This window comes from Jaculus jaculus, chromosome 2, assembly GCF_020740685.1.
Source record: "Jaculus jaculus isolate mJacJac1 chromosome 2, mJacJac1.mat.Y.cur, whole genome shotgun sequence".
Taxonomy (NCBI): domain Eukaryota; kingdom Metazoa; phylum Chordata; class Mammalia; order Rodentia; family Dipodidae; genus Jaculus; species Jaculus jaculus.
Window position 1 is genome coordinate 153,246,809 of NC_059103.1, and position 72,089 is coordinate 153,318,897.

General features: G+C 35.3%; 1 pseudogene; it reads right to left on the minus strand.

The window, feature by feature from the left end:
- Window positions 1-1,459: 1,459 nt before the first annotated feature.
- Window positions 1,460-34,063, minus strand: LOC101601617 (annotated as a pseudogene).
- Between the last annotated feature and the right edge of the window lie 38,026 nt (window positions 34,064-72,089).

A 72,089-nucleotide genomic window follows, 5' to 3' on the forward strand; every position in this document is an offset into this window, starting at 1 on the left:
TTTTCATTGCTTCATTTGCAGTGCTCAATAGTGTTGTGTGGGTAGTGGAAAATATTGACCTACATATTCCTATGTAGTGTACAGATGTCAATACAAGTGCTATTTAATTACACTGTGATAACTTCCTGATGAAGCCATCATAAATTCAAAATACCTCAAGTTAAAATGCATTAAATATACCTGAAAGACAGGAATAATAGCTCAGTTCCACAGCAGAACATGGACTTCTTAACCTGTTCACTTGCAGTTTAAGGCAGCTTCCATTGTCTCTCTGTAAAGGACTCTAATACATGTATCTATTTTAGGGAAAAGATCTAATTTAAAGTGTGATTTCTACAAAGCCATATGATCAACTGAACCATCATAAGTTGTGGATTTGTATACAGATATTAATTCATTTGTGTTTCCCAGAAATCTTAAACAATTAGAACATTTTCATGTTTCTAATATTTGAGATTTTCTTATATTTTACTTTATGAGCTTTCCTAAATTATATAGGATGTCTAGATAATTCACATGTACTGAAATTATTGACAGGGCTGTATTTATATTTGTTGATTTGTTATACGTAGTATTTATGTGTACCTAAAAATATCCTTACATCCACACTTCCATTTTATTTTATTTTCACTTCAAAGTTCCTTTGAATTATGTGAATACAGCCTAGGATGAAACTATTATTATTTTATCATACACTACATATTTTCCATATTTATTAATTTATTGAGGGATCATTGGAGGCATCTTAATTAATTATAGGCTGTTTTGATGACTATTATCTTAATTCTAGTAAAATATAATGTCCTATTCTAAACTTCACCATGTTTTCACTGAACAGTTTCTTATTTATTGTAGCATATAAATATAAATTCATGTTATTACTATAATGTTGTGTGATATCAAGTTGGTAATGCAATAATTGTAAAAATAATGAGTATTTTATTTTAATATTCATAGCATTTCTCATGATCTATATATTTCCTTTTGGATTTGAGCCATTTTTCATTTCCAGTACCTTTTCTAGCATTTCTTACAAGGAGATACATTACCTCTGAATTCTTTCAGCCTGCACTTTAAAAGAAAATGTCTTAATTTCACAGTTACAAAGAATTTAGTCATTTTGTGAATAAGTTATATTTATGTTTTTCACAAATGAAAACTAGTGGCAACTGGCTTATGTACAAGACATTAGACAGTATCAGAGTGATAAGCTCTCTGTCTTATAGAGACAATTGCCTCAGAAGAGTAGTTCTCTCTGCTTTAAAGAAAGTCTTACTAAATAATTCTAGCAATATTTTACTTCAACAAAGTCAGTGTTGAAAATGAGAACCCATAATAATGAATCATACAGAACCCATGGGGTGGTCTGTGAAGGTGAAGAAAGAGAATCTGGAAACCCACTTCCTGGAGCTTTCTACTGAAAACATGGAGGTTCAAAGCTGTTTCTATTGTTGAATAGCTATGGACATATTTGTGTTTATCAAAAAGTTTCAGTAGTTATACTCAGTCTTGTAAATCTGGTTCCATAATAATTCATAATGCAACTAGTTCCATCTGAAGGCCCAACAATCTGTACTGAAAGCAGAACCAAATCAATTAGGCTCTTAAATCCACAAAATACTACAGTGAAAACTTTAACAAGCCTAACGCAAGGTATCCAAGGTAAAATCGATCTTCTCCCAACCATCCCAGAAAGGGAGCTATGCAATTGCCACTTTGTATGAATAGCCATTTACATTTCAGTAGGATAGTGGCTTGTGAAAACCAACTTCATTTCCAGTAAAATGTGTTACATTACCACTGAAATTATTACAAGTTATGCTGGGTGCTGGAAAACATGGACCATGAGCTTTGTACTTTGTACAATTAACTGGTTCTTGCACAGCATCATTTCTTTTAGGATCTTTAAAAGTGTATTGTCCCATCTTGAGGTCATCACACCCCGGGGGCCCTAGGGCTGACTGTAAACCCCCATGAGCCCTTGGTGACCCTGAATAGCCAGCCACAGGACATGGAGCAGATGGTCAGCCCTGCCCTCCAGAGAATCAGGCCCCAAGGTCCAGGAGGTCACCATGTTGGGACCCCAAATTTAGTTTTTGTGGAGAAAATAATGTAATATATTGATTTATCTGACACTCTCTATATGTTTAGCACTTTCTTTTTTGCTCCATCAGCATTTTATGCATATTGCTGCACTGTTTCTGACCTGTGTTTTATTTAAAGAAGTATACCATTAATTGTACTGATGTTCTTATATACAGAGTGTGTCCATCTTTTATCTAACTCCTATCAGCACATTCTGTTCATCTTTAGTCTTCAACAATGGACCACCTAATAGGAATATTTAATTCTTGATGTGTATATCTCTTTTAATCAATAGTTGCACATCTCTAGACATTATTTCTACAAGAATTTTCCCCTTCTTTCCTTTCTTCTGCTCCAATTCCTTGTGCACACCTGCTGATTCCTCTGACAACTGTGCACAAGCTATCTGTATATCTAATTCCCATATTAGGTCATTCTATTTCTTTAAGTTCAGGTTCACTGATATTTTTATGTCAATCCAAGGTGAGTCCTTGTAAAAATTCCATTTGTTTATTTTTCATTTCATCTTTGTCACTGTTCCATACCTAAGAAATCTTTAACAATGTTTATGATCATTTTTATAGCACTGTTTTGAAATATTTGTCTATTGTCCATGAAACCTAGCATGTAAAATCATTCAGAAATGTATTACACAGAAATTTTTCTCCTAGGTCTGGGGAGATTGCTAAGCAGTTAAAGTCACTTTCTTACAAAGCCTGACAGCCCAGCTTCAATTACTCAGTACCAAGGTAAAGCCAGTTGCATTAAGTGGCACCTGTGTCTTGAGTTCATTTGCAGTGCAAAGGGACTCTGGTGTGTCCTTTCTCATTTTCGATCTCTCTCACCCTCTCCCTCCTCCTTCTCTGTGCTTGCAATTAAATTAAAAAAAAATAAATAAAACTACAAAACCTTCTCCTAGATTTTAGATTATATACTAACATTTCTTTGAAACCTGCATATATTACATATCTTATGTGGTTATAAAACCAATTTGTTTACCTCTCACGGAGATAAGGTTTTGTTTTGTATTTGTTCATTTATTTCTTTGTTTAGTAAAGTGACAAGGTCAAACTATGAGATGTGTCTATCTTTTATGTATTACTACTGATAGGTCTGAATAGATATTTTAAACAAATATTCTTTGTATTATTTTTGAGCATTTCCTTTTAGAAGTCACACCTGTACATTTTAAAAATAATGGTCAAACCTGGACTAGTGGTATAAGCCTACAGTCTGTTGTACTCAGGAAGACTAACATGTTAAAGGTTTGGGTTGCAGAATGAGTTCAAGGTCAGCCTGACAACTGAATCTTAAACACTGAAAATAAATACAATACAAAACAAGAACCAAATTAGGGTTATATCACTATGAAAGACCATGTTTCTGTCACTGGGGAGACATTATGGCCAATGCTCATTACCACAAACCCAGAAAAAGAATTAATGGGTTCTGGATAGATGTCTCAGTGGTAAGGATACTTGGTACACAAGAATGAGAGTCTGAGACAGCCTGAGATGGCCTTGGTTGTATCCCAACACCCATGTTAACAGACAAATATGGCCAAACGTTCCTGTTATCACAGTCCTGTGGAGGGAAGGGAGCTAGAGGGACAGCCAAACTGACCAAATACAGTAGCTCCAAAGTCAGTGATAGTCATTGTCTCCAGGAGACAATGCAGATGCGGAAGTACCATAGAGGAGGACATCTGATGTTCTCCTGTGGCCTCTGAACACATGCGCATGGGGTGTAAAATCTGCAAAAACACACGAATACACTATTTGTGCATACACCACACATAGCACAACATCACACATGCTACACCCATAGGTTAAAAAACAATAAAAGCATAGACGAGATTGGGCGTATAGGGTGGCATAGCCACAGACACTCATGAACCGCCTCTCCATTGTCAAGGCACCACCCATCGTAGCCTGCAAGAGGGCCTACACCTACTAAAAGTACAAAATAAGGGTTATTCCATTTATCTGGTGCTAACTTTACTCTCCTTTGGAGAATCTGCTTTTCTTTTTCAGATAGATGCAGATCTTAAACAGAGAACCACCCCATCATACCTCAAAAGGGCCCCAGCTGAAACTAAGAGTAATTGGTGTAACAAGCAAGGGTGTTGTTTTCTCAGTGAACCTGGTACCAGCACAAGGGTGAAGGAGACCAACACAGAGAGCAATCAACTCCTACTAAACCAGATATCCAGAGACACAGAGGCTCCCAACACCTGATCACTGAAGCTGACCCAAAATGAACTCAACATGGCTTGGGGAAATTTTGCGGAAGAGGGGGCAAAGAATGTCAGAGCCACACGCTGAGTCATGATATGCAGAAACATTTCCTCCTGCCCATAACTGTGGACTAACTCCACAATGCATGACCCATATACCTCAACAACGAAGGTCCAGAGGAGGGGGCAGGACATGGAGGAGGCTAACAATGATATAAACCTGATTATATTCACTGAGTACAAAACTAATTAATAAAAAGTAAATTAACTAAATAAAGAAATTAAAAAGGATGAATAAACCAGAAAAAAATAATAGATTTTCTCTCAACTTTCTGAGGCTAGTAAAGCTGCCATCTAATGTGATGGGTTATGAGAGGGGAAACACAAGTGTATAGGATATTCAACAGTCTTTCAAGTTCATTTCCACAGAGTTCTTGTACACCACCAAAGATGTTTTTAAAACAGGATTAGTAGGGAATTAGAGTGAAATATTTTTTTAAGCATCAATATGTATTTAAATATCATTTACTTTTTACTAAGTTCCAGAGAATTAAAGTGTTTTTTTTTAATCAAGTAACTTTTCTTTTTTTCTTGTGACATACGTTTGTGTGTTCAACACATGTGTGTTCACATGTCTGTAGGCATGTGTGTGTGTGTGTGTGTGTGTGCGCACGTGCTTGTGGGTGCAAGAGGTTGAAGTCATTTATCCTTCTTGGATGGTCTTTGCATTATTTTTGAAATAGTATCTCTTAATTAACAAGTCAACAATTTTGCTAAAACCACTGAGCCCTACAGATCCTTCTGACAGCCGGCGGGACAATTCACAGACACTTCTTCCTCTGTGTTCCTCCCGAGCATTCTCCATAGACTCTTATCTTTCTCTTATTTTTAATATTTTGATTTTTAAAAATTAAGTTTTTCAATTTTTTTTCTTATTTTACTAAGGATACAAAGTTAATGTTCAGTTTAGTTTCCACCTGCCCCTTCCTTCCCCAGATTCCTTGTCCTGCTTTCATTTCACATGGATCTCATTCTTCTATTCTCTAATCCCCTGGTTTTGTTAAGTTTTTCTCTTCTTGTCTTAGGTACTTTGCTAGTCTCCTTGCTGGATCATGGCTGTTGGTGGAGCTGTAGGTTTTCTTTCTTTTTTGTTTTCTTGCAAGCATCCTAAGATACACTGTATCTTACAGATAGTATTTTCAGGATAATATGGCACCTGGAGTGATGCTAACATTCTCTAGAGCTTGATTTTTTTTTTTTTTTTTTTTGCAGTAATCCAAGTGCCTTAGCACTCTGTGTTGAGTCATATTCAAGATGGTCTGAGTTGCTTTTATATATTTATTTTATTTTATTTGAGAAAGAAAGAGAGAGAAGAAACAGAGAAATAGACAGATACTGAGAGAGAATGGACATGCCAGGGGCTCCAATCACTACAAACTAACTCCAGATGTATGCCCTGCCCTGTGCATCTGGCCTACATGGATCCTGGGGAATCAACCTGTGTCCCTTGGCTATTCAGGCTAGTGCTTAGCTGCTAAGCCACCTCTCCAGCCCTGCTTTCAGGTCTTAATGGAAGCTCAAGTGCACTCCCAGATGGTAGTGCTTGCCACTACTTCTGACACCAAGCCACTGTGACATAGACACCCACCTCATCCCCAGAAACCTGTGATACATTCAATCATGTTGCAGACCTTGTAGTCTCTAAATCTTAACCATTTCAAAAATGTAAGCAATAAAAAAATCAAACAACCCACTCAGAAAATGGGTCAAAGAACTGAACAGGGAGTTCTCAGAGGAATAAATACAAATGGTAAACATACACTTAAGAAAATGTTCATCCCTAATCATCAGGGAATTGCAAATTAAAGCAACTATGAGATTCCACCTTATCCCAATAAGGACAGTAAACATTAAAAAAAAAAAATCTAATGAAAACATGCTGGCAAGGATGTGGAGAAATAGAAACCCTCATTCACTATTGGTGAGAATGTAAAATGGTACAACCACTATGGAAAGCAATATGGAAACTCCTCAAGAAGTTGACTATAGAGTTACAAACAGATCCATTTATTTCCTTATAGGGCATTTACCCTAAAAGTCCCATGCTTCAGTTCAGAGAGGTTGGCTCAATCATATTTATAGCTGCTTATTCATAATAGCTAGAGATAGAATCAACTCACATGTCCACCATCAGACGAAAGGATAATGAAGATGCGGTATATCTACAGGATGGGTTTCTACACAGTAAGGAAAAATGAAACAATGACATTTGAAGAAAAATGGTCAAACTTGGAACAGATCATTCTAGGTGAACTCACCCAATCCCAGAAAAGATAGTTGTCGCATGTTCTCACTCATTTATGGCTCCTAACCTGAATCTGCCCAAGATGCTGACATACCTAATAAGAATCTCTAGGACTGGATAATTCGGAGGGTGGGATGGAAGAGAAGGGTAAGGGTGGAAGGACAGACACAAAACTGGACCCAAATGGCAATGGTATCATAAAATTCTATGTCCTAAAAGAAATTATATGATGTCCCCCAACACTACACTGAAGTCATGGCTTTTAAAAGTTTCAGTTACCTAGTTCACAAAATTATATACCAATATTTATCCTACTGTTATAGTTGTTTCTCATTCAATATTAACCAAATTGTTTTAAGCATTATATTACTAATTTTAATTGATTCCTTTTGTACTTGCAATCTGGTAGTGCTTGCTACTTGACTTAGTGGGAGAATTTTTTTTTTACATACAATAATAATCAGTTGTTCATGTACAATGATTATAATTTGTATTTTGATTTAACAAATTCTATAGATCATTCTACTAGAATGTATGTGCCTGTTTCCTGATTCCCCTTCTCCTCTAGTATCTATACTATATTTGTTTAGCCTATAGTTGTAGAAGACGTACTTGCACTTACATTTTACAATACTATGTCTGAGATTTTTTTTTGTGCCTGCAAAATTGTTCTCATATTACAGCAGTTCTATATGTCTCCATGTGCTTCACTACCACAAGCACACTTCTGAAAGACAGCCTTTATTATGTTGAAACAATAAAACATGTGACTAAATATTATACATACAGATAGATTTATTTCATGTGCAAAACCAATAGTGAGATTTTTCTCACATATAAAATAGTGTGGAGAAGAAACTGCCTGTGAGCTTCTTCAAAAGATATGCAAAATTCTTAACATCTATAACCAAGAACATTTTACATGTATGCATTCATTAATAACAATTTAGGTTTTATTCTACTTTACTAATGAATTCTGAGTCACTTTAACACCTCTAAACATTTTTTTTTTTCCAAACTATCCTTTGATGATTATTTAGAATCAAAGTACCTCAATGTATCCCAATTTCTTTAACCATTAGAGTATGGGGAGAAACAGTGTGTGGCTCACAGTGTTGGCATTACTTCTGATTACCCAGGGCTTAATCTCGCCTCTGATAATTAGTAGGAATGTGAGCTCATGGTAAAAGTCACCAAGTTTTCTGTTCTTTTCATAATAATACCTACTTCAGAGGATTTAGATAGTGAAAACAATAAAAATGTTAATTCATTTAGACCTCAGAAAAGAGTTTCTGGAAGTTGACTCAAATTCCTTTCTTGCTGTTCCCTTATCAGTAAGTATATGGCTACCTGCAGTTTAGTTACCACATTAGAAAAGACTTCTGTTAAGTCAATCAAATCCTCACAGTATCTAGTAGAAACTTCTTCAAATGTGTAGCACTCAAATGACATTCTTGCCTTTTTACAGTACTCTTTTGTTCTTTGTTTGGTTTTGAAGATAAAAGTTGAAGTGTTAAATGTGTGTTAATGTCACAAGCTCTTCTGCAAATTCTCAGCATAGCTTCCATTTAAATAGCTGATGAATAGCAACAATGACAATGTCTATGATTCTCATAGCTATATTTTAGAAATCAATGAAACTTTTATTTTTATAGTTTATTTATTACAAATAGAGAATGGGTGCATTGAGGCCTCTAGCCACTACAAAATAGCTTCAGACACATGTGACCACTTTTAACATCCCCTTAGGTGGGTACTGGGGAATCAAACATAGGTCATAAGGTTTCACAGACAAGCATCTTAACTACGTAGCTATCTCTCTGACTCCATACTTTAAAATTTTAAATGTGTTAACACTTTTTTCTTTCATTGACAAACCTGTGCCCATTTGTTTAATTTTTAATTGGGTTTCCTTTATCTCTATCTCTTTCATTAATAAAGATGTGCTTATTTTGGTTTGTGTTACACATTATGACCTTAAGTGAAAGTTTTCAGTATGAGTTTCATCTTTAAAAATTGTTCACCTCAAATGGAATTTCATTAAGGTAGATTAAAGTTGTGGGGTTCATTTATCCAGTAATAACTTGAGCCCAAATTCAGGTGAAATATTAACTGCACAATCCTCAGTTCCAACAAAAATTACATTACATTTTTTTACAAATAAAATGAGGTTAACAACATATAACAAACATAAAAATAGAGAACAGAATTTCATTAAAAAGAAAAATATTAACAACCAAGTGTTTTAATCACATATAAAATATACATCATATTTGGTGCTGGAGAGATGGCTTAGCAGTTATGCGCTTGTCTGTGAAGCTTAAGGACCCTGGTTTGAGGCTCGATTCCCCAGGACCCACATTAGCCAGATGCACAAGGGGGCACAAGTGTCTGGAGTTTATTTGCAGTGGCTGGAAGCCCCAGTGAGCCCATTCTCTGTCTCTCTCTATCTGCCTCTTTCTCTCTCTGTCTGTCACTTTCAAAAAAATTGAAAATAAAAAAATTATATATATATATATATATATATATATATATATATATATATATATATATATGATGTATATACCTTATGTCTCTTCTTCTCATGTTATTTTTATTCATTTAAGACATGAATAACTTTTGGATGTATGAGTATGTTGTGTGTGAATGAGTACATGTGTGCTTATGTGAGTGAGTGTGTGTGTGTGTGTGTGTGTGTGTTGAATATGAAAGTCAGAGATTAACTTCTTTAATCACTCTGCACCTTCTCACTGAGCATTGTATTATGGTGTACCTAACCAGCTTGATCTGCAATCCCCTGTCTCAATTCTGGAGTGCTGGGATTATAGGCTGTTCCTTTGTCCACCTCATATTTGCAGGGGTGCTGAAAATCTAAATTTGGATATGTATGCTTGCACAGCAAGTACTTTGCCACTGAACCATCACTTCAGCCCATTTATTTCTCTTTATTGGCTGTGTATGACATGAAAGACACCTTTACAGGTCCTGAAGTTACACAACCAAGTGAACAAAATAAAGGCCACTGTATTCATGAAGTTATTATTCTAACAGTGACCCAGGGTCCATATTTTCCCACAAGGTCTTGCTTTCTTTTAATTTGCTCTCACTTTCTGGCTTGAATCATCTTTTCTGATCTGCCAGTTCTTTTATAGTCATAATGCCTGTTTCCTTTGAGCCAATTTCTCTTTGACAAGAAAGGTTGAACGTTTAGATCTTATCCATTGCTTTTCTGATCTAAAAGTATTCATATTTCCCTTTGGAGATGATTGAGATATAGGAACTGAAAATTTCTGTGCTTATGAGATGCAATGGGACCTGTGAAACTCTTAAATGCTACAGAAGTTGGTTGGTTTTTTTTCAGTAAAATTGATCTGCAAATACACAGAAAGCGTATCTTCTGGACTAAAGAGATGTCTCAGTGGTTATGGTACTTGCCTGAAATGCCAAATGATCTGGCTTTGATTCACATGCTAAGCCAGATGCACAAGGTGGTTCATGTACCTGGAGTTCCTTTGCAGTGGCTAGCTGAAGTGGAGTGTCCATACTCTCTCTCTCTCTCTCTCTCTGTCTCTTTCTCTTTCTGTTTCTCTCCCCCACTCTCTTCCCTTGCAAATAATTAAATATAATATTTTAAGTCTTTTATTAAAGCATATATTCTAAATCCAAAACTTCCATGTCAATAAATAACTGGATATCTATAAAATTATGTCTGATTGGCATTTAGTAGGGGAAACTGTTCTCATCTGTGCCTAGTCTTCTGCAGTCTGAATATCAAATACTATAGAGCTGGTACATTTCCACAATACTTTTGGGCATAGTTATTTTGTGGCACACAAAAGAACTACATGAATTGATGTATTCATTAAATGATAACAGCAAGAAATTCATAAAATGTAAATATTCCAAGATATATTCTGCCATTTTATAACAAACTTGTCACTTCAGAAACAATATTAGATAAATTGAGCGAATGATTAATATAAGCTTTAGCATTATTCATAGGCATTCAACATAATCTGACCAATTTCAGTCTAATTAATTTTCTAAACCATATTGCTAAATGTCATCATAACTATACTGGAGGGTGTTGGTAATACTGCCTCTTCAACCACTGTGGTCTTGACAACTTGACAGTTTAAGCATGTTGACATTGCACTGTGAAACTATCACTTAATTACCAGAACCCTTTTAGGTTCAGTGATTTTTCTAGGCAAAAAAATAAGGGTCCTTATATTCTGCATATGTGTATTCCCTCTACCCAAAATTAATATTTTAAAGCCTAATATCTAAAGTGATAGTGTCAGGAGGTGATTAGATGACAATGATAGAGTTGTCATAAATAGAATTACTGCCCCTCACACGACAGTCCTGCCTCTCTCACATGGTAGGCACAGCTAAATGATATTCATGGTAGTTTGAAATTATGTCATCAAACAGACTCAGAGGTTTATTAAAGTTCATAACTTTGATTTCCAGTGGCTTGGCTGGAAGAGATGTCCTTATGGGCAGAACCTGAGGTCTATCCCTAATGTGTTCTTTGGGGAAGATCTGGAATTCCAGCGTAAGGTGGAATTCCAGAGTGCTTGAGCTCTTCCTAGAGTTCCTCCAGTCTACTTGCTTGTGGTGCTAGTCCTAGTTTTTCTCTCCGTGAGGATTTGGTGTGGGGTGGGGCAGCATCTCCTGCCATTATATAAATTCTACTTTGTCTGTAACTCTTAAATAAATTCCGTTCCTCCCATAAATTGTATCTGTTCTGGAGGTATATCCCAGCAGCATAGAACTGACTATAGACACCCTTAACACAGCAGCTCCACCTCTCCCACATGATAGGCACAGCTACAAGGTATGGTACATGCCTCTGACCTTGAACATGATATTCCTAGCCCACCAAAGTATCAAAAATAAACTGGTTATTTATAAGCTATATTCAGTGTATAGTGTTTTCTTATAGGAACCCAAATGAAATTAGATAGCAATTAAAGTTGTTTGTTCCTGATTATAGCCTGACCACTGGATTTTTGCAATAGTTCAGCCTTGGACAATAAGTAATAAGTTATACTAATTTGATGTCTCGTGTACATATGAAAATAGCAGAACAAAAATAAAAGAAAAATTCATGAGATTATAAGTATACTCTATACTCATTCACTTAAAAAAATGTTTCAAAGACATTTTCAAGTAATCTGTTTGACAGATGTTATTGGAATAGCATCAACAGTTACAGACAGTCTTGCTCTTACACTTACAGATAAGAGAACGATAGAATGTTCCTTTTCAAAATCAACTTTGATTAACTAATGGATTATAAATAGTTTCTAATAGTTATGATTTTTCACATCATACTTGTCATTGAAGCTAGATATATTACTCTCAACAAATTTATATTTTAAGTTAAGAACTATTTCCAACTAACAATGGCTACTTGCTAAAATCTCTTGAATTGCACTTTGCAGTGATTTCAATATTAAAATGGAGCAGAAAGAAACTTCTATAAAATCAGTAAAGCAGGATTCTAGGTCTACTTCTGAAATTGAAAACCATGTCTCATCTTGGATCATACCTGCATCTTTGTTTTGCAGGTTTTTATTTCCCACTGTATAAACTAACACATTTTCCTTATTAAGTTCAAAATTATATTCAGTACTAAACATGTGAACATACACCACACCTCCCCTACTGGTCTTTATTTGGCAGGTAACACATGGCCTGAGGCTTTAGCATTTTTTATGCTCTCTTTTTTAATTTAAATTACTTATGAAATGGAAAGAAAGACAGAGGGAGCATGGGTATGCCAGGGCCTCCAGCCACTGTGACTGATGGCAATCTTTCTACCTCTTCCTCCCAAGAGCTGGGATTAAAGTTGTACTCCATCATGCCCAACTTGCTTAGATAGTGACTTCAAATGTGTATTCCTGGGGATAGAAAATCTTCATTATTCAAAAGCTAATCAGAATTCCCAGGACTCACCAATATTCTGTTAAATCAAATACTCTGTGAATAAGTTAAGCAGTATCCAATTTAGTAAAACTCCCAAGTGATACTGATGAATATTAAAACACAATAACTACCAGTCTATACTACTAAAAGTGTTTGCCTGGTGGATTTTCCTTAATGTGCAGTTAAGAGGATATGTGAAGAATCTGAAGCACATACTCTCAAGCTCAAGAAGGAAAGAAATAATTAAGATCAGAGCAGAAATTAATGAATTGGAAGCTAAGAAAACAATTAAGAGAATTGACGAAACAAAGAGCTGGCTTTTTGAAAAAAAATAAACAAGGTTGAAAAACCCCTAGCTAATTTGACCAAGCCAAAAAAAAAAAAAAAAAGGCGCTTCAAAAGAACAAAATTAGAAATGAAAAAGGAGTGAGCATAACAGACATACGTGAAATTGGGAGAATCACCAGGTCTTATTTCAAAAACCTCTACTACTCAAAACTGGATAATATGGAGGAGATGGTTGAATTCCTAGATGCATAAAACCTACCAAAGCTAAATTCAGAGCAGATTAATCTCCTAAACAAAACTGTTACACCCATCGAGATTAAAAAGGTAATCAAAAACCTCCCCAAAAGAAGAGTCTAAGACCAGATGACTTCTCAGATGAATTCTATCAAACCTTTGGTTAAGCACTTATCTGTGAAGCCTAAGGACCCCAGTTCAAGAGTTGATTCCCCAGGACCCAGGTTAGCCAGATGCACAAAGGGGCATACACATCTGGAGTTCATTTGCAGTGGCTAAAGGCCCTGACACACCATACAATCATAGAAAAGGGAAAGCTCTCCAACTCCTTCTATGAAGTTGGTATCACCATAATACCAAAAGTAGGCAGAGATTCCACAAGTAAAGAAAACTATAGGCCTATTTCCCTGATGAACTTAGATGCAAAGATCCTGAACAAAATCCTCCCAAATGGAATGCAATAACACATCAAAAGCATTGCCCACCTGGATCAAATAGGCTTCATACCAGGAACGCAGAGCTGGTTCACCATATGGAAATGTGTCAATGTAATATGCCACATAAATAACCTTAAACACGAAATCATCATTTTGATAGATGTAAAAAAGGCCTTTGGCAAAATACAACATCACTTCATGATCAAGACAATGGAAAGAATAGGCATGGGGAGTTTATATCTCAACATAATAAAGGCTATACATAAAGCTTCTAGAACCCAAATAATACTTAATGGGGAGAGAATGAAGCAATTCCTATTGAGATCAGGAACAAGGCAGGGGTGTGCACTCTCACCTCTGCTCTTCAACATAGTACTGGGAGCCCTAGCTCAAGCAGTAAGAGAGGAGAAAGAAATAAAAGGATACAAATTGGAAAGGAAGAAGTTAAGTTAGCCCTATTTGCAGATGACATGTTTCTATACAAAAGAGACTGAGAACCTCCATCTCAAAACTCTTAAAGGTGATTAATTCCTTCAGCAAAATACCAGGATACAAAATCAATGCACAAAAATCAATAGCTTTTCTATATGTAAAAGATAAAGATACAGAGAAAGAAATAAGTGATATTGTCCTATTTTCAGTAATAACAACAAAGTACCTTGGAATAACATTAACAAAGGATGTAAAAGATCTATACAATGAAAACATAAAACCACTGATGAAAGAAGTTGAAGATGACTTGAGAAAATGGAAAGACCTCAATGACCCTGAATGGACAGAATTAACATTGCCAAAATGGCAGTCTTACCAAAGGCAATACGTAGATTTAATTCCAGTTGTTTCCAGAAAAGCATAATGGCCTCCTTCATAGTTCCTTGTCACCCACCCAGAGGGTAAAGTAAGCAAGTAAGCATCTGGACTATACTATGGCCATTCATCTGAGGCCAAGTACTTGTAAAATATCTGATTATATGTGAAAGACAGGTTAATAAACTTTGACTTAGCAGAGGTCCAGATTAGTTTTCCTTACAAGCTGTAGGAGTGAGTACTGGGTGGCAAGGGAATATCACCTAAAGTGTCAGTGATTCCTCATATACAATATTTTCACTAAATAAAAATCCCCAAACTTTTGAATGAACAAAAGAACTAAATAAAAAGAACAAATAGAGTCACAGAAATTCTAGTTATTTGGATGTGAGGGGAAGAAAAGATTATTGAAGAAATAATTTCTCAGAGAAAGCTTAAAAGTCTAAAAAATAAAATTTCATAACTCAAAGAGAATGCAAGATGAAGTAATAACTTAATAGACAGCTTTTACAACAGATTTGACATATCAAAATAAAAGGTTATATAAAATACCAAAACTCCAGTGGTAGATCTTACCACATATATATCAAAATTAGTAAGATGGGCATGGTGGTATATACCTTTAATCCCAGCACTCGGGAGGCAGAGGTAGGAGGATTGCTGAAAGTTCAAGGCCACCCTGAGACTACATAGTGAATTCCAGGTCAGCTTGGACCGTGAGACCCTTCCTCAAAAAATAAAAAAAAAATGTAAAAAGACCACATATATATATCTTATATATATAGATATATAAGATAACAGAAAACATAACATGGAGAATATCAGAGCAACACATGAATGGTTTTCACATCCACTTGTAAACTTAATCATATGCTTAGATATAAAGGAAATCAAAGCATATTTAAAAAGATAGTTACTGAAAAAATTCTGATAGTGAAATTACTCTATAAGTCAATGAGGAGATGATTGGCATACCTGCACATTTCTTACTACAGACCATATAGAATGCACATTAATTTATCTTGACTTTCTAGCAGTGTTTAACAGTTGGGAACTCTCCATCTGTAGGGTTGCCTGTTTTCTATCTTCACCACTGGTAATGTTGTCATGTTTCAGAGTCTTTTCCCTTTAAAGCTCTATTCCAATTCTGTAAATATTATTTTTTCCCTCAATTTTTATTAACATTTTCCATGATTATAAAAAATATCCCATGGTAATACTCTCCCCCCCAACTTTCCCATTTGAAATTCCATTCTCCATCATATCCCCTCCCCATTTCATTCTACTTACATATATGCAATACCAACTTATTAAGTACCCTCCTCCCTTTCTTTCTCTTCCCTTTATATCTCCTTTTTAAAATACTGGCCTCTGCTACTGAGTTGTTTTTTTTTTTTTTTGTCTTATTTTGATTTTATCCTCTGTCCTCTTTTCCTTTCTGCTTGCCACCTCCTCTTGCATGGCAATGCTGAGTAATATAGTTAGAATGGTCACCTACTCACCAATAATCCAGATTTTGATTATTCCAATGATTATCTAGATTCATAAAACCGACTGCATTTCCATAACTAAGGACTTCTCAAATACTGATGGTCAATATAAATAATATTTATTTACCCAGTCCTATTCCATCTCAAAAATTGGACCCATTGATTAATTCACTAATTGAGGCTACATCTCAGGGCTTCCTTTCTGTACTCTGCATGTCCTGAGTTCAACACACTGCTATTACTTGCTCTCCCTATAGTGAACTGCAACCCAAACTCTTTTTCATACCCTTAGTGTTAAAATCAATGTCCCACAAAACTCATTACTTTCACCCAGGACTTTGTACTTATCCAGTAACTTGTTTACCTTCTCCTTTTTTACTTGTTGTACCCAGTATGTGCACAAAAATTTCAAACACTCTTCCTGTTCCTTCTCCTTTTCAACATGCTATTCCTGATAGTGTGTCAGGAGTTTTTAATTGGATCTTTCCTTTATTGGTAACATTTTGTCCTAGAGATAACTTTGGGCCTTATTATTACATAAACTTATTAACAGATTTTAAAATAAGCATTCGAATCATGGGAAAAATGCTGTGCTAGCATTGTGTTTCCTGCACACACTAAAGTGCCTCCAGGCACCCAGTGTTAGGAGTGCAGAGGTCATCATTTAAATATCCTTGGACTTGGTTTTCACTCCTCCTTCTCTGCCAAGCAATGTTCCAAGCACACAATTCATCTTCAATGAGTAGTTGTTATTTTGTTGAATGGTTACTTCATGTGAGATCCAAAGACCCTTTTCAGGGGTAATAGTAAGCTATGTCTTTACAATATTGGTATGAATGTATTATCCATGCCTGAAAAGAAGACTAGGTGGGCATTGTAGCACATGCCTTTAATTCCAGCACTTGTAAGGCATAGGTAGGAAGTTCTCTTGAGTTATAACCTAAGGCTACATAGTGAATTCCAGGTCAGCCTGGGCTAGACTGAGACCCTACCTCAGAAAAAAAAAAAAAAAATCCTGGGCCGGATAGATGGCACAATGGTTAAGGTGCTTACCTGCAAAACCTAAGGACCAGCGTTTGATTTACCAGTACCCACATAAAGCCAGATGCACAAGTTGGCGCAGGGGCTGGAGTTTGTTTACAATGTCTAGAGACCTTGGCACACCCATTTTCTCTCTCTAACTACCTCTTTCTTTTTCTTTCTCTCTCTCTTCTCAAATAAATAAATTGCTAAACATATTTTTTTCCTATTTATTGTATTTACTTTTTGGCACACAATTGAATACTTTAAATAACTTTCAGTATATTTAGTGATATAACTTTAAAGTAAACTATCTAAGATACATGAACAAATATTTTCATTAAAATGTTTCATGTTATAAAACTAGTTTAAAATTTTTCACACATTAATAATATTTAGAGTCAGGCAGGGTGGCAGACACATACCTATAATCCAGGCACTCAAGATGCTATAGTAAATTTATCATCTTGAGATCAGTCTGGACTAAAATATGATTTCAAAAACATCCTCCATATTATGATCTTTTTTCCCAAAAAGATGAACTATGAAGATTTCACTAAAAGAAATTAATGTTCTGGATAAACAATGCATTCTCAACTGGCTATAATTTCTCCACAGTTGTTTATATTTTACAGTGAATGATCCGAGTATGAGAGTGATAATACTTTTCTAATATCAAAGAACAGGCAACATCAAAGATAGGCAAGCCATCTTCAGCCTATGTAACTCTTTCCAATAAGCTCTTTAGTAAGTATGTAATGCTTATTGACTGATGACTTCTGGGCATCAGTTTTGATACATTCCACATACTTATAGAGTCATTGATATCTCTGATACAAATTGAACTATGACATAGTTTCCCCTAAATTGTATTCATATGATTTATCAACTGAAAAGTTTCTCAAGTTGTTTGAGCATCACACTTCAAAACAACAAAAAAAAAAAAAAAAAAAAAAAAAGCAAACAAAAAGACTCATGTAAACCAGGCTTGTTGGACGTTTCCTCCTAAACATAGGATTACAGGTGTCCAACCTACACTGAATAATGATTTCCAAATTCTTTTCAACTTATGGACTTATACTTCATTTTTATTAGGTTTCACACCATTCTGTGTTATAATATGATACAAGAAGTTCCAGTAAAAAGTTACATTTGCATTTTCTTGTAAGACATGGTTTGACAACCATACTGTCAAGAAACCATTTCTGGAGTACAAGTCATCCTTTCTCAGGAGCATCTTGATTAGGTGCCTGGCTAAATTATTTCCTATATTCAACTGTATGAGTTCTAATATACAGTTATATTTCTACATTATTTACATTTTTACCTTTCCACATTCTATAAGGTTTCCTATATTCAATAGATTTATTCCAAGCTCTGATATATATACATACATAATACTTATATATGTGTACACACACACACACACACACACACACACACGCATGTATATATAGAAGATTTTGCTTGTGCCATAATGTTTTCTTATGTTCTTACATCCAAAGGGCTCCATTGCCAATAGTAGTGCTGGATAAACTTACGTACATATGTTATATGGTAGAAGGCTTTCCTATATTGTTTACATTCATATATTCTCAATGGTATAAATTGTATGATGTTGAAAGATGCTATTTACTCAAAACATTTCATGCATCGTTGGCATTAACAAAGGATCTCACCAGTGTGAATTTTCTGATATCACCTGAGGTTTGACTTGTCAGAGAATGATTTCTTACATTCCTTACATTCAAAGGGTTTCTCACCTGTATGATTTCACTGATGTGAAGTGAGATATGAAGTGTAGTGGAAAGCTTTCTCACATAGTTTACATTCATAGGGGGCCTCACCTGTATGAGTTCTCTGATGTTGGATGAATCCTGACTTGTGGTAGAACATTCTTGTACATTGTTTACATTCTTAGGTTATCTCACCTATATGAGTTTTCTGATGATGCCTGAAAGTTGATTTAAAGGCAAAAGTTTTTTTTCATTCTGCACATTCATAGGATTTCTCACCTGTGTGTGTTCTATGATGTATGGTGAGGTATGACTTGCAGGGGAAAGCTTTCTTGCATTCTGTGTATTTGTCAGGTTCCTCACCTGTATGAGTTCTATGATGTAGAGTAACTTGGACCTTTTGGCAAAAAGCTCTCCCACAGAGCTTACATTCTTAGGGTTTCTCTCTCATGGAATCCTCTGATGATCCGTGAGCTCTGACTTGCAGTAGAAAGCTTTGCTGCATTCTGTACATACATATGGTCCTGCACCCGTGTGATCTCTCTGATGTACAGTGAGGTATGACTTTTAGTCAAAGGCTTTTTACATTCCTTATGTTCATAGGGTTTCTCATCAGTGTGCATTTGTTGATGCCTACTGAAGCTTGTCTTTAGGTGAAAGGACTTCCCACATACTACACACTCATAAGAGTTTTCCCATATATGGATTTGCTGGCGGATGTTCACTTATTTCGGAGAGAATAACTTCTTACATTCTGTGTGGACATATGGCTTGTCTTCTGGCACACTGTTTCTCATGTTCTGGGAAGTATGCTTCACCAGTGAAATATTTCATTATATCCCTTTTTCTTTCTTGTGTACATTTCCTCATGCTCACTGAGATTAGACTTGTTACAGTTAATCTCCCAGAGATCTTATTCCAAAGATTCCTCCTTTACGTGAGCCACTGTTTTGGCAATCAATGCTACATCATCCATAGTCACCGAACTTACCAGAGGGTTCTTGCATACTAAACTTACATGTCAATACTGCCTTGTGTTGATGGCTTTCCATAGTCTAAAACACTGTGATTTCTGAATCTTCATATATGGACTAAGACACTGAGGATTCCTGAAGGGTTCATGAGCTCTGTTAGTACCTTCAGCTTCTTCTCCAGCCTGCTCCTCATCATGACCACTATGGAAGCATATTCTTCCACAGAATGAGCACTTTAGGATTCATTCCCAAAGAGTTTTCAATCTTTATATTCAAATTTGAAACCTGGTTTGGGCTTGCTCACATTATTTGCACTCACTTTAGCTGTTTTTTATCCATCAAGCATCTCTACCTAAAATATATGAATAAAAAAGGTTTTCCTAAGGAATATTAAGAAAAATTATCAAAAGCTTCCTTTTTAAAGTCTATGTATTTATGCTGCTTTCCTAAAGTAATTAATTCCCATTAAATAAATGTTTGATAATAATAAAAACATTGATTAATTAATTAATTTGAGAGAGAGGAAAAGAGTACAGGCACAGCAGGCTCTTTTGCCATTGCAAACAAATTCCAGGTGCCTATGCCACTTTGTGCTTCTGGATTTCTGGCAGTACTAGGGAATTGATCTTATGCCTGTAGATTAGTGAGTCCCAGGTCAGCCTGGGCTAGATTGTGACCCTTATTTAAACAAACAAACAAGCAAACAAAAAGAAGCATAAACAGAAGCTTTGAATTATAAGCATAAATACTTTTCTTCCCTCTCCCCCTCAAAAAATAATCAAGTTACAAACAAAAAAAAAAAAAAAATCTGTCAGTATGTTTATTTTCTATGTGTTTAATTTACATGAGTGCTTTCTTTTTATAAAGGAAATCCTTTTCTATTACTTTACATATACCTTATTCTTGCATAGAATAAATTATTTGTTCATGAAAAATAGTTTTTGACTGCAACTGAGAAGATTCCTGAAAACTATCAAGTTTTCTTGAAACTTTTATCATACTTGTTACACCCAAATTTTATATTTATATAATGTATTTGTGTGATTTCTGCAAATTTGCTATTTTAGTATAATGTTTACACTTTATGCTTATATATTTTTTCCTGAAGTGTTTTATTGCTATATGTACCTGGTACTTAATGTATATAGTTACCCCATTGTGAGGCAAACTACTTTCATGCCTTTACTCTGCCTGGTAACTAATTTTCACCCCTTTCTCTACAGTGCAGTGATCTTTCACAGAAAATAGAATTTGTACTTCTAAGTTCTAAATTTTCACCTGCTTCCATTTCTATGAGGACTGTTCTTGTTCATAAACAATGTGAACTTGATAGGATGTATCATATTAACAATTCATGAAACCATTGTGTCCCCTGGCTCATTTTAGAATGATTTCCAGTTTATTACTATGATGCAAGCTAATGTCAAAAAACACCAAGGAAAGAAATCATTGCCTGAGAAAGGGGCATGCTTCAAACAATAATCACCATGACAAAAATGATGCTCAAGAATAAAATAAGCTGCTGTGCTGACATCTTCAAAAGCAAGGCAGTAGTGGTCTTAGAGGAATATAGGACACAGTGAAGGGCATCAGAATAAAATCTATGTGAAACAGCCTTGAAGATTCAGTCCCTATGAAAAATGAATATCGTTCTATGCTAGCTTTTTTTCATGATTTGCAAGACTTTCTTCTTCCTCCTTTTTGTTATCCTCATCTCAGCTATAATTTACTAATTTATCATTTGTTTATTGTATTTTGGATCTAACAATAAAATCTGTACGCATTTAAAGAGATAATCTATTATGTAAAATTGGGAGTTGAGCCATGAAACAGAGTAAAGGGAATGCTAACCAAAATAAGTACAGGAATTAACAAGAAATAAAAATAACTACATAAATAGAGATTTAAACTATTTAAACAAAGTCAAGTATTAACACTGAAATAGCTCTAACAGGAGCACAGAGAAGTCTATTCCATTTTGGTCATCCAAGTTGCTTTCTAAATAACCACTTGTAGATGAAATTGCTGGTGAAAATCCTTCAGTGATTTGTAGATTAATTCTGAAGTGCACAAAATTGTAGTTGACATTGAGATCCAGACAGCCCTGTGATAGAATTCAGGCTCAATTGCTTCTCTTTGGGATTGGGGCATCAATTAAGTCATTCTTTTAAAGTTGTGTTTCCCAAATTATAAAGAGAAGTTATTATCACAATACTACTAATAATAAATTAGGTATAGATTTATGGATCATCAGTTAAAGGTGCTTGCTTGGAAAGAATCATGGCCCAGTTTGATTCCCCAGTACCCACCCACACAAAGTGATGCTTACGTCTGGAGTTTATTTGCAGTGGCAGGAGTCCTTGGCCTGCTTGCTTGTTCTCTTTCTTTCTTTCTTTCTTTCTTTCTTTCTTTCTTTCTTTCTTTCTTTCTTTCTTTCTTTCTTTCCTTCCTTCCTTCCTTCCTTCTTTCTTTCTTTCTCTCTCTCTCTCTCTCTCTCTCTTTCTTTCTTTCTTTCTTTCTTTCTTCTTTCTTTCTTCTTTCTTTCTTCTTTCCTTCCTTTCCTTCTTTCCTTCCTTCTTTCCTTCCTTCCTTCCTTCCTTCCTTCCTTCCTTCCTTCCTTCCTTCCTTCCTTCCTTCTTTCTTTCTTTCTTTCTTTCTTTCTTTCTTTCTTTCTTTCTTTCTTTCTTTCTTTCTTTCTTTCTTTCCTTCCTTCCTTCCTTCTTTCTTTCTTCCTTTCTCTCTCCCTCTGGAAGTAAATTAATAAAACTATTTTAAAAGTCATAACTTAGAAGTAGGTTTCACTTTATCTTATAACTTCTACAGTGTTATTTAAAGTTTTTATTATAGAGGCTGGAGAGATCGTTTAAAGGTTGCAGAACTTGCCTGCAAAGTCTAATGATGCAGGTTCAATTCCCCAGTACCCACATAAGCCAGATGCACAAGGTGGCACATGCATCTGGAGTTCATCTGCAGTGACAAGAGGCCCTGGTATGCCCATCTCTCTCTGACTTTCTCTTTCAAAGAAAAAAAAAAGTATTTAAAAAGTTTTTGTTCTATAGTTTAAAAATTGATACAAAATTATAGATTATGTACCACTTTGTATGGGTGGGTATTGGGGAATCAAACTGGGCCATGATTCTCTCTAAGAAAGCACCTTTAACTGGTGATTCATATCTCTATCCCTAATTTATTATTATTGGTATTTTGGTAATAACTACTCTTTACAATTTGGGAAACACAACATTAAAAGAATTATAATTATGAGATATATGTATCTTTTAATTCCAGTATATATTGAGTTGTAGTCAAATAAGAGAAAGTGATGCATGCACAACTTTAAACTCCTCACATTGAACAGTTCTCTCTCTCATTTTCTCCTACTGGACAGCACAATGTGACACCAGCACCTGGGTGCTATCTGTAATGTTTTGCTTCTTACTTAACTGTTATTAGCATGAGGGCAGGCTAGCTCTCTAGAACAGCAAAACCTAAGCAAACAAATAAACAAAAGTCTTGCTCTGCCATTCCTGTCACCCCGACCAACACATAACAACGAGAAGATATTTTCTACTAGGCCAATGAGAAGATACAAGACCATTCTCTAAGATGTCCCACCAGATGACTGCAGAATGCAGACTTCATCTCCTTTAAACTGTGGAGTGAATCCCTTCAGGAAAGCTGAGAAGAGCTATCTGAATGAACACAACTCATATTTCCAACGAAGAGAAACATGAAGTACTGAAATGGCTGTTCTTTTAGAACACAGGGAAGCATTACTCAGTGACAGTGAATTTGCAAAGCAGCCCAAATAGTTACAGTAATGAGTAGCATACAGTACACATATGTGTAATCTGATAACATCAAAGTGGGGTGTGGTGGGTAGGAGTGAGAGCTGGGGATAGAGCTCAGCATGAAAAGTGCCTGATGTGAAAGTATGAAGACCTGACTATGATCATCATGATACATAAAAGTACCTTAAAGCCAGGTGTGGTGGCACAACCCTTTAATGCCAGCAATTGGGAGGCAGAGGTAGGAGGATCACTATGAATTGGAGACCACTATGAGACTGCACAGTGAACTCCTGAGCTAGACGGAGAACCCACCTCAAAAAACCAAAAAGAAAAAAAAAAAAAAAAAAAAAGGTAGCCTGAACCTGTGTAATCCCTTTACAGAGGAGGCAGATACAGGCAAATCACTGGGGTTTATTGGCCAGACAATCTACCCTAATTAGATGAATTCAAGCCAATAAGAATTATTTTCTCATGAAAAGAAAATTAAATAAAAGGTGGACAGCATTCCTGAGGAATGACACCCAAGGTTGTTCCTTTTCATCTGTTTACACTGGCACACTTATTCATGTGCACTGAATAAACATGTACCTACCAATATGAAAACACACAGACACACAAATACACACCAAAGTGGAGATTTACTTTCTAGTTGTCCTCCTAAACATTAAAACATACACCTTGGTCTTTAGTCAATAGTTAAGTAAGAAAAAAGAGATCTGAGTGTAAAATCATTCCTAAAATTTTAAACGTTGACATTTAAGTAAAGTGCTCACATCTCCCACTCTGCCATGTGTCATTTCTGATTTTCTTTGCCCTGGTTGTCCTCAGCTAGTTTGAGACATTGATTATAAAATTAAAATACTACTTTAACAATGTGATTAATTTCAGTGTTTACTGTTCATTCTCAGCTTTTACTGACATCCCTGAGGACTTCAAGATAAAATTTTATACCTAAGTTGAGAAGAAGAATAGAACTAAAAAAAAAGATGCCAAGGAAACTCTCAGAATCTGTCATTTACAAATGACACTTCATGTACTATTTATGCCCTCCTTGAATTTTCAATATATAAAAATAAAATAAACATGGCAGAATGACATCTGTCTTGAATGCCTACAAAATATTTTATTCAAAATAATCAACCAATGATTTATTTATAAAGATCAAGCAGGATTTAGTGATTACTTATTATATTTAGTTAATCTTTCATCTACATGATATAAACTTTTGCATGGTTTTATTTATAATATTTAGACCTTCCAATTTTATACAGATTACAATTTATAGTATTATTTTATTTTGCATATATTTAGATAAATGGTTGTGATACAGAAACTTTGGGGTTCCTTGTATGCCAAAGCACTGATAATTTGGTGTATTCCTTGATCTTTGTACTATAAATTCAAGGAATGAAATCCACAAACCAGAAGATAAGGTTCATAAAGATTTAATTACAGTTTAAAACTTTAGGAGGAAGAAGAAAATGGGGGTTTATGCCTAGAAAGTAAGAGAAGAAATCATGGTGGAGCTTTTCCTCATGCAGGGAAGAGGGGGTTTGAGAAGAACATCTAGAGACTGATTTTTTTTTTTTTTAATAGGGAGTGACTACATGATGAGGACCAAAGTTACAGGTTTTTATTTTATTTTTTTTATGAACCCCATGAATAGGTGTCTGGTTTAACCAATTTATTCCTGATCCCAGAAATCTGGGGCCAGGAATTTAGAAATTCTCTAGGAAGGAAGTAGAAGGACTCTCTAAGGGGACACAGATAAGGAAAGGCCAGATCCTTCTGGCATTTCAGATCTGTAGTAAAGTGTAATGACTTTCATTTTCTCCTACAGGCTGAAGGACAATTCCTGCACTTAGCCAGGGAAAAGCTATTCACTTTGGGGTCTGTCACCCTTAAGTGGCCTAGCCAATTCTTGTCTATCAATTGTTTCTCTGTCTTACTATATTGTTCCCAGCCTTCTCTAAGTTGTTATTATTGTGGCAGGTTTGACCAGAAAGATATTTATCCCACAGAATGGTGTATTTCAAATGAGTTTTAAACATGAATATCATCAAAGTTATTTACAAAGCCATAAAATAAGGTGTATTATTTTCATTTATTTGCATATCACTTTTTTATGAAAAGAAAACTTCTTTTTTTAAAATTTAAGAAAACCAAAGGAAAATTGCCTAAAATTGGGACACTGTATCATATGGATCTTGGACAAACACAGTCCTTTGTTCAGTTGGAGTATATGGTAGGAAGGACTCAGGGCAAAAGGAGGAGGTGAAAACTGAAAGTGAATTGTATTATGTTAATATGTGGACTTCTTGTGGGTTTTGCAACTCATTTTTGTAGATCCATGTATTTGTGACTTTCTTCTGAAGCAGAAGGAAATTCAGCCCTCCAGACATTCAACTTGAAAAAAATGCATTGTATGATTAGATTATATAAAGTCACCTTGTACATGTTACCTAAAAGTATTCATAATTTTTATCATTGTGTGTTAGTACTTAAATGAATCTGGGTTATTATATTGCATTCCATGTGTCATGTGAGTGTGTACATGTGGAGAGTGAGAGGACAAATTTCAGGTATTTATTTGAATAAATCTATTCTAGAATGAAAAGGAATGGATGAGCTTGTCATTGCATTGAGGAAAATATAAGAATTAAATATAAGGGGCAAACTGTGAACCAGTTCATTAACACTCAATGTGTAAGTCAATCTGTGGCATACGCAAGATAAAAACATGGAATGATTGCTCTTTCTATGTCATACAGCCCTGATCTGATGTCATTTCACTCAGCCCAGTCACATTACTCTCACCAGTAAGATGTAGGAGGAAAACAAAAACACACCTTAGAAATGTGAATGTGAAATGAGTTTTTTTTTTTGTTGTTGTTAGTTAGTTTTATACTCAGTGAATACAGTCAAGTTGGTACCATTGTTAGCCTCCTCCATGTCCTAACACCTCTCCCTGGCCCCTCCTTGTTGAGGTATATGGGTCATGCATTGTGGAGTTAGCTCACAGTTATGGGTAGGAGGAAATTTCTCTGAATATCATGACTCAATGTGTGGCTCTGACATTCTTTTCACCCCCTCTTCTGCAAAATTTCCCTGAGCCATGTTGGGTTCATTTTCAGTCTGCTTCAGTGATGTGGTGTTGGGAGCATCTGTGTCTCTGGATATCTGATTTGGTAGGAGTTGATTGTTCTCTGTGTTGATCTCCATCACCGTTGTGCTGGTACCAGGTTCACCAAGAAAACAACACTCTTGCTTGTTTCACCAGTTATTCTTAGTTTCAGCTGGGGCCCTTTTGAGGTATGATGGGGTGGTTCTCTGTTAAAGATCTGCATCTATCTGAAAAAGAGAAGCAGATTCTCCAAAGAATAATAAAGTTAGCACCAAAAATTGGGATAATCCCTTTTTTTTAATAGAGAATTTAATAGGTGTAGGTCCTCTTGTAGCCCACGATTGGTGGTAGCTTGATAATAGAGAGCAGGCTAATGTTTGGACATGGTTTCGACTTGTTTCCCAGCTCTAGCTATGGGTCCCATTCCACTAAGAGGATCAGTTAGCCAAATCAAGAGCAGTTGGTTTCCCACCATGGCTGTGCACCCCTATTGCACTTGTGTGAGCATCAGGACAGGTTATTTGCTGCTAAGTAGGTTAGACCATGAGTTGCTTGTACAGATATTGGTCATTTTCCCCCAGTCGCCCATGTAGCACCTTCTGATACTAGATATATTGACTGTCTGGGGACTGACTCTCTTCCAGCTTCCAGCTATGCCATTTCATTTTTCGTGTCAACCACATATGGTGTCTTCAGCAGCAGGGTCTTACCACTAACCTTTGGTGGGTCACTAAGTACTCTGACAGAAATGTGTCTTTCTTTTAGGAAACCTTGTAGGTCTCTCTGATCAAAAGCTCATTGTGGATGATAGCCACCTGCTGGTACTGGGAGTTACAGGTCAGGGCCCACTAAGAGAAGGAAGAAAAAGGTAACTACTATAAAAGAGTTAGAGAGAGAGAGAGAGAGATGCTGTAGAAGATTAAGGTCAGTCTTCATGGTACCCTCTTCACAAGGCACTGGTAAATGATTTTTATTTTGAAGATGATGTTAGATGAATGAGAATTTTCAGAGCATTGTCTTATATAATAATAGCAATCTTTACTGGTGCACAATGTGGGGTATATTTGAAGAGATTATGTGTTGAAAAGGAAGAACCACACATATGTCCTTACATAGAACATAGTGTGCATCCTTACCTAGACTAAGAATCTGTCAAGTCTTTCTATGCCATATTATGCATGACTTTATTTAGACTCTTAAGTCACTTTAGCCACAATTACCTTCATTATAAAATGTACACTGTGGACTGATGTCAGTCAACTTTTTGTTACTGAAAGAAGTGCTTGATATAATTAAAAAGAGAATAATAAAGTCCTACTGTCCCTTCCAGTCCTCACTCCCAGTGATTGATTGATTGGAATGCCTCCCACTTCTCTCTTCCTCTGACAATCCTCACTATTCCTCAACACTACCACAGACTTGAGCCATAGTCTTTAACACATGGGACGTTGAGGCACACACACCCAAACCATAGCCCTACTTTAGACATTGGTTAAGGTTAAGGAAAATAAAATAAAATAATGTAATAAAATATAATAGGAAAGCACCTGAATCCTAATAGGAGCTGAATGTTATTTTTGATCATTACTAAGTTTAATTTTTGAAAAAACTTATAAAGACAAAATAGATTTTTTAAACACATCAGCTGCTTAATTGAATTTTTACATATTCAAAATATGTTATTTTACTGAACTGGATCACATAAATGATGCTGAAAAAATGCTACCAATGTGAGCCATAACATAAAACTATAACTTTAATATCTAAATAAAGCATCTAACTTCATTATTTCAAGTTTTCACCATTCAAATATTAACTATCATTCTGAATTATATTGCTAGATATTAATTTAGTTTATTTTATGTCATAAGAAAATGAAATTTTAGGGTATGTTTATAATATTATTTAAAATATTTGTGAAACTCATTTTTAAGAAATGGATTAATTTTCACTGATGTATAGATTTATACCTTGTTATTGTTTACAAGTTATTTATTCCATTTATGGTAAATCAATTCTTGTTAAAAATCCAATTTTATATACATTATAAATTATTTGGCCATAAAGATAACATTTACATATCATACCTATACATTTAAAAGAAAAAAATACATGTAATAAATAGATATGAATCATATGATATATGTTACACAGAGAGAGATAGAGGGGAGGAAGAAAGAGAGGAAGAAAGAGAGAGATAGAGAGGAGAGAGAGAGGGAGAGAGAGAGAGAGAAAGAGAGAGAGCGAGCTACCTAAAGGGGATTTCTGATTCATCAGCTATACTCCCTTTCAGCTTTCTTGATAACAACCCAAAATTTGAAGTACATTTTAATAATTTTACTCTAAAAAGTAAATCTTTGATTTTTTTTCTATTCCTTAACATAAACTTTGATTTCAGAAATTATAACTTAAACTCAGTCTTTTAGTAGATATTTAGTGTTTTCTCTGTGGTCCTTAGCTAAACTTGCTGAGGACTAAACGACCATGTCAAGAATCTTCTTCTCTGTGCGAGGTCCTTTTGGGAATATCCTTGATGAACTGTCTAAGTCTTACTGCTTTTCTTATGTTCTTATTAATTTGTATATTCTTTGTATGACATAATTATCAGATGCATATTTCTATTCTGTGGCTTCCCTTTTTTCCACTTTGATTATAAAATCACTTAATTTTAATATAATAAAATTTAAATTAAAGTTTTTTTTTAATATAATCTATTGTTTTTGTCCTTGATAAGAAACATATTCTCCCATAAGATCATAAGTATGTGATCTTGAGGTTCAATTTTATTTTATCTTTCAAGTAAGACATACAGTTCAACTGGTGTGAATTAGAAATCAAAATTATAAACTCTATATTAATGTCAATGACTATTAATTGTAAAAGGGTTCTCTTCTCTCCACTGGTGCATTTTCAGTGTATTATATCACATGTGTCCTTACATGGTTTGGGCTGTCTCTGAACATGGCTGCCTTCTTTTGGCCTCATGCGTCACAAACATAATTGTGAAGTTCATGTGAGAAGTATATTTGCAGATGGGCTTTGAGAGGTCAGTGGTATTAGATGAGATCTCTTGAGGACAATTGTGATAGTATCTGAAAAGTGGGATTTGAAGTAGCTCACATGCTATCTGCGGCCTGAGATTTATGTTGTGGGTTCCCATTGTGAGGCAACAAGGATGCCCTCACCTGATGGTGAGTACATGTGATATCAAATCTTCAGACTTCTCATCTTCAATATTCTGAGCTTGATAAACATCTCTTGTTTATAAAGTATCCAGAGTACCATTTTTTATTTCAACAGAAAATGGATCAGAGTGAATGCCTTATTATTGTGTGTGTTAATACCACACCTTAATTTCTGCAGTTTTTCATAAATTTACTGTACAAATTTTCTCATTTGTTTCTTAAAAACTACATTTAAACATTTTTAATTCTAAATGTTTAAATTCACAGATACAAGTGAGGCTTTTAATGTCAATTTCTAAAACAGGAAACATAATTCTGTGTATGTGTATGTTTTAATGGAAATTGATTTATTGTACGGGGTGACCATGTAACCAAGATTACTTGTAAAAATGGGAATTTTATTCTATTGTGCTTGTGAAAGTGTTCTCATCCAATTTCACTGATAAACTTATGGAGAAAAACAAATGGTATAAAGACAGAAAGGTATAAAATCAATTTATGGATTATTTTAAAATCTTTCAACTTTGGTGTTCTAATACATATTATTCATATGATGTCCACTTTTTCTCAATAATATTATGTCAATCTAATTGATATAAATAAATCATATGGAATACTCTGATTTTGGACAATGGAACACACAGGAGCTGTAGATCATTGCCAGAAAATTTTCAGTGCCAGGGATGGGATACCTTCCAGTGTGTTTTTGGCCAGGGTGGTCCCTGATGCCCCCAAAACATTATAGGCCATTGCTGAGGCCCTTGGTTTCCCACCAGGAATCGATGGTAACACCCTATTTCTGAAGACTCCACATACTTGGGCTGCAAGTTCACTGAGAAATCCTGCTGGAAATGAGCTGATAACCTCCTCCATGTAGACCAGCTGACATAAAGCTGGAAGAAGCCATTCTATATACAGTTCAATAGGAGAAAGAGATACCACCAGTGAAGATACTCAACAGTGGACACTGCAAGCCTTATAATTGGCCAGCCAGGCCAAATGAGCCAATGGGTGCAATAGAGGCACGTCTGTCATGGTGGAAACCAACTGCCCTCCAGTTGGACTGGAGGCCCGCTCCAAGGGAGGGAACACATCCCTGAAACTGAAAACTTAAAACAGGGGTTGTCATGATCCCTAGGGGTGTAACATCTGCTGATGTCTGGATAAATGTATATACTATGCTTATCAAACTGCCCAGTAAGCACTTCTCTTAATATTCATGCCCTTATATTAATGCTACTCTCACTTTGGGTAGAGAATCTTCTCTTTTCAGATGTCAGTGACCTTGGGACGATTTAGAATGTATCATGGTGCTGGAAAAAGTGAGTAGAGTACCGAGTAACATCTTGCTCACACCTTCCAAGGCTCAGGTTCTAATGCGGAAGAGGTGGCGGAAAGAATATATGAGCCAAAGGAAGGGTAGGACTCCTTACAACGTGTTCCCTCCAGATATAAAATGGCCTGGATATCCATGACCTCACAGTGCCTTACACTACCTACACAAGACCATCATAAGAGGATGGAAAGACCACAACATCAAAATAAAAGAGAGAGTTATTGAGATGGGGAGGGGATATGATGGAGAATGGAATTTCAAAGGGTAAAAGTCGGGGAGAGAGGGTACTACCATGGGATATTTATTTATAATCATGGAAAATGTTTTTCAAAATTGAGAAAAAATATAATAAGATTAAAAAAATGACTAGCTCAAAATACATGAGAGACTAGTTGGAAAGAAGAATGGATTCAGTGGAGTGGAGATTTAGGGGAGGGAAAAGGGAAGGTGGTGGGAGGGGATTATGATCATGATATAGTGTCTGTATGTATGAAAGTGGCCAACAAAATGTTTAAAAGTAGAGTTGATATGATGGAGAGTAGAGTTGTGAAAGAGAACATGGGGGAAGGAATTATCATGGTTTCTTATCTATAAGCATAGGAGTTGTCAATAAAAAATTATACATTAAAAATAAAGAAAAAATATTATGTCAGTTTTATGGTGGAATCTTGAAGTTTTCTATTAATTTCTTCCAAAAGATGTGTTACATGAAGTAGTAATGAGTAACATGAAATATATACAGCATTTATTAAGCACAGTAATGATTGCAACATTCCTTAACTGTGAGAAAATATTAATTATGATTTTCACCAAGATATAGTTCCTCTTTGTTCTAGCAGAAACTTTTCAAAAATTAAAGCATTTTCTTATGATTAGATGTGAATCATTAATACAAATTCATTGTTATATGAAATTTGAATTGCATCAGATATGTTTCTATATAATTCAGAATCACATGAATTATTATGATATGATAACTTCTACACACGGAATTTTGAAACCTAACCTAAATTCACCCTAATGGAAAAAGTTGGCAATATAAGTAGATAACATTCTATCTATTTATCTATTTTTAAATTATTTATTTATTTTGGAGAGACATAGAAAGAAAGAAACAGATGGAGAGAGAGAATGGACGCATCAAGGCCTCTACCGGCTGCAAATGAACTCCAGATATGTGTGCTACCGTGTGCATGTGGCTTACATGGGCACAAGTCTTGGCAGACAAGTTCCTTAACTACTAAGCCATCTGTTTATTTATTTTGAGGCAAGTTTTTTTTTTTGTTTGTTTGTTTTGTTTTTGAGATAGGGTCTTTCTCTAGCCCAGGCTGTCCTGAAATTCACTATGTAGTCTCAAACTGGCCTTGAACTCATGGCAACCCTTCTACATCTGCCTCCTGAGTGCTGGGACTAAAGGTATGTGCCACGATACCTGTTGAGACAAAGTGTTTTATGTAGTCCAAACTGTCATGTACTCATAATCCTTAGTCTCACTTGTCTGGAAGCACTATTCCTGGCTCTCATTATCCTATTGTATATGATTCTAGAGTAGCACCTCTTTGGTATGGGAATAGATTATTTTCCTGTTTGAAAACCTGATTTGTGGTTTCTATCATGGTCATTGTATAATATTCTGGGTGTACTTGAGAATTATTCCAGTATGAAGCTGCTGAACTTAGTGTTATCCAAATGCAATAAAGTTAAACTGATAATGTTGGTTACTTCATTTATTTTACATCATTATTTTGCCTTTTTAGTTTATTTTTGTTTTTTCTTACTGGATTCCTCAATCCAATCTCAATTTTACCTGAAATATTTTGAAGTCCTACTACTCAAAAAAATCATGTTTGATGCAATTTTTTATCTCTATAAAATATTTATTAGGCTGAGGAAATATCTTATTCCATAATGTGCTTGTCTTGCAAACATGAAGACCTATTTTCTATCCCCAGAACCTATATAAAAGTGGCAGGTGTTGTGGCTTGTTTACAATTTCAGTTGACAAATCTGCATCAGGCACATCCTTAGGCTTCACTTGCCACCCGATGTGGTGAACTCCATGCCAATGAGAGACCAAGTCTCAAACAAGATAAATGGTGTTCCTGAGGTTGGTAGCCAAGGTAATCTCAGGCCTCCAAATGCACATACATACATGCATGATCACTGCACACATGTCCCCACACATGCACAAACATTTACACACTTGTATTAAAAATGTACTTTCAATGGTACTTCTGCCCCCTACTTCCTGTCTCATGATATCAGTTTACCTAAGTCAACATTTGTCTTTTCATTTCTTCATAGTTTTCCTTTTTGTAGATTTTTAAGACAGATTTAGATTTCACATTGTTTTACTGTCAGCCTTATTAAGTCATTTCCTATAAAGTTTATATTTTATAACCATCATTAAAATAAAATAACTATGCACATCATAGCATTTTATTTGATCATTTTTTCAGTTTACATAATATAATTATATATAAATTTGACTTTAGTAAATATTTTTACTTATAATTTTCTCCTTAACTTGGTTTGTATTCTTTTTCTCTCAAATAAATAAATAAATAGAAATAAAGTATTTTTAAAGTTAACTATGTAAAGTAATTGTGCCTACTAGGATAATAGCAAAAGGTCAGTATTCTTTCTTTCTTATTAATAAAATTATAATTTTCTTATTGCATTTTTGCCCTTGCCCAATTTTAGTTACTAATTCTTAATAAAATTTTAGTATGAGCAGAAATTAAAACATACATCTATAACTTATTAAACTTGCAGTAGTTTAACAGTAGTTTTAACAGTTCCCAATGACCAAAAGACTTTGGAAGTACCCAGAGTCCCTGTAACTTTCCTATAATCTTTACTGCTATTTCCACATAATTTAAAATACATGTATAGCTAATCAGAACCTTACTATTTTTTTTTTACAGTTTTCAAAATTCACTTGTATTTGTTTAAATATTTATCCTCTCCATTTTTCTTACTTTTTAGAAACAGGATCTCATTAGCGGAGACCGTACATAAATTTGCTATTTGGCGAGGTTGACTTTGAGCTTCTGATCCTTTTTCCTCCATCTCCATGGTCTGGGGTTATACTCTTTTGAAACCATGTTGGTTAACATGGTGATTAGGATTAAATTCAGGACTTTGTGGATGCTAGGCAGGAACTCTACCACTGAGTCACACTGCCAGATTATCTCTTTTTTCCCCACTGAATTGGATTAATATTTGATCCTTGAAGTTTTTTGCTTATTGTGGGAAAAATGAACCAACAAATATTTCACTTTTTATTTCCTAATTATCGTTACTTTAACTTAATTTTAAGATGGTTAAAATTTTTTGTTTATTTTTATTTATTTATTTGAGAGCAGCAGACAGACAGAGAAAGAGGGAGTAAGATAGAGAGAGAACCAGTACATCAGGTCCTCCAGCTACTGCAAATGAACTCCAAATGCATGCGCCACCTTGTGCAACTGGCCTGCATGGGTACTGGGCAATCGAGCCTTCAACTGGGGTCCTTAGGCTTCACAGGCAAGCACTTAACTGCTAAGCCATTTCTCCAGCCCAATTTTAAGAATATTTTTAAATATAATCACTTTAATATTTTTGTTACATTTAAAAATAACAAAAGTTAATCAAATGTCTACCCGTTTTTCAATATTATAACTGTTGCATAAATATTGTAGCTTCTTTTATTATTTGTTTGGCTTCAAGTACAACTACAAAACTACTGGCTGGCTAATTGTATTTCAATCTGTGGATGATATCTTTCCTTCTCTAATGGTCTTATTTGCTATGTACTCCATTGAGAAAGCATTGCATTTATTCAGTAGAGTCCTGTGTATTTTAGTTTTTGCTGGCTGCATCCTGCAGTCATGTATAAATATATCTCTCTTGCCATTTTATAGCTTGAAAATTGTTACATGCACTTTGATTAATTATATGCATATTTATCTCTTTTTAAAACTAATTTATCAGCATTGTAGGACTATTCCATTAAGAAACAACATAATCTCTTTTGTGATGTATATTGGCTATTAACTCATTTGAGGATAAAATGAAGATGTAATTATATCATTTTTATTCATTTATCAGCTGGAATCCTTTTGTGATGAAAACCTAGTACTCATTATTTCTTGAGCAGAAAAAAATTCCAAGAGAAATTGATTCCCTACTTTTTTCATTAATGCCAGTATTCAGTTCCTTGCAATTATGGGCCCAGTGTCCTCATGTTCTGGCTGTCTGCACATATTTTGCAGCTTGGAGAAGCAGCTGCTACTTTTTCTTCCTTTCTTCCACATGTAAAATTAGCAACATCAGATTGAGTTGTTCTCAGGCCACATCTGTTGGACCTCTTTAGGGAAGGCTTACTGCTTCTTAGAACTCGTGTGACTAGGTTATCTCAACTCCAACAGCTCATAATAATGCTAAAGAAATAAGGATAGAAGGAAAATATTTCCTTCCTGGTGGAGATAGAATCCCCGCTCTATCACTGAGTTGTTCAACGGCTTCAGGATTTTTTTTTTTTTTTTTTTGTCTAATGTAGAATCAGGGAATTTCCCCTTTAAGCTCTAAAACCAGGTTTACCACTTCTCTCTGCATTAAAATTAGTAAATAGTTTGCATATTGAAATCAAATAATATTTTAATTATATAAATCTTGACTGTTTATTTGTAGAATACTGAGGAATCTAGCAGAGAGCTACTATAAATGCTTGATAGCTTAACCAACATCATAAGACACAAATTAAAAATGAATTATATCCTACACTTTAGTACTTAGGTAAGTTTAAAAAATATGAGTGTGTGTGCATGATGTGTGTACATGTATGGGTACACGTAGGACACAGCACATATGGTGGTCTGAGACAGCCTCAAGTGTTTTTCTTCTCACTCTACTTAAGACAGTCTCTCGTTGGTTTGTTTTTGCCACTTGCTCTGCACCAGTCTAGTGAACCTTTGAGCTTTCAGATTCTCTTCATCTCTTATATTGGTGTTGGCATTAGAGTTGCATGTGCCACTTTGTGGTCACTTTGACATAGGTGCTAGGAAATAAAGCTTGGGTCAGCAGGTGTATAAACAAGCACCTTTAACATTTACCTGACCAGCCATCCCTACATCCCCATCAAATAAATATCTTAAAATAAAAGTAATATCATTAAAAATAATCACATTCTTAGGGCTATGTTTAATATACTAAAGATGTATTAATATAATTTTAACTTCATATAATTTCCAAAAATTCAAGAATACCTATTTTTAATAAATAAATGAGCCAGAATTCTGGATCATATAGTTAATCTACAGATATAACCCAATCCCAGCAAAATATAAACCTTTGAAAACAGAAAAAGATGCATCAGTTGATGATAATATATCTTGACTTCTCAAAAGACTTTATTAAGAAAATTAAGAAGCAGTGTGAACAGGAATTTACATATAGACCAATATAGGATATATTAAAAGCAAAAAAAAAAAAAAACCTTAAAATTTATCAATGAAGATTTTTCTAACTTATGTACTGTATAAATATATATTTTAAAGAATATGTGGGGAGGTTGTCCTTCTCTCTCCAATCAGTTCTTTCAGTCTTATATCATGGCACCCATCCCCCATTTATAGCTTGCAAGTATTTGAGGGTCAAGTACACTGATTAAAATGAGAATAATTAATTCAAGCAAACATCTCACTCAAGAAAATATAAAAATGCAAACAAAGCTCATAATTTTTATATCAGTCATTAGAAAAAAATGGAAATTTATTATATCCAGTCATTACATTATGGAAATACAAAATAACTTTATATCAATGAGAATAACTAAAATAAAGATGATTTCTGATATCCTGTGTTGTCATTGATGAAGCCAAAATGCTCTTATGTTACTAGAGGCAATTCAATCTGAAGTAGCCACTGAGAGAAAATATATTACTCCATAATAGTAAACAAAATTATCCTACTCATCAACCTTACTATTAGAGATTGACACAGGGGAAATTAAAACACCTTTACACAAAGGGTTTTTATGAAATGTTCATAGCATCTTTATTTATAGCAGTCCACATATCTATCCACCATGTGTTGATGAAACAAGTTGACTTTAATAAAGCAGAGTATACTTCACAGAATTAAATGAAACATCATAGTGGCCAAATATAGAGTATGACACTTTGAAATGTGAATGAAATATTTTGTGTATTACAGATATACAGAGTAAAGTGATTAAAAAGTACAAACTCATGTGTCTCAACTGCTTAGAAACTGCAATTCCAAGAAAAATAGGTAACTGAACATGGAATTATATCATGTCTAAATAAATTTAAAATTCTTCATGCTTTTATGACAAACTATAAAAATGAAACAAAATTCACAAAAATAAACATATTGGTATTCAAAAGTCAAAATGAAGAAAATAAGAAGGTAAGCAATATATGACATAAAATTAGAATATATTAATCAGGTGTGGTGGCACACACCTTTAATCTCAGCACTCTGGAGGCAGAGGTAGGAGGATCACCATGAGTTCAAGGCCACTCTGAGACTACATAGTGAATTCCAGGTCAGCCTGAACTACAGTAAAACCCTACCTTGAAAATAATTAGAATATATTTATTACCACAAATTACAAATTCTTACAATGAAAAGAACAGTTAAAAACTGGCAACCATTCCCACAGAAATGAGACTTGGCAATGAACCTACACTTAAGCAATAAAGTACAAATAGGAACATAAAGAGGACACATTTGCCTTCTCTCTAATGACTATACACCTCACCTTTCATGTTCTTATTACTAGCTGAAAATATAAGTCTATCATGTCTCAATAAGTTATTCATGCTTTTGGGGCAAGTAAACTATAATGGTGTAACAAATTTTACAAAAAATAAACATATTTGTATTGAAAAATCAAAACCAACAAAATAAGAAAGTAGGCTTGTAAACCAAGACATAAAATGAGGATATATTTGTCAATAAAGAAATTATATTATTATTTATAAAAGAGAAAAATATAGACCAGTTTCTGGTGACCATTTGGAGTAAATGCAAACTCCATACATGTATTAAGGTAATTATCATGGAAACACTTTGATAATAACAAACTTAACAAGTACCATACCCCATAACAACCCCTGTCCGAATAATTACACAAAAGGAAAAAAAAATGTCCATACAGAAATCTTGAGGCACTTCTGGAAAGCTACAAAGTGGGGAAACCTCAATTTTATTTGACAAGTGGATGAATCCAGGGACAGAGATGGAAGAGAGGACCGGTAGGGTGGAGTGGGAGGGGCATAGGTACACAAAACTAAAGGTTCGAATAAGCCATATAATCAAAAGATATAATTTGAAAAGACAGCTTAGGCATATGCAACGTGTGCTAGTGCATAACACTGTGCACATAACCCAAACATTATTGCAGGAAGCCCCAGTGCCAGGAGGGGGATCTGTTCCTGAGAATTGTTGGTTAGAGAGACCTTAACGTTTGCCCAAACCACACAAGCTATTACGAATACTTTGGTTACTCTCCAGAAGTAGCCGTTTGCTGAAGTCACTGCCATCTGCAAAGAGAATTTTGTCTGAGAAAAGGTGAAAGCAACCCTAATCTATGGACACAGACATGGACATGAATCTCTGGGAATGGACATACATATTTAGAGAACAATTTAAAAGACATACATCATATCTAAATAGAAAACAGTACTAATTTCCCTCTTAGGGACAATTACCTCCCCAGACATAGGCCTGCGACTAGGTTTCATGAATAGGTATGAATTCCCTCCATGGAGCAGGACTCAAATGTAATCAGAAAGCAGTTGCTTACCTCCATAACAGACATGTCACTATTGCACCAGGTAGCTCATGTTGCCTGGTCTGTCAGCTGAATAGTTCAAGGGGTTCACTAAGAACTGTTGATGATTTTCCTCCCCCAGTAGGCTATATGGTGCTTTCACAGCATGTGGGAGATAGCTAGGGGGGAAGAGGGGTGGGCATGTGGGTGATGTGCAATTTCCAGCTTGATTTCTCAGTTTCCTGTAACTGAAATGAGGTGTAGTAAAATTTAGTTTATCAGATACAATGAGATATGAGTCAGCAACAGAGACACAAATGGCATCATTGTGACTTGTAAATAATGTGTTTTAATTCAGAAACAAAGTGAAAACAGTGCTAGTAATTGTATGACTCTTCTGAAAAGATAAAACTTTATGATGAAAAAGAAAAAAAAAACTGCTTAGTGTTTTCCAACAGCTGAAGAAAGATATACTTTGATGTTGCCTGCACGTTTTTTGGATGCAAATATCTTTCCAGAACAAATGGTATCCGTTAAATGACTATTTAGGCAAAGTGAGCCCGAGCACGCGTGGGCAGGTGGAATGGGTCTAAGCTCTGGCATGAAAGGGCAGAGGCAGGAGCAGTAAGCGGGCAAATGGGCAGAGCAGGCTAAGCTTGCACCAGCGGATGGGCCGGTGTGGCAGGCAGATGGACCAATGGAGCCTGAGCTCCAGCGGGACAGTGGGTGGAGCCTGCCCAAGGTCACACTTGGGCGGGAGTAGCAGGGCTAATGGCCCTGTGTGGGGAGGCAAGTGGAACTATGCTGGCCTGGGTCCCCTTCCCTACACTAAGTGCAGGAGTATCCTGAAGCTGGGACTATGGGTTTGGGGGACTGGTGGGCTACCCGCCAGCGAGGGATCAGCGATTCCCTTTCTCTGCACTCTGCCACTGGCGATCTATTACAGATTGCTCTTCCCTAAATGATCCAGTGAACCCTTAATGCCTTGCCTTTCTTTCCGGGGGAGGTGGAGCACAGTTAGGCGGTAGCCATCAGGGCATTGAAAGTGGCTTTCACCTGCCACTCTAAACAAGCTCTCTGTGTGAGGAATCCTTGGTGGTTAGTGGGGTAACCAGGCCTTGGGCCATCTGCAAGGTAAGTATTCCCAAAAGATGCAAGCCCTGGGCCAGCCACCAAATGAAGTATTCTGGAAAGACATGCTCTAACTCCCAAGTCCAGCTCTCCTTCATTTCCTACAGCACAGGATTGCTTACTCTCAGTTACTAAAGCTCTGTTTTCCTGGGAGTTCCAGAAATAAGGGGCATGGAGACAAGCATTCCACAGGTGTTGGATTACTTCATGTTTTATCTGGATTGATTAGATATTCAATCATATATAAACTAATAAATTTTCTTCTAAGACTTGATTTTAAGTATGTTATACTTTGATTTAAAATATTCAAGTGTATTAATTTAAAATAATTTATAAGTTGATTTGAATATTACTTTTTCAAAAATTCTGAAAAGAAGCACAAAAAGGTACCACTGCATTCATTGTATGGCTATAGTATAAAAGACTGATGATAGATATCAAATAAAGCAGGAATACAGAGCAGGTAACACATATCACTTTCTTTTAAGTATTAGAACCAATATACCAATTGAGGAGCCAATTTAGCAGTTTCTTATAAAGTATTCAGCAACTATATGACTAAGCATTTACTCCATATTAACTGAAATATAAGTGACCAAAATAATTTTTATAATAGCTCCAAACTGCAAAGAATACAAAAGCATATAAACAGATACAAATGTTAAAATAGTTCATGTAGTCATACATTTAATATGATCAACAATAAAATATGAACTTCCTATAAGTGTATCATTAAAAAAAAATCTCAAAAGTATTTTTAAACCAAGAAACTATAACCACTTGCATTCAGTTGATTAATTCAAGTTTTATGAAGTTTCAAACAGGCAAAATTGATCTATATTGATTAAAATGTTGTTATTTCACATGGAAGATGAGGAATAAGCATAATGACTGGAGAAAAGATGGGAGACATTTGTGGGGAGATAGGTATTGTCTGAATGTTGATTAGCTTGGAATTAGCACTGGTAAAGATGATTGTTAACTCATCATGCTGCTTTAAAGGAATTCATCTTATTGCATATAATTCATCCACCAATAAACGGCTTACATAATTTAAAAGATAGTTAAGAGACACATAAATTGTAATATATGACACATTTGAATAAATAAACTTCAAACTAAAATGAAGGAGTAAATTTTTCTTTATATATTTTATTTATTTATATGGGTCCTGGAGAATCAAACCTGGGTCCTTTGGCCTTACAGACAAGCACCTTAACCACTAAACCATTTCTCTAGCCCAAGAGTAAATCTTATATATTGGCAAGAGAATGACATTTTGTGTTTTTAATATCACCTTTACTCTTGTGATTGTGTGTGTGTGTTTGTGTGTGTGGTATGTGTATGTGTGTTTGTGTGTGTGTGTGTGTGTGTGTGTGTGTGCATTATAGTATGTATGATGGTAGGGGTCCATGTGTGGGAGTGTATAGATGTCTGTGCATGGACACATGAAGAGACTAGAGGAGAACATTAAATGTCTTTTTTAAAAATAGGTGTTTTTTTTTTTTTAATTTTTTGTTTTTTCCAGGGTTTTAGTCTAGCTCAGGATGACCTGGAATTCACTATGTAGTCTCAGGTTGGCCTCAAACTCATAGTGATCCTTTACCTCTTCCCCCTGAGTTCCTGGGATTACAGACATGCACCACCACACCTGGCTAAAATTAGATTTATTTACATGAGAAAGAGAGAAAAAGTGGCAGACAGAAAGAATGAATATGAGCTCACCAGGGCCTCCTGCCACTGGAAAAGAACTCCAGATGCATGTGCCACCCTGTGCATCTGGCCTTACGTGGGTAGTGGGGAATCAATCTTGGCCCAGCAGGTTTTGCAAGCAAAAACTTTTAACTGTTGAGTCATCACTCTAGGCCCTCAAGCACATCTAGCTATTCTTAAATATTTTCCTCTTTTCCTAGAAAGACAAAACTGATTATACCAGGAAGAAATCTGCACTTCCTACTATTTTGTTTTCTTGAAATTATCTAAATCTTATCCAGGGTTCCCATTATATCTTGTTTCACTCAAGGACAGAGTTTTTTTTTTTTTTTTTCCCCCTTCTTTTTTTCTGGTTGTAGTTACTTACTCCATCTATTTCTTAAGTTAAGGAAACTACTTTCAAATCAGATCTTCAGTTAAGACATAACCTGGAATTATTTCTTATGCAATCCAGCATGAAATCACTTTGGCAGCATAAAAAATCTGGGAATTGAACTTCTTTATATGGTGTTCATGTGTTTACTGTTGATTAAGTCTCTCTCTCTTTCTCTCTCTCTCTCTCTCTCTCTCTCTCTCTCTCTGTATATATATATATATATATATATATATATATATATATATATATATATGTGTGTGTGTGTGTGTGTGTGTGTGTGTGTGTGTGTGTGTGTGTGTGTGTATGAGAGATGGCTCAGGGCTCAGGCATGGGCCTTGGCAATAGCCTGTAATGTTTTGGAGGCAACAGGGACCTCCCTGGTCAACAACTCACTGGAAGGTATCCTATCCCTGGCACTGAAAAAATTCTAGTAACAGTTTATAGCTTCTGGATGTGCCATTATTCAAGAAAGTAGCTTTTATATGTTTTATTCAGAATATCTTGAATTCTGATTCACCCTCTTCCCCACCCTTCTTTTATACAATCTCTTCTCCTGACCTCACTTAGGCCATTTCACTCCCTGTAGTCTGTTCTTCTACTTACCTATATACAATACCATCCCCTTAAGTCCTTCCCTCTCCTCCCTCCCTTGAAGCCTTTTTCTAGCTTACTGGCCTCTGCTTTTGATTTTTGGTTCCACCTCACATACAAGTCTAGACATTTGTAGCTAGGATCCACATATGAGGCAGAACATGTGATATTTATCCTTCTGGGCCTGGGTTACCTCACTTAGTATAATTCTTTCCAGATCTGTCCATTTTCCTGCAAATTTCATAATTTCTGTTTTCTTTACCACTGAATAGAACTCCATTGCATAAACGTTCCACATCTTTATTATCCATTCATCTGTGAAGGGACATCTAGGCTGGTTCCATTTCCGAGCTATTGTGAATATAGCAGTAATGAACATGGTTGTGGAAATATCTCTAAGGTAATGAAAAGAGACATTGCGATATATGCCTAGGGGTGCTATAGCTGGATCATATGGTAAACATGTTTTTAGCTGTTTCAAGAACCTCCACATTGATTTCCATAATGGCATTACCAGATTATATTCCCACCAACAATGTAGAAGGATTCTCCTTTGTTCATTCTCATCAACATTTATTGTCCTCTTTTTCTTGATGGTAGCCATTCTGACAGGAGAGATACCAGTCTTCCTTTACAATAAATATTTTCTCAATCATAAAGAATGACTTTTTTGGAATGGATTTATAAATTTATCATTTTTCTCATTAAAATGAAAATTTATTTTCTTTTAGGGAAATATTACTATTATGTTTTACCATGGGGGCTAACAGCTTTTTTATACCTCTGAGATATACACAATATTTTGATCACGTTCTCATTCAAAATATTATGTATAAAATATGGAAGTATGGGTCTGTTTTGCTTCAGATTCACAACTCTGCTTCTGAACTCTCTCTCTCTCTCTCCCTCTCTCTCTCTCTCTCTCTCTGTGTGTGTGTGTGTGTGTGTGTGTGTGTGTGTGCATAATGTGGGTAGTTGATTTGAGTTTAAGGAGTTACCATGGACAAATCACATAAGCAAAATATCCAAGGCAAGGCCTTGGCATGGACTTCAATATCTAAAAGAACCAGTGTATTTTAGTCAAAGTGAAAAGTTAGTCTTCTTTCTATACATTTTTGATATTGTGGAAGAACTAAACTAGACAAAAAAAGTAATCCCTCATCTTTCTCACAAAGTACTCTGTTACCATCTCTTTATGTCAACATTATTGATCCTACTCAGTACTTGGTTATCTTCAATGTGTAAGCAAGTCTATGGCCATGTTTAGCAGCCCCTCCTCTAAGAAAGGCCATTTTAATTGTAGTCCTATAGCTTCCCAGTATCCTGGTCCACTTTTCTCCTCTGAAGTGCTGTTTGGTACTCATGATGACAAAACATTTCAACATCCCAATCATCTTTTTCCCTATCTTATTATCTTTGCCACATGTATATTCAAATTATTTACATCTATAAAATGAATCCCTCTTTCATCAGTGCATTTTTTCTGCTTTCTAATCATCATCTAAATGCAGCACTTCCATTTTATTACCACTCATTAATAATTAAATTCACTATTAAAAGACATATTGAGGTTATATGCTGCTCTAGTCAAGGCTCTAGAATCCAAGATGATAAATATTAGGTATACCTACCTTCCCCTAGAGAGATGAGAGGTAGACTGATAGCTTGAAAAAAATCTTTTCTTAGTATAAATGCTTAGAGAAGGGAATTTTGAATCAGAACCAATGATTTATATTGGGCTGTCAATTAAGATATCATTTGAGTAAAGGTTGGAAAAACAAGAAATAGACAAGGAATTACGATGTTTGGGCTGAACTAAAATGTGCAAAAGACCCTGAGACCTTAAGAAGTTTTGCAGTACTGAATACTACCATCTTCAGAATGAAACACTTTTAACATACACAGAATGGAATGTTATTCCATGAGACAAGGTATGAGTTATTAAAGCTTAAAAGGTCATAGCAGAAACTTTAACACATTTTTCTAAATAAAATAAGAGGAATAAAGAGACAGACTATATAGTGGGAGAAGATCTTTGGCAACTGGACATCTGACAGAAGATTAAAATATAGAAGCCATGAAGAATTACAAAAAATAAGTATTTCCCCCAAACCTGAAACTATCCAAGGAATAAATGGCAGACAAATTGAACACATGATTCTCAAAATGAAGTGACACAATGCACAATAAAAATTGAAAATATTTTCAACGTGCTTAGTTGCCAGTTAAATGAAAATTTAGACTTCATCTTATCACACAAGTCATCATTAAAAATAATTAGATATCTGATAACCAATTTAGGGAAAGTAGAACCCTTGTTCACTGTGGGAATTCAATTTGTTCAGTTTCTATGGAAATCAGTTTGAAGAATTCTCAAAACTTAAAATTAAAAGTACCATATGATACCCAAAGGAATCTAAGTCAACATACCATAGAGCTACTTGCACATTGTTTATTGTAGCATTATTTAGAATATCCAAGATATGAAACCAGTCTTGATGTCCATCAAAAGATGAATGAGGGACTGGAGAGACCTGCAAATCTTAAGGACGAGCATTCAATTTTCCAGTGCCCATGTAAGTCCAGATGCTCAAAGTGATCCATGTATTTAGGGTTCCTAGTTAGTGGCTAGAGGTCCTGGTATACACATTTTCTCTCTGTCTATCTACCCTTTTCTCTCTCTATTGATGTCAAATAAATAAAATATTTTAAAAGAGCTGGGGAAATGATTTAGTGGTTAAGCACCTGCCTGTGAAGCCTAAGGACCCCGGTTGGAGCCTTGATTCCCCAGGACCTGTGATTAGCCAGATGATCAAGGGGGCACACATGTCTGGAGTTCATTTTCAGGGACTGGAAGTCGTGGCATGCCCATTCTCTTTCTCTTTCTCTTTCTCTTTCTCTTTCTCTTTCTCTTTCTCTTTCTCTTTCTCTTTCTCTTTCTCTTTCTCTTTCTCTTTCTCTTTCTCTTTCTCCTTCTCTTTCTCTTTCTCTTTCTCTTTCTCTTTCTCTTTCTCTTTCTCTTTCTCTTTCTCTTTCTCTTTCTCTTTCTCTTTCTCTGCCTGTCACTCTCAAATAAATAAATAATAAACAAAAAAATTTAAATATTTTAAAAAGATTAATAGATAAAGAAAATATATGTGTTATTTACTTGGAAAGAATCAAATTATGTAATTTATAAAAATTTAGGTAGAATTTGAGATTTCTTTATTAAATGAAATTATCTAGACTAACAAAAGCAAGTATCATGCACATCTGAGTTGAGTCCAAAAGAAGGACTATGATAGTGATGGGGAAATTTCAAAAGTGGGGTACTACTGTGATGGGAAAGGGGACTTGAGGAAGGATATTAGCAGAGTGAATACAATGATATACATGGGATAAAATGTTATAATAAAATCTATTGCTTGGTTATACTTGAACTTATTCATCTCAGTCATCAACTTAATTACATCTGGCATCCACTAAAACATGTCTGCAGTGGGTCTGAGAGGAAATTTCTAGGAAGTAATGATTGAGGTGGGAAGACTCTTCTCTAGAGAGAGGGGTACTTCCTGGCCACAACCATGTGAAGGAGGGCTGAAAAATGCTGCTGGTTGTCCTGCATTGGCTTCTAGCTGGTGAATGTATATCATTGCTGTATGAGTTGCCATCCTTCCCTGCTATCACTACCAGGCTTATTGAGCCTTCAAACAAGGACTGAAAACCAATGGCTCTCAAAATATCTTCCAGGCCTTCAGCATCCGACTGGAAATGATGAGGCATTCACACTCATGAACTGAGCAGCTTACAGGGCTCTCAGCCTCTCAAGTGTGCAGACTGATATTGTTGGACTACCCCACCATCATCACATACACCAACATCACCTTTGTGATATATTCATGATCAGTTCTGTTCCTTAAGAGAACCGTAATGCAATATTCTAACTTAAAAATAATTTAAAAAAATTTTTACAGCACACTTTGCAATTTCTTTTAGGTATTCAAGTAACTAAAATAAGCTTTATATTCTAAAGACCCAAACATGGAGCCTTATGGTCCATGTAGTTCAAATTTTCCATTTAGTCCAAAGGCAACATTTTGATTTCCTGTTACAACCTTTACACACTCTACTGAGGGAGTCAGAACCATCAAGAATGAGAAGAATTCAGGCTGGAGGGACCGCTTAGCGGTAAGGCATTTGCCTGCAAAGCCAAAGGACCCAGGTTCCATTTTCCAGGACCCATTTTAGCCAGATGCACAAGGGGGCGCATCAGTCTAACGTTCCTCTGCAATGATTGGAGGCCCTGGTGTGCCCATTCTCTCTCTCTCTCTCTCTCTCTCTCTCTCTCTGTCAAGTAAATAAATAATTTTTTTCAAAAAAAGAATCTACACCCCCCCCCCCTTAAAGGCTAAACTCAGGTGACTGTGAAAATCATTATTGTGGTGGTTTGATTAATGTGTCCCCCATAAACTTAGGTGTGTACCCCATACATTTACTTGTTCTGAATGCTAGGTTCCCAGCTGATGGAGATTTGGGTATATTGTTGGGGGCGGTCTTATGGGTGTTATAGATAGTTTCCACAAGCCAATGTTTGGTAAACTCTCCTGTTGCTGTCACCTACCTTATGTTGGCCAGGGGGTGATGTCCGCCCTCTGCTCATGCCACTGTTTTCCCCTGCCATAGTAGAGCTTCCCCTCAAGCCTGTAAGCCAAAATAAATGCCATTTTTTTTTCCCACAAGCTGCTCTTAGTTGGGTGATTTCTATCAGCAATTCAAACCCGACTTTAACTATTATCTACTGAAACATGTTCACTGATGCTACATTGAAAATCGTATGCTGAGTTATTTAAACCAAAAAAATTTAAATTATTGTACTTTAGAGATTTTGAATTAATACACACACGCACACACATATGCATCATGTATAATATGTATGTATATGTAACAAATATCTATGTGCCATATGTGTAATTAATACTTATAATTAATACATATATGCATATTGGATAGGCTATTTTTCAGCATTGGCTAGACTAGGAATGGCAAAAGCTAACACACAAAGCCCATCAAATGATATTTGGGCATTTTTGTCTTGTTTTCTTAAATATTGTCAAGGAAATCAAGTACAGACAAATGAACAGAAATGAAAGAGAGAGGGTTATTGCACAACCCTCTAGTAAAGGATGGTCTCTATTGGCATACTACCTCTGATCCTTGTGTCCAGTGTGTACTAGCTCTACCTCTGTGGATGGAAAGGAAAATAGGAAGAGTGAGCACCAGCCACATCCACCTGCATTTGATGTCTTTTGTGTAACTCCAGGCCTTTTCCAACAGTGCTACTGTGTTTTAAAGTTTTTTTTTTAATTATTTTTAATTTGTATTTATTTATTAATTGTATTAATTAGTTTTGTACTTAGTGAATACAGTCAAGTTGGTACCATTGTTAGGCTCATCCATGTCCTACCCTCTTCCCCTGGCCCCTCTTTGTTGAGATATTTGGGTCATGCACTGTGGAGTTAGTCCACAGTTATGGGTAGGAGAAATGTCTCTGTATATCATGACCCAATGTGTGGCTCTGACATTCTTTCTGCCCCCTCTTCCACAAAATTTCCCTGAGCCATGTTGGGTTCATTTTTGGTCTGCTTCAATGATGAGGTGTTGGGGGCCTCTGGGTCTCTGTATATCTGATTTGGTAGGGGTTGGTTGTTCTCTGTGTCGATCTCCTTCACCCTTGTGCTGGTACCCATTTCACCAAGAGAAGAACACCCTTGCTTGTTTCACCCATTGTTCTTAGTTTCAGCTGGGGCCCTTTTGAGGTATCATGGGCTGGTTCTCTCCTTAGGATCTGCATCTATCTGAAAAAGAGAAGCAGATTCTCCAAAGGAGAGCAAAGTTAGCACCAGACAAATGGGATAACCTTTATTTTTTATAGAGAATTTAATAGGTGTAGGACCTCTTGTAGCCCACAATTGGTGGTAGTTTGATGTTTCATGAAAATATCACTCAATCTAGGTAAGAATGCAGAGGATAAGAGATATCCCAAGAGTTCACAAGGTACAGAACAAAAAATTACAATGAATATCTAAAAATTTTTATATTTATCCAATGTGCCATTGCATTTCATGGTCAATGTCCTTGTCCCAATTCTTACTGTCTACAATTAGAAATTTTTGTTTTTGGTCACTACCATAGAAAATGTTTTGAATAATTCATGTGTTTTAAGAACACAATGCTTAAATAAGGAAAATTGTCCTTCCTTACAAATTCATAAAAACAACACATCTTAAATGGACTACAGTGTTATTATGCTTTTTTTTTTTTTGAAGAGTTTCCCAAGTTATACATGAATACATCATTTGTGACCCACAGCATTTCCATGTGGCCGGGTGGTTGGCTATATCTTCAGAATACGGTAGATGTCCTGGTGAATCAATTTATGTCAGCTGAGCAACATGTGTTTTCAACAGTGTAATTCAGACTTACTTCTTCAAATATTATTTACTCTGACAACACATTCAGAGTGGTAAGATAGCTTTAAAAGTATAGAATTGTCTTGAGATATCATATCTCAACAGAATTCAAAATGCTGCTACAAAGCTGCCAAAGTAGAACCCAAGTTGAAATGTGAAATAGTAAAGCAGCCCATAGATTGCTGTCTACACCAAAACCTTTCTAACTGTGTACCAGACAGAAAAACCCTGGAAGGGTTATAACAGTCAGGGAACACATCTAAGTTTATATTGGAAAATGCTAAGTAAATATGGGATAATGGAATGCTATTGTTGGTTTGGGTAGAAACAGAATACTTTTCAATATAGTGTTTATTCATTTAATATGGTGCACAATATTAAATTAAGGTTGGGGACAGATTGCTTTTGTCATATAAAGCAAATATGTATTTTTATGTTTAAACATATATGGAATGTATACTATAATTTATAAGTCATGTGTTTATGCTTTTGTAAATAATATTCCTATCAGAGTTAAGAATAATATCTGTGTCAAGAACTAACATATCATAGTCTGTATTTTTCACAACAGTATACCAGGGTGGTATGTGTCTGAGTTTGACTCTGAACTTCTGTTTTTGATCATTATGCCTCCACCCAAGTGCAGGGATTAAAGCAAGTTTCATCATGTTAAGTTTTATGCAGTGCTGAGGATCAAAACCAGGGCCTTTTGAATGTCATACATTCACTTTACCAATTGAGCTCCATCTCCAGCCCTGTATATCACACTGTCTTAAAAGATATGTGAAATTTTTCTCCCACATATGATGGAGCATTGATTTAATCACTAAATAACTAAGTAAAAGTAAATTTATTATGGCAGCACACTGTAAATGAGTGTTTTTTTTCCTCTAAGTTTTCTTTGTATTTATTTTTGAAATTTTTATGAAGGCAGAATCTCACTGTATCAATGGCTAGACTGGAAGTCATTTTTCACCCCAGACTGATCTCAAACTTACAATGATTCTCCACTCTCAACCTCCTGAATGCTGGGATTTGAGGTATGAGCCTCCAGGAGCTGCAAGTTGACTTCATACTTACTTCAATCTGATACTCCATTCTGCATAGAAAGCCTTAATTTGTATTTCATTCAATGATGCTATTTATTTGGTGGTTATTGACAAATATTTTATTGCTGTGCAACTGAAGATGCTTTGTTGCTGATGAAGACATTCTTTAAGATGGATGTGCTCATAGTTGCTAAAAATAATGTGACACACACAGTGGATCTTTCGTATTGTAGATTGAGTCATTGATTAGGTGCTTAGTTCAGGACATGGGAAAGAATTAAAATGAAATGTGAACCCTTAGAAATTTAATGTGCTTTACAAAGAGGCTGGTGACTGTTGGCGCTAGATTTTCACCTGGATGATGTTTAACTGAATGCTTTGGAATTGGATTTTGTCCACTGTTATTATGTTCTGTCTTGTATAGTTATGATCATAAAGACAATGATTATTTTCTGTGTTTTGTGAACATACATTCATTTCATATAATACTGAGTTTAAGGAAGGATACATTTATGTTTAAGTGTATAGTGTATTTTAAGAATAAACCCTCCCAAATCCTCTACTCTCTTGTTTTTCCCTGTCTCCCACCCATTATTCCATGCATCACCTATGGCAGTTTTAATATAAATTGTCCTCCACAGCTTCACATGTTTATGATTAAGCCCCAAGCTTTATCCCTAGCTGGTGGATCCTTTGGAAGAGCTAGTCTTGCTGGAGGAGGTGTGCCTCTATGGCCAGGCCTTTACGATTATCAGTTCAGTACCACTGGACCTTCATGTTAGCTTACTCTTTCTTGGTGAGATGCAACTGTCAACTTTGGCTGACATGCTTTCCCTGCCATGAAGAAACTTTGTCTCAAAAATGATATCTATTGTTTTAATGGCTTCCATTTCATCAAAGGTGAGACACAGTATTCATGTGGTTTCATTTGCTGTGCAGAAGCTTGTATTCATAAAATTCTTGCTAAATGTTAGTATTTTCTCAGTAACCAGTCTTTTTATGATAGTCCTTACCAATTCATTTGTTATGTCTACTTTTTCCTCAAAGAACGGTTTTCATGTCTTACATGATCCATTTGGAGCTGTAGTTTCTGAAGTGTGAGTGATAAGCTTGTTTCATTCTTGCACATATAGACATCCAGTTTTCTCAGTAGCATTTTTGAAGATGTTTTCATTGTCCTAATATATACTTCTGGCATCTTTCTCAAAATCAGGACATTGTAAGTATGTGGCTTTATATCAGAGTCCATATTCTATTCCAATGATCTCTGTGTCTCTTGTACCAGTACCAAGCTCTCCAGGTTACTATATCTCTGTAGTATAAATTGAAATTGTGTATTTTGATACCTATAGCATTGTTCTTTTTACTAAGAACTCCCTTGGGTAATCAGGTCTTATTTTTCCAAATACATTATAATATTTTAAAATTCTGTATCTGTGTATAACATTTTTGGAATTTTGATGAATATTTCTCTGAGTTTGTATGTGGCCTTTTGTTGCATATCAATTTTCACAATATTATGTTTGGCAATCTGGGAGCATGGAAGTTGTTCTTCCAAGTAGATGTCTTTCAGTTTCATGAGTGGGGTTGCTTTTCTGTTTTCTTTCTCAGCATACATGTTTTTATTATGTGGGAAGGCTACTGAGTTTTGGTGTTAATTTTGTGTTTTTCTGAAAGTTGTTTATTTTAGTCCATTCTTATAATTTTGGGGGAAGAGCCTTTATAGTTGCTATTAATAGAATCATATCATTGGAAAATTAAGATAATTTTCCTTATCCCATCCTATTTGTATCACTTCTATATCTTTCCCTTGGTTTATGGTTCTTAGCAAGCATTCAAGCACTTTACTAAATTAAAGTGGTAAAACTATATACCCTTGCTTGTTTCTGATTTTAGTGGAAATGCTTTGATGTTTTCCTCACTTAGTGTAGTAATGGCTACAGGTTAGTTACATAACTTTCATTGTATTGAGTTTTGTTGCTGCTTTTCATAGTTTCTTTGGGCTTTGTTTCATAAAAGGATATTATATTTTGTCCAAAGCCTTTTCTGTGCTTATTAATGTGTTCATGAGATTTCTTTACTAAGTATTCCTACTTACTTTACAAATTGCATTCAATCATTTTTTATATTGAATAATCTTTCTTGTTCCCTAGATGGAATCAACTTGATCATAGCCAAAGGCATTTTTATTATGCCCTTAAATTTATTTTGTAAATATTTTATAGGGAAATTTTACATCTGAATTCATTAGGGAGATTGCCACTCAGTGTTTTAATTGCTTTTCTGTTTTTGACCTTAAAGTCCATCAGTTACTATAAAGAATATTTAAATAGACTATGCAAATTTATTAACGTTTAGGGGAGTCTGTAAAATCAGCCCATGAAAGAAATGTATTACTTTGATCAAGTAAGAAATATAAGTATGTTCCTAAAGTAGTATGATTTCCTAAAGTCATATAATAACTTGAAGAAAAAATATACTTTAAAAGGGACAATCTACTTTAAAAGGTGTAAAACTTCTTAGATTTAATTTATAACAATTTGCTGCATGAGTATGTAATTGAATAGATATTGAGTTGCCTATGGCATCAATTATTAAAAGATAAATGTTGAGAGGAATGGGTTTTGTTTTCACTCCATGCTAATCCCCAGATCTGTCCGATATACATGTAATGGTAATTTATGACCAAGACTATAGAACATATCACTTAGAGATAAGTGATGTTTTAATATGAATGTATGGTATGATTGGAATCAAAATGCATTACTACTGTGTCAGTGTTGTTTGATAATTAGATTTTTACTTGGTCTTGACTTAAATGAATGCTTCTACTATTAAGGCTCTTCATGTTGCTAGGAGATAATCTAGGACAAGAAACCTCCACTGTGAGATGATATTGAATTTGAAGATCATAAAGATGCTTCAAGGCCTAGAGCTAAAATGTGTTCTATGGGTCTCATGGATTGAATTTACCTATTTCTGCTAACTCCAGACCATATTTTTTCTTCTGTATTATAACGTGTATTCCAAAGTAAGAACTCAGTGAGCTCTGTGGGTTCTTCTAACAATTGAACACTTAAGGCAATTACTGCATAATGAATGCAAATTTATGCCAGGAAGTTCAATAAATAGTAACAAAAGAAAAATGAGTAGAAACACAGTGGAAATGTGGACTAAAGGCATGATATAAAGAAACCAGCTAGCTATTGTGGATCCATTTAGGGACACTTAAGAGCATACTAATATTAACTTAAGTATTTAAATTAAGAAAATAAAATTAGTATATTTAAGTGTTATTTCAAGTATCATTTTCAAGACCTAGATAGAGGAAAAATACAAAATAACACATACAAACCCCCCCCCACACACACACACCACCACCACCAACAACAAAATGTAAACAAACAAACAAAACCCTCAATTGGGTTTCTTGTTCATGTGGTATAAGTAACTGAATAGAACCTTTCCTGGTATTTAATATTAGTGTATTACAGTTTCACTGCAGGCTTTCTTAGCGTCTTACAACCCAAATTTTAGTGATGAAGTTGGGAGTGATAAGAACTAAATGGCCTTTTAAAACTTTTTCCTGCTTCTCCTTTTTCCTTACTAGTCACTGTTCATAAATAGTTCTTTTAAAAATGTTTATACATGTTCAAAAATTTTTATGAATGTATAATTTATTTTGATCATAATACTCTCTATTAGCTTTTCTTCCCCCTTCCACATCCCCTTTATTCCAAACCCCTACTTTCCAACTAGACTCTCTACTACTTTTGTCCTTTTCTTCTGTATTTGTGTGACCTACCGAATTGTATTAGAGTTGCCTGCACAGGCATTTCTCTTAATCCCAGGAACTGCACATGTTAAAATGGAGAGTAGTGTGTTGTTTCTTTGGTACTATTTCAGTATTCAATTCAATTTAGAAAACTTTCTTAAAAGATCTATTCAAGTGAACTTCTTTAATCAGTGAAGCTCCTCATCCAACTCTAATGAAAAAATCTGGAAAATTAATTATCTGAAAAAGGTGGTGTAGAATGGACACTTTCTTCAAGTTGCCTTTTATCATGATGTGAATTCTATCAAAAATCACATATGGATTCTCTAATTCCTAGTAAGATTGATTTGGGACATTGAATCTATATGAGGGAAGGTAATTCCACCTCCCTGTCCTTATTCCTTTCTCCTTTCTCATGTCATTATACTTTTCTTTCATCATGTTAGATCTTATTAAGGAAATTCTTTTAATTAAGTAAATGAGATAAGTTCAATTATCAGTCATAAAATTTATATTTTTTCAAGTATTTATTCGGGACTCTATTTGGAAGATTTGATTATTTTATTTTATTTTATTTTTTGTTTATTTATTTGAAAGCAACAGACAGAGAAAGAGAAAGAGAGAGAGAGAGAGAGAGAAAGAGTGGGCACGCCAGGGCCTCCAGCCACTGCAAACGAACTCCAGATGCATGCGTCCCCTTGTGCATCTGGCTAACATGGGTCCTGGGGAATAGAACTTTGAACTGGGGTCCTTAGGCTTCACAGGCAAGTGCTTAACTGCTAAGCCATCTCTCTCCAGCCCTGATTACTTTATTGAGATTGAACAGGTGAGAAGTTTAGAGGCCTGGAGGAGAGCTTTTGAAGCTTCACTGATATCAATGTTTTTGTTGATGAAATTAAGACACAACAAAAAAGATGGAAGCTGACAACAAAAAATGTTCAGTAGTGGCATGGTATTGAACAAAACTTTCACTAGTGGTGATGTGTGAAATACAAATAGTAGATAATGCATATGTGGTCCTCTGACTAAATGTATTTCTATAATGTAAAATGTCAATTGTTATTTTAGATGAGTTTAATGAAATACAGGTAGAAATGAGTTAAATGAATAAATATTCTATTACCTAACACAATGTAGAGGAAAGATAATGAGCAAGATTAGCTAGGTTAGAAAATGAAGCAGTGTCACCTGACTCTCCTAGCAGAAATTGTTCTCACTTAGAAGGGGCTGGTGTTAAATAGGAATCAATTCATATTTTCCAGTAAAATATTTTCGTCAAAATGAGACATGGCTTTATCTGTAAAATTCATTTGATTACTGTTGTAGTGCAGTTCATGTTGCTGGTAGAAATCACACAACCAAGAGCAGCTTCTGGGAAAAAGAGATTTATTTTGGCTTATAGGCTCAAGGGGAAGCTCCAGTATGGCAGGGGCAAATGATGGCATGAGCAGAGGGTGGACATCACCCCCTGGCCAACATAAAGAAGACCATAGCAACAGGAGGTTGTGCCAAACACTTGCATGAGGAAACTAGCTATAACACTCATTAGCCTGCCCCCAACAATACACTCCCTCCAGGAGGCATTAATTTACAAATATCTATTATCTGGGAACCTAACTTTCAGAACACCTGAGTTTATGGGGGACACCTGAATCAAAGCACCACATTCCGCCCCTGGCCCCCATAAACTGATAACCATACATAATATAAAATAAAATACACTTGGGCTGGAGAGATAGCTTAGCGGTTAAGCGCTTGCCTGTGAAGCCTAAGGACCCCGGTTTGAGGCTCGGTTCCCCAGGTCCCACGTTAGCCAGATGCACAAGGGGGCGCACGCGTCTGGAGTTTGTTTGCAGAGGCTGGAAGCCCTGGCGCACCCATTCTCTCTCTCTCCCTCTATCTGTCTTTCTCTCTGTGTCTGTCACTCTCAAATAAATAAATTAATTAATTAAAAAAAATTTAAAAAATAAATAAAAAATAAAATACATTCATCTAACTTTAAAAGTCCCATAGTTTTTATCAATTCAAATGATGTTCATACATCCCCATAGTCCAAGATCTTTTAACTGAGCCATAATACCAAAACATAACCTCAAAAAACCCATAATGATGCAGAATAAATATTCATACTGAAAAAGATGGCATTGGGCATAGCAAAGAAACATTCAACCAATGAAAAATTTAAAACAACCAGGGCAAACATCAAACTCTGTAGCTTCAAGTACAACTCTAGCCAGTGACAAATCTCCAAGTCTGATAATTTGAACCAGCAACAAGTCTCTGGCATTATAATTCTGCCCCTCCAGCTAGGCTACTCACAGTCCTGGAAAACTTTATTGGGGCTAGCAGGTCTCCCTGGCAGCCATCTCATGGTCTCAGCATCTACACTGTGTCTCCATTGAAGTCCATGGTTCATCCTCATGGCCCTATGGGTTCTCCATGTTGGCAATCAATGAAATCTGCTTCATACAGCCCATGGCCAATTCCAAAACACAAGACTGTGTTGCAAATTCAATGACCCTCTCTTCCTGTATTCTTATATTCCACAATACCAGGTAGGGTGCAAATTTGTTAATCAAGGGGAGAATAAAGCAGACTTTGAAGAACAGAACACTCCTTCAGCACTTAGGTCCCTCCAAAAGAATTGGCATTCTTCCTGTTGGTCCTGTGCAGGTCAAGTAGCCCAGTCTGAAAGGTTGTAATGCCTCGATAGCAGCTGAACGGGCAATAGTTCACCCGAAGATTTTTCTTTCTGGGCCATATCCCTCTGCTCACACTAGTTCATTTCCACGCAAAGCAATCCTTCACAGCTTTTAAGGACATGGGCATAAGAGCAAGGTTCTCACACAAACTGTTAGCTCAGTCCAAGCAAAGCTCTTTCTCACCCTCATAAGCCAAACCTCACAGTCCATAGTTCTTACTGCCTTCAGGTCTTGCAGCACAGACCAGAATAGTCCATCAAGCTGTACTTACAGCACTGCAAGACATCTCTTAGGCCAAGGTTTCAAATCCTCCCACATTCCTCTTAAAAATCAGCTCCAAAAGGCCAAAGCCACACAGTCGGGTGTCTAGCAGAAATCCTACTCCTGGCACCACTTTACTATTGCAGTCCGGTTAGCATTGCTAGTAGAAATCATTCAACCAAGAGCAGCTTCTGGGGAAAAAAAAAAAAAAAAAAAAAAAAAAGAGACTAATTTTGGCTTACAGGCTTGAGGGGAAGCTCCATAATGGTAGGGGAAAACAATAGCATGAGCAGAGGGTGGACATCACCCTCTGGCCAACATAAGGTAGACAATAGCAAGAGGAGAGTATGCCAAACACTGGAATGGGGAAACTGTGTATAGCACCCATAAGCCCGCTCTTAAGAATACACTCTCTCCAGGAGGCATTAATTCCCAAATCTCCATCAGCTGGGAACCTAGCATTTAGAACACCTAAGTTTACAGGGGACACCTGAATCAAACCACTATAATCACTAAAAAATATTATAGAGGTAACAGACCACTTCCATGAAAAAAAAAAAGGCTTTTGTATTTGCTTTGAAAACACAGCAGGTAGGAATTTCTAAGATTTTCTAGTATGCTACACTGCAGCAGACTCACAGGGAACCAGGATGGAAAGCTCTATTAAAATTGTGTTTATATGGCTTTTATCAATAGGAGTGTGCCCAAAACTTAATTGCTTAAATCACACAATATAGGACTTCGGAAAATGGCTCAGCAGTTAAAGGCATTTCTAGCAAAGTATCCTATCCCAGGTTCAACTCCCTAGCATCCACACAGATCCAGATGCAATAGTGCAGCATGTGTCTGGAGTTTGTCAGTGTCAAGCGAACCTGGCAAGCACATACATACAAGTATGTACATACATACTTATATAAAATCATGCAAATAAATCTCATTATATATTTGAAGAAGTTCCATAATTGTGGACATGAATGATCAGAGACAATAGATAATGTATAAATATCTATAGACCACTAACATTTGTATAAGAAACCAGCTTAAAAACCAACCACTTAATTATAAAGATTTATATACCCATGGCAAAAATAAGCACTGGTCGTCACGCCGTTAAACAGTCATATGTGGATACTCAGAGATTGATACTTGAGTTTCACCTTGGCTACCAGAGTGAGCTTGCAAGTGGGTGTGTTCTGTCTCATGGAGCCTTGAGGTGATATCTTCAACTGGTACATGGGGGACTCTTGCAATCCCTGAGTCAGCTCTGCCAACATAACTACATAACTCTCACAGTATTTGTCAGACAGAAAAAAATAAACCACAAAATTTGTGTTATTTTGTTATGTCATAATAGGTAATGGATTATGTATTCTTGTCCTAAATATGATGAAACCAATAAGATGACTCAGAATGTGCCTGAACATCCTACAACTAATGAAGAAAATATTTCTATATATGCAGTACATTTTAATTTATTTCTGACAGAGGTGTAAATTAACATTTTAGAGATTTCCTTTAGAAGACATTATAAAAGAGGAAGAGAGAGAGAAAAAAATAAGGTATGGGGTAAGTGTTCTCAATATACAATTATTGTTTTTTAGTATAAATGGTGGAAATGCAAAATACACACACACACACACACACACACACACACACACACATCTGTATGTAGAATCTGTGACATCTGATTGGCAGTGAACACACTTGATACCAAGAGGTTAGTTTCTCAATATAGATCTCCAACAAAAGGAATGAAAGTTTCTTAATCAACTTATGGACTTCAGGAATGAGCAGAGAAAATGAAAGAATAAGTTGAAAACCTTTTTATATCAGAAGAAGATAAATATGTGGACATTTTTAAAAACCTTGACACATCAAAATTGCACCAGATCTGATCTCAAGAGTCCTCCATGGCCCCAGTCAGAAAAAAGAAAAAAAAAAAGAAATAAAAGCAAAATTAAATCAGCTTTGGACTTTTATCTCCCCAAATAAAATAAACATGAGTTAGTCTAAAATAGTACAAATAGTGATCTGAAAAAATATTTAAATTCCACAAAAGTGAAAAAAAAACTAATTTTGAAAGACTATGGCTAGAATTAGAAATGTAGAAAGGATGAAAATAATATCACATTGCTTTATTACCTTCAAAACTGCTACATATAGTATCTTGCAATGCACACTAGAATGAGTAGGTAGAAGTATAAAGACTTAGATAGTCTCAAAATAATTCCTTAAGATACAGGATAATTACAATAGCAAGGATAATTATAGCAACTGGGTAATGTTGACACTATAAATATTGTGATGTTCAAGTTTAACATAGCCAGTAGTGTAAACATAAGGAAACCACTGAAGACACATAAAGACACATGTGCCACTTCTCTGCATAGGAGATAATGCATCTACGGAGCTCACTGTCCAACATGATACATTAAATAGTCTGAGAGTGTAAGAGGGGTCTTGTGAACCTTGTAAGTTTTACTAATTTCCTGGCACTTGTGTCTTGTTTACTTGCTGAGCCTTGAAGTTTCTGACTTTCCTAACTCTTAATGAGCCTCCCATTTTGTAGGAAATTGCTATATAACACAGTCTTATAATAATGTAAGCCACAATTCAAAAATGAATCATAAAATATAATTAACCAATATGAGAGTGAAAAGGATATGAAAGACAAGAAAATGCTACAGAGATTTTTGTAATAAAAGCAACTAGAGACTCATGAAAACTAAATCTATGAAATCCTAAGCTGGCTCACAGAACAGAGAAATAACAGTGAGAGAACCAGAGAAACTTGGACCTTTTAGTGTTAGTAAATCAAGGGTCAGTACCAACTTCTTAAAGTATATAGATGTTTTTATATTAAACAGTTGAAATAAAAGCTGGAAGAAACTACTGTGGAATTTCTGAATTATTTGTGTGTATGTTTTCCAAGCTCAGCATTATCCCTCAAATAAGAGTCAGCTAAATGCAGCAATAATAAGAAAAGCAATGATGTAGAATGAGACCACATCAATTGCAATTTCCTTGGCAAAACTTTAACCATAAAGTTTTCCTTTAATTTGTATTTTACTTTGCCAAAATTATTTTTAAGTGAGACTTTTTCAAAAGAAGAAATAATTGAATTAAATGAGAAGACTTTAAAATATTTTCTGGAATTCTAAATCAAGAGAAACAGATTTATGTACATTGATACTGCTGCTATAACTACTTGTTGCAGAATAATTAACTGGAATATTTCGATCACTAACAAGGAATGTACCAAGATTTGAGAACCATAAAGTACAAGTCTAATAGAGTTAAGCAGCAGCTCCATATAAACCAGAATGACTGTAGCATGAGTATATTCTGGCCTTTCTTTCCTGAGTATATTGGGCAGATGGACACAATGCATGTTTGGTATAGTATGAAAGACTCCTTTAATAGACAAATAGCTCCATCAGCCAACAAATTCAGGAAGCATAATGGTCCATAACTTCTCTGATCAGTGACCTTGAAGGCTAGAAATACATTATTTAACTGTCTGTGGTGTCAAGAATCTACAAGCTAAAGGATGCCCAATAACTAACCATCACCTGCAATAGTACCATCCCTAAATATGAGTCTACATGATGGAGTGTCACTGGTAAGAAGGCGCTATCACTGTCTGCTGGGTCAGTATCTGCACTTGCTAGTGTTCTGAGAAATTGTGCTGGAAAATCCCTCACACTGGCTAGTGAAAACATCATTCGTCTCTTGCCAGGTTAATTATAAGAAAATCAACTAACTTGTCTTAAAATGCACTATGAAGGTTTATTTATAATGTCTACATTAAAGGATTAAAGAGTGCATTCAGAATATGTTTAAAAGCATACATAAATTTTATGAAATTTTTCTTTCACTCTTTTCTTTCACATCCTCATAATGTCTACAATTCAAAACATGATAATTCATAGGATAACCTTTTGCATTTCCTGTCTAAAATTTCAGTGTATCATCTTCATTTTATTTGCATATTTAGACATAAGAATGCTATAATAATAGCAAATATTGAATTACTGAAAGCATCATTTTTCATCTTTATTATTACTGCTTGTAATTTTAGCTGACACTTAAAAAATTGCCCTATTTTTCTTTCTATGAACTCATTAAAAACAGATGTTTTCTCATGGATATATTAACACTACTTCAAAATCCCAAACATCTGTTATCCTCATTGTTTAAATTTTTCTGGATCTAAAAGGAAAGATGTAGTAAGATGTGTGTTCATAACTATAAAGGACAGCACTGCTTATTTGAACTTCGTATGGTGCACACACATAAGCACAGAAACAAAGCTGTGAAAGCCAAGGCCTATTGCCCTCAGGACTATTGAAAGCACTAGATAAATGGTCCTGAGAATCAATTATTATAAAGTGTATTAATTTTGACTACCTTTAAAATATGTATTTCCTCCCTAGTTCAAACTATAACTTAAATTATCCAGGTATTAGCACAGCTTATAGTGAGTTTTCAAAGTATGTATTTGTGTCACATATGAAGGTTTGTGTGATAAGAAATAGGTAGAAAAGAACAAAGGTGACAGCTTAAAACTAGCTATGGCAAACATAGTTAAAGTGTATAAAAATAATCTCAATATCAAAATGAGGTAATCAATGTTTTTTTTTTAATTATTTTATTTTATTTTATTTATTTGAGAGCGACAGACACAGAGAGAAAGACAGATAGAGGGAGAGAGAGAATGGGCGTGCCAGGGCTTCCAGCCTCTGCAAACGAACTCCAGACGCGTGAGCCCACCTTGTGCATCTGGCTAACGTGGGACCTGGGGAACCAAGCCTTGAACCGGGGTCCTTAGGCTTCACAGGCAAGCGCTTAACCGCTACGCCATCTCTCCAGCCCAATGGTTTATTTTTTAATGCAGTATTGTGTGAAATAATTACATGGAAGGAAAGTGCTTACATCAGCTTATTCTACAAATGACTAAATGTAACACCACCAGGTCAGAGACTGATTTTGGTAATATAGTCGAAGTTATTTGACTACTGTACCCTGATAAATAATTTAATGGTATTTACCTAAAATATGCATACTGCATGCTACCTCAATATTAAAAGACATTTGTAGTGTCATTAGGACATAAACTACTTCTATTCTGACAGTATTTGAGAATACATCAGATATTTTCACAATTGGGAAATATAAATGTCATTTAAATAATTGAAAACTGTACAGAAAAATTTAAAAGTAAGAAGTATGTCATTCAATAAAGTTTATTATTTTTTGTTGTTCTTTTATGGTAGGGACAAACTATAGCTTAGGCTGACCTAGAATTCTCTATGCAGTCTCAGGCTACCCTCAACCTCAAAGTGATCCTCCTATCTCTGCCTCACGAGTGCTGAGATTAAAGGTGTGCACCACTACACCTGATAATAAAGTTTATTTAATGATATAAATTCCTTAAGTTGATATAATGGAGGAATGTATTTGAAATCAAAAGATCTGAAATTGAATGCCACCTCTAGAAATTACTAACTCCACATTATACTGAATGTAAATTTTTCTGTCAATCTTTTTGTCCTTTTCTGGGGTATGACATACATGCGGTACACAGGATTGCACTTATACAAAGGGTTATTCTTGTTAGATATTTGTGTGTACATTTGTGGGTTTTAGAAGACGCACAGATTCACACAGTCAACACCACAGTCATTATGAAATCAGTTCCATTAATTGACACATTACTATGGCACTCTTACATAGCCTTCCTTAGCTTCTTTAGCTTCACTTGGACTCTATTTCATGCTTTTTCAGATGTTACATAAGTGAAACAAAGCACTATAAAGCATTGAAATCTGGTTTACTTCACTAAACATAGTATTTTAGATGCCTGCATTATATATCAAAAGCTTGCTGGGTTTTTTTGTCCAATGGAATTACAATCTTTCATTACATGAATATACCAGAATGTCACTTACCCATTGAAAACTGTTTTACTTCAAATATTTTAGTGGTTATGTGAGGATTTCATGAGTGTTATAAGTTTAGGTGAATATAAATCTTAATTTAATAGATATAAATAGGTAAAAGTATAATATTTTATCTTGTATACATTTAAATTATAAGAAAAGCCATCCTGATGGTACACACCTTTAATTCAGGAAGAAGAGATAGGAAGATTGCTGTGAGTTTGAGGCAAACCCAAGATTACAGAGTGAATTTGGAACAGAGTGAGACCCTAGCTCGAAATATATATATATTTTTACAGAATGTGTCAATATGGGGAAATTTGCATTTCACAAGAATGATTTTTCTATGCCACAATCATGATGTAATGCATTTTCCTCAATGTATTCTATCATGGTTTGTGGCTTTCTGAATGCACCATCTATTACACTGTTGAACATATATTTATGCATTACACGCTTTAGGTACAGTTCTAAATGATGTAGTTTTAAAATTTAGATTCCAATTTTTAAAATATTTTACATGGAAATGTATTTTTTTTATACTTGAGAATATGCCATGTAGATTCTTTTGAGTTTTATATTTAGATAATCATGTCATCTATAAATACAGAAAATTTAATGTTTAATTTCTAATCTTTTTCATATTTTCTATAAATAGATGATGAATGATTTTTATAAATTGCTTTCTGCTGCTACTGAGACATTATATGCAGTTTTTCTTTTTAGTCTATATGAGTTAGGAAGACTGAGTTATTCAAATGAATGTTGATCCTCACCTTCTGCTTTGTTTGCGACAGTGTTTCTCATTCACTGTGCCCACCAGACTAGCTGGCTTTTCAACTTTGGGGCCATTCTCTTCCCACTCCAGCTCTGTTCTTGCCTTAGCACTCTGAGACATGAAATGCTCATGCTACAACATCCAGTTTTATGGGATATCTGAGGATCCTGACTCAGATAATTGTGCTTGCTCAACAAGGATATTATCCACTGATCAAAATGTTAAACTACCTCTTTCCAGAGTGGACTATTTTTCATAGTACATAATTACTTTTCCATTTTATTACACTTTCCAACACTTCATGGAGGATAGTTACATATGTGCTAATGAGAGATGTTGGTCTATAGTTTTTCTTCTTGTGTTATTTTCCTAGAATTGTTGTCAGAATAAAGACAACATATCAAATATGTTGTGATATCCTTTTTAGTAACTTATAAATGTCATACCATTGATTTTTTTCATCCTTAGATATTTTAAAGTATTTACAAGTAAATATTTGTGGGCCTAGAGCTTTCTTTGCTGGGTAAACTATATAGATTTTACTATTTTAATAGGCATACCTAGTACCATTAATATTGTCTGATTTATTGAGTTGGAGTTCATAGTTTTAGAAAAAATACCATTTAAGGTTTTTATAGCTATTATTACAATTCATTTAGTATTGTTAGCATCTATATTGAAGGATGTTTATTATGGTATTGTCAATGTTTATCTCTGCTTTTTTTGCTGTAGGGTCTCACTGTAGCCCAGGCTAACCTGGAATTTACTATGTAGTCTTGGGGTGGCCTTGAACTCATGGCAATCCTTCTACCACTGCCTCCCATGTGCTGAGATTAAAGGTGTGCCACCATGCCCAGCTCTACAACTTTTTTAATTGTCAGGCTAGCCTGACATTTCTCAACTTTACTGATTTTTACTTACTGTTTTTACAGACACAGATATTTTTTATTTTATTTTATTTTATTTTTATTATTTGTACACAGAGAGAGATAGAGAAAAGAAAGATTAAAAGAATGGGCACAACATGGTCTCTAGCAGCTTCAAACAAACTCCAGATGCAAACATCACTTTGTGCATCTGGCTTTATATGGGGACTGGGAATTGAAAGGGGATCGGTGGCTTTGTAGAAGAGTGCCTTAACTGCTGAGCCACCTTTCCAGCCATGAGACAAAGATCTTTATGGTTATCATATATTCCTTGAAATACAATTAATTTATTATACTCTGTCCCTTTGTATTTCTGATAATATCCTTTTTCCTAAGTCTACTTTGTCTTATATTAAGAAAACACTTTAGAGACTGGAAATATGGCTCCGCAGTTAAGGGTGATTGCTTGCAAAACCTGATGGCCCAAGTTCAAATCCCCAGTATCCATAAAAAGCCAGGTACACAAAGTGGTACATGTGTCTGGAGTTCATTAGCAGTGGCAGCATGCCCTGCCACACCCACTTCCATTTTTCCTCTCCCTCTATCTTCATTGTGCTTGCAAATAAATAAATATATTTTATGAAAAAGAAAACATTTCTGAACATTTAACATGGATTACATGACATATATCTGTTTGATTGCTTATTTTGCTGTTAACTAATTTATATTTTAGCACATATTCATTTAGTTTTTTCATAAGTAAATGAGTGTAAATGTATGTATGTATTTCTGTGTATCTGTGTAGTTGATTTTACATTGTTTGATTTGATGTAACTAAAATAATTCATGGAAGTTATGACTTCAGTACATGATAACTAGGTAGAATTTACTTGACAATGCTTAGATTGCATTCAGCATTCAATATTTGGAAGTATAATCTTTTTATAAATGGATTAATTATCTTATATTTTTTAATTCTAAAACAGCCTGGAAAGTTCAAGTTGTTAAGACATCTTTAGATCCAGTCTTCAAGATATTTATCTTAATTCTTCCATGTGTTCCTTATGTTTAACTGGAATTATTCTGACTTTCAAAAACAATTTCTTTTACTTACTGAATTTTACTTATGAGTCTATCTTTGCTTTATGTTCATAGAAGAACAATATACAAATAGTTTTTATGTAGTAAAAGTTTTTATTCTCTTTAAAAGTTCCTTTGCTAGCCAGGCGTGGTGGCGCACGTCTTTAATCCCAGTACTCGGGAGGCAGAGGTGGGAGGATTGCCATGAGTTCGAGGCCACCCTGAGACTCCATAGTAACTTCCAGGTCAGCCTGTGCTTGAGTGAGACCCTACCTCAAAACCCCCCCCGCCAAAAAAAAAAATTGCTTTGCTGACATCTTTGGTGATATCATATCATGGTCGATTTCTCAGTGACTTTGGTTGCCCCACAGGACTATATTTAAAGCAATGTGCTTCTTATCTTAATTCTTCTTCACATCTTGTCTCTTAGATTGTTAACAAATTCCAGTTTCCTCATTTACTTTTTGTTTAGTTTGTTTCTTTGATAGAGAGCCACCCTGTAGCGCAGACTAGCACCTCACTAGATAGACCAAGCTAGATTCAAATTCATGGCAATTCTCCTTTATCAGCTGGTTTAGTGCTGATAGCTTAAGTGTGAGCTGTCCATTAGGAACAGTGAATTCTCTAACTACTACCTAAAAATTATATGAGCACATGGATTTCAAATATATCATTCTTGTGGCTCAGGAGAAAATTTAAAATTTAAAGATAAAACTGCTTTCTTGGTAGCACAAACTGTTATAAAATATACTATTTGTAAGAAGACACTATGGCACATTTATTATCTTTGTAATACAATTTTCCTGTGTCTACAATCATTAGTGATTGTATCTATTAATTCCAAATGTAGTTTCTGTGATCAAACACAAAGAAACAGTTGAACAAAAATTGTATTCATTGTTCAATCACATTTGATATCTTCAGCTGGAAAATATTTTCTTCCTATTGCCTTTAATTAAAATAAGCTCTGTGGCAATTGAACAAAAATGTTAGTATAATCTATTGCTCCAGTGAGTTTAACTGAGCTGGTTATTTTTTGCCTTTCCCATGACAATGATTTGAAAATTAACTAAGAGTCTTGTTGCTTTGTTGCCACAGTGTTGGTGAGCATAGTAAGTTGAATTCTCTTACACCTGTGTGTGTTCACAGGATCTTAATACTATGCTGATGGTTTTGTTTACTTATTGTGCTTTGTAGAATGAGCAGGAAAATTAAAGGGTGATTTTCATACTGAAATTTGAATGACATGTTAATGGTAAATGCAAAATCTGATAAGGCATGTCTTTTCCACATAATCTTTTATTAAGACAATATTTGTAGTGTCACATCTTATTTAACTTTAACTTTTAGATTTTATTTTCTTCTTATCTCTGAGAACAAGACAGCTAACAAAAGTCCACCTGTTTGTATTTTCTTAGGGTTTGTTTCTTTACTAAACTTCTGGTGTAAAAATAAATAATTTTCAGGAAAAGTATAAGGAAGGAAGGTAATATCAAAAGAAACAGTTTCCGATTTATCATCATATTATTCAGAATATGGGACAGTTACAGTCATAATGTGTTTATTCCTTTCCAAAATAACATTAGGTTTGTGCTTCTTAATAGCTTTTCTTATTTAGTGTGTTTGAATTAAAGGGATTCTGATTGTGTGAATGGAACACAATACAGCAATTCATTTTCATTAAGCTTGACTTAGACTGTGGCTTATGAGCCTAGCAACAAGGAATAAAAAGAGAATCACCAAGGGCTTTTCGATCACTGGATTCTGTGCCCACTTCAGTACATTCTGGAAAACAAAACAAAACAAACAAGCAAAGAAAAACAACAACAACAAAAAAACCCAATATATGTAATTCCTTTGAGTCTGATCCCTTTGCTACTTAGAAAAATTTCAAGGTTAAAATAAGGTTGAGAATAATTATAAAGGAAAATAAAAATTCCTAAGACACTAATACCTGGATAATATATATTAAAAAGGAAATAATTAGCTGGGCATAGTGTCAAACACCTTTAATCCCAGCACTTGGGAGGCAGAGGTAGGAGGATTGCTGTGAGTTTGAGGCACTCTGAGATTAACTAGTTAATTCCAGGTCAGCCTGGGCCAGACTAAGATCCTACCTAAAAAATAAAAAAAAAGGAAATAATCTTTTAAATAAGAAATATTTCAGTAAGCAGCTATAACTCACAAGATATCTAAAAGAAATGATTTCTTTTGTGTATAAAATGCAGACAGCTACAGTTTAGTGCTGAGATTGAACTTTTGGCAGCCATTCAATCATTGTCTGCTTGTCATAGTTATATCAAAACAGTGAATGAAATAATGACATTAACTTTGAAACTCAAATAACTGTCTTTTTTTTTCCAAGAAATATGCTTAGATTCTTACTGTTCTTATTCTAGCATTGACCAATGGTGATATCAAAAGATGTCCCACAGTGCTACCTGAAAATGAAATTATATCGGTCAAATTCTCAGCTCCAAGAAGAATGATAAAACACAAGCCAAACTTGCCATAAAGGATCCTTAATTACCTACTTGATCTCTATTATGATTGCTACTTGATTCATGGCACTTAATTAACTTTATTTATCAGCCACATGTATGTAGAGCATATTTGAAATAATTTTGTTTATTTTCTCATTCCTTGGAAATTCTTCATATGTGTTAGGATATATATTGTGCACCAATGACTTCTATCACATGAACCAGATCACAGCACTTTCCATTTCAGTTGTTACACAAAATACTTCTATTTTATTTTACTTAACAATATTTACATTTTTATTATTTTTAAAATATAATTTATTATTGTTAACAAATTCCATGAATGTAAATAATATCCCATGGTAGTGCCCTTCCTCCCCCCACTTTCCTCTTTGAAACTACACTGTCCATCATACCAACTACCCTTCTCAATCAGTCTCTCTTTTATTTTGATGTCATGATCTCTTCCTCCTATTGTGATGGTCTTGAATAGATAGTTTCAGGCACTGTGTGGTCAAGGATATCCAGGTCATTTTGTGTCTGGAGGAGCACATTGTAAGGAGTCCTACCTTTCCTTTGGCTCTTACATTCTTTCCACCTCCTCTTCTGCAATGGACCCTGAGCCTTGGAAGGTGTGATTGAGATATTGCTGTGCTGAGCACACCTCTGTCACTTCTTCTCAGCACCATGATGCCTTCTGAGTCATCCTAAGGTCATTGTCATCTGAAAAGAGAAGTTTGGCAAACCAAAGGTGAGAGTAACATTAATATATGGGTATGAACATTAAGAGAAGTGCTTACTGTACAGTTTGAAGAGCATAGTATATACATTTACCCAGACACAGCAGACATTATACCCCTAGGGCTCATGACTACCCCATTGTGGGTTTTCAGTATCAGGGATGTATTCCCTCCCAAGGAGCAGGCCTCCAGTTTAATTAGAAGGCAGTTTGTTTCCACCATGACAGATGTGCCACTATTGCATCCGTTGGTATATTTGGCTTGGCTGGCCAAATATAAGGCTTGCAGTGTCCCACTGTTGAGTATCTTCATTGGTAATTTCTCTCTCTCCCATTGAACTGCATACAGAATGGCTTCTTCCATTTTTCTGTCAGCTGATCTACATGGAGGAGGTTATCAGATCAGTTTCAGCAGGATTTCTCAGTGGACTTGCAGCCCAAGTATGTGGAGTCTTCCGCAATAGTCTCTTACCATCTATTCCTGATGGGAAGCCAAGGGTCTTGGCAATGGCCTGAAATGTTTTGCGGGCATCAAAGACCACCCTGGCCAACAACTCACTGTGAGGTATCCCATCCCTGGCACTGAAATTTTACTAGTAAAAATGCATGGCTCCTGAGTTTCCATTGCCCATAAAAGTGGGTTTCCATATGATTTATTTATATCCTCTTAGATTTTTGATTAGCTCTCCCTCCACCTTTCCTTTATTCAATCTCTTCCCCTGACCTAACTTAGGCTTTTTCAACCCCATTAATGTATTCTTTTACATATATATATATATATATATATATATATATATATATATATATATATACATATATATATATATATATACATATATATATATGTACAATACCATCCTATTAAGTATCCCCCTCCCTTCCTTTCTATTCCATTTATATGTCTTTTCTAGCTTACTGAACTCTGGTACTGAGTTTTCTTCCTACTCACACAGAACTCTAATCATCTATAGTTAAGATTCACATATAAGACAGAACATGCAATGTTTGACTTTCTGGGCCTGGGATATCTCACTTGGTATAATCCTTTCCACATCCTTCCATTTTCCTGCAAATTTCATAACTTCATTTTTCCTTACCATTGAATAGTACTCCATTGTGTAAATGTGCCATATCTTCATTATCCTCTCATCAGTTGAGGGACATGTAGGCTGGTTCCATTTCCCAGGTATTGTGAATAGAGTGGCAATAAACATGGCTAAGCAAGTATCTCGAAGGTAGTGAGATTCATCCATAGGATATATGACTAGGATTGATATAGCTGGGTCACATATAGTAGATCTAGTTTTAGCTGTCTTAGGAACCTCCACACTGATTTATACAATGGCTGGCCCATATTGCACTCCCACCAACAGTGTACAAGGGTTCCACTTTTTCCACATCATTGCCAGCACTAATGGTCATTTGTTTTCATGATGGTAGCCAATTTGACAGGAGTGAAATGAAATCTCAACATAGTTTTAATCTGCATTTCCCTGATGATTATTGATGTAGAACTTTTTAAAAGATGTTTATATGCCATATGTGTTTCTTCTTTTGAAAAATATATATTTAGTTCCATAGCCCAATTTTTAATTGGGTTGTTTGATTTGGTATTATTTAATTTTTGAGTTCTTTGTATACCCTAGATATTAATCCTCTCTCAGATGTATAGCTGGCAAAGATTTTTTCCCATTCTATAGGTTGCCTCTTTGCTTTATTCACAGTGTCCTTTGCCATATGAAATCTTTGTAATTTTATGAGGTACCTGTGGTTAATCTGTGGTTTTATTGCCTGAGCAATTAGGGTTATAGTCAGAAAGTCTTTGCCAAGACAAATATGTTGAAGAGTGTCCCCTACTTTTTTCTCTATCAGTTTCAGGCTTTCAGGTCTTTAATCCATTTGGACTTAATTCTTGTGCATGGATAGAGAGAAGGATCTATTTTCATCCTTCTAGAGATACATATCCAGTTTTCTCCACAACATTTGCTGAAGAGGCTGTCTTTTCTCCAATGAGAATTTTTGCATTTTTTTGAAGATCAGGTGGCTGTAGCTACCTGGACTTATATCTGGGTCCTGTGTTCTGCTCCATTGATCTAATTGTCTACTTTTGTGCCATTACCGTGCTGTTTTTGTTACGATGCTGCTTTATTAGAGGTCGAAGTCAGGTATGGTGATACCACCAGTCTTATTTTTGCTGTTCAGTATTGTTTTAGATATTTGAGACGTTTTGTGCTTCCAAATGAATTAATTTTTTGGATTATTTTTAATATTTCCATGAAGAATGCCACTGGAGTTTTGATGGGGATTGCACTAAATGTGTATATTGCTTTTGGTAAGATTTCCATTTTCACAACGCCATTTCTTCCAATTAAGAATAAGAGATGTCTTTCTCCTAGTGTCTTCTGCAATTTCTCACTTGAGTGTTTTAAACTCTTTTTTTAAAATTTGATTTATTAGTTTTATTTTCATCAAATACAGGCAGTTTGGTACCATTGTTTAGGCTCATCTATGATCTACCCCCTCCCATTAGACCCTCCTTATTGATTTAAATGGGTCATGCATTGTGGAGTTAGTCCCCAGTTATTGGTATGCTAAATGTCTCTGCAAATCATGACCCAACATGTGACTCTGACATTCTTTCTGCCCCCTCTTCCACAAAATTTCCCTGAGCCATGTTGGGTTCATTTTTGGTCTGCTTCAGGGCTGAGGTGTTGGGGGCATCTGAGGCTCTGGCTCTCTGATTTGGTAGGAGTTGATTTTTCTCTGCGTTGGTCTCCTTCCCCTTTGTGCTGGTATCCGGTTCACAGGAAAACATCACCCTTGCTTGTTTCACCAATTGTCCTTAGTTTCAGTTGGTCCCCTTTTGAGGTATGTTGGGGCAGCTCTCTCCATAGGATCTGCATCTATTAAACTTTTCATTGTAGAGATCCCTCACTTCATTAGTTAGGTTTATTCCAATGTGCTTTTTTGCTGCAATTATGAAAGGGAGTGCTTCTCTGATTTCATACTCTGTGTGCTTGTTGTTAGCATATAGGAAGGCTACTGATATCTGTATTTATTTTGTATCCTGCTACATAGCTATAGGTGTTTATCAGCTCCAACAGTTTGCTGGTAGAGTGATTAGGGTCCTTTATGTATAGAACCATGTTATCTGCAAATAATGATAACTTGATCTCTTCCTTTCCAATTTGTATCCCTTTTATGTGTGTCTCTTGCCTTATTGATATGGCTAAGAGTTCCAGTACTATAGTAAACAAATGTGAGGACAGTGGACATCTTTACCTTGTTCCTGATTTTAGTGGAAAAGTTTCAAGTTTTTCCCCATTTAGTAATATGTTGGTTGGCTTGTAATAAGTAGCCTTTATTATGTTGAGATATGTTCCTTC